Source organism: Typha latifolia, chromosome 12 (genome assembly GCF_019914945.1).
Source record: "Typha latifolia isolate L0001 chromosome 12, TyphaL0001v2, whole genome shotgun sequence".
Classification (NCBI taxonomy): domain Eukaryota; kingdom Viridiplantae; phylum Streptophyta; class Magnoliopsida; order Poales; family Typhaceae; genus Typha; species Typha latifolia.
Genome location: NC_133097.1, coordinates 300,118 through 368,379, shown reverse-complemented (window position 1 = coordinate 368,379; position 68,262 = coordinate 300,118). Strand labels below are relative to the sequence as shown.

At 35.6% G+C, this 68,262-nt stretch overlaps 8 protein-coding genes, 1 long non-coding RNA gene and 1 pseudogene across 21 annotated transcripts in view; 3 read left to right on the top strand and 7 right to left on the bottom strand.

The window, feature by feature from the left end:
- Window positions 1-5,060: 5,060 nt before the first annotated feature.
- On the bottom strand, window positions 5,061-6,173 carry LOC140799432 (uncharacterized). Its single transcript, XM_073153776.1, has one exon. It carries the CDS (start codon window positions 5,771-5,773, stop codon window positions 5,231-5,233), a length of 543 nt encoding a protein of 180 aa, XP_073009877.1. The 5' UTR covers window positions 5,774-6,173; the 3' UTR covers window positions 5,061-5,230.
- A 2,808-nt stretch (window positions 6,174-8,981) lies between these two features.
- LOC140798477 (uncharacterized) lies at window positions 8,982-10,285 on the bottom strand. The gene has a single exon (XM_073152318.1). It carries the CDS (start codon window positions 10,141-10,143, stop codon window positions 9,187-9,189), a length of 957 nt encoding a protein of 318 aa, XP_073008419.1. The 5' UTR covers window positions 10,144-10,285; the 3' UTR covers window positions 8,982-9,186.
- A 3,672-nt stretch (window positions 10,286-13,957) lies between these two features.
- On the bottom strand, window positions 13,958-17,826 carry LOC140799421 (uncharacterized calcium-binding protein At1g02270-like). 4 transcript variants are annotated; one of them, XM_073153761.1, is made up of 11 exons: window positions 17,705-17,826; window positions 17,466-17,615; window positions 17,234-17,338; window positions 17,028-17,133; window positions 16,063-16,283; window positions 15,873-15,949; window positions 15,672-15,786; window positions 15,447-15,572; window positions 15,059-15,169; window positions 14,869-14,976; window positions 13,958-14,502 (listed from the first exon to the last, which is right to left on the bottom strand). In XM_073153761.1, the coding sequence occupies exons 1-11, from the start codon at window positions 17,705-17,707 to the stop codon at window positions 14,257-14,259; spliced, it is 1,368 nt and encodes a 455-aa protein (XP_073009862.1). In that variant the 5' UTR covers window positions 17,708-17,826; the 3' UTR covers window positions 13,958-14,256. The 4 variants fall into 4 exon arrangements, with proteins under 4 accessions (XP_073009862.1, XP_073009863.1, XP_073009864.1 ...); XM_073153762.1 differs by having other exon boundaries at window positions 13,958-14,499; XM_073153763.1 differs by having other exon boundaries at window positions 17,234-17,332.
- Window positions 17,827-22,090: 4,264 nt separating this feature from the next.
- On the bottom strand, window positions 22,091-31,320 carry LOC140799295 (probable mitochondrial import inner membrane translocase subunit TIM21). Of its 2 annotated transcripts, none has more exons than XM_073153552.1 (8): window positions 31,025-31,320; window positions 30,281-30,299; window positions 28,203-28,363; window positions 24,498-24,676; window positions 23,470-23,518; window positions 23,210-23,329; window positions 22,807-22,981; window positions 22,091-22,340 (listed from the first exon to the last, which is right to left on the bottom strand). In XM_073153552.1, exons 1-7 carry the CDS (start codon window positions 31,187-31,189, stop codon window positions 22,823-22,825), a joined length of 852 nt encoding a protein of 283 aa, XP_073009653.1. In that variant the 5' UTR covers window positions 31,190-31,320; the 3' UTR covers window positions 22,091-22,340; window positions 22,807-22,822. The 2 variants fall into 2 exon arrangements, with proteins under 2 accessions (XP_073009653.1, XP_073009652.1); XM_073153551.1 differs by having other exon boundaries at window positions 23,470-23,539; window positions 31,025-31,303.
- A 1,117-nt stretch (window positions 31,321-32,437) lies between these two features.
- LOC140799220 (sec1 family domain-containing protein MIP3) lies at window positions 32,438-39,892 on the bottom strand. Of its 5 annotated transcripts, none has more exons than XR_012110962.1 (9): window positions 39,756-39,892; window positions 39,390-39,482; window positions 39,011-39,154; window positions 37,504-37,656; window positions 35,752-36,282; window positions 34,132-35,655; window positions 33,983-34,051; window positions 33,370-33,551; window positions 32,438-33,269 (listed from the first exon to the last, which is right to left on the bottom strand). XR_012110962.1 is itself a non-coding variant. In XM_073153417.1 (9 exons), the coding sequence occupies exons 2-8, from the start codon at window positions 39,435-39,437 to the stop codon at window positions 33,423-33,425; spliced, it is 2,598 nt and encodes an 865-aa protein (XP_073009518.1). In that variant the 5' UTR covers window positions 39,438-39,482; window positions 39,756-39,892; the 3' UTR covers window positions 32,438-33,159; window positions 33,410-33,422. The 5 variants fall into 5 exon arrangements, 3 of the variants coding, with proteins under 3 accessions (XP_073009518.1, XP_073009517.1, XP_073009516.1); XR_012110961.1 differs by having other exon boundaries at window positions 32,438-33,159; XM_073153417.1 differs by having other exon boundaries at window positions 32,438-33,159; window positions 33,410-33,551.
- Window positions 39,893-40,748: 856 nt separating this feature from the next.
- Window positions 40,749-44,863, bottom strand: LOC140798454 (uncharacterized). 5 transcript variants are annotated; one of them, XR_012110838.1, is made up of 8 exons: window positions 44,598-44,801; window positions 44,282-44,513; window positions 43,460-43,895; window positions 43,170-43,307; window positions 42,928-43,087; window positions 42,018-42,121; window positions 41,626-41,805; window positions 40,749-41,042 (listed from the first exon to the last, which is right to left on the bottom strand). XR_012110838.1 is itself a non-coding variant. In XM_073152288.1 (8 exons), exons 2-8 carry the CDS (start codon window positions 44,462-44,464, stop codon window positions 40,794-40,796), a joined length of 1,494 nt encoding a protein of 497 aa, XP_073008389.1. In that variant the 5' UTR covers window positions 44,465-44,486; window positions 44,598-44,863; the 3' UTR covers window positions 40,749-40,793. The 5 variants fall into 5 exon arrangements, 3 of the variants coding, with proteins under 3 accessions (XP_073008389.1, XP_073008387.1, XP_073008388.1); XR_012110839.1 differs by having other exon boundaries at window positions 42,018-42,118; XM_073152288.1 differs by having other exon boundaries at window positions 42,018-42,165; window positions 44,282-44,486; window positions 44,598-44,863.
- Window positions 44,864-51,147: 6,284 nt separating this feature from the next.
- On the bottom strand, window positions 51,148-52,390 carry LOC140798599 (uncharacterized). The gene is made up of 2 exons (XR_012110863.1): window positions 52,156-52,390; window positions 51,148-51,520 (listed from the first exon to the last, which is right to left on the bottom strand). It is a non-coding gene; the product is annotated as an uncharacterized lncRNA (long non-coding RNA).
- On the top strand, window positions 52,378-55,103 carry LOC140798598 (patatin-like protein 7). The gene is made up of 2 exons (XM_073152493.1): window positions 52,378-54,158; window positions 54,634-55,103. The coding sequence occupies exons 1-2, from the start codon at window positions 53,064-53,066 to the stop codon at window positions 54,904-54,906; spliced, it is 1,368 nt and encodes a 455-aa protein (XP_073008594.1). The 5' UTR covers window positions 52,378-53,063; the 3' UTR covers window positions 54,907-55,103.
- A 5,811-nt stretch (window positions 55,104-60,914) lies between these two features.
- LOC140798884 (zinc finger BED domain-containing protein RICESLEEPER 2-like) lies at window positions 60,915-62,623 on the top strand (annotated as a pseudogene).
- A 3,347-nt stretch (window positions 62,624-65,970) lies between these two features.
- The window catches only part of LOC140799078 (probable E3 ubiquitin-protein ligase LUL2), an 11,403-nt gene continuing 9,111 nt past the window's right edge, over window positions 65,971-68,262 (top strand). Inside the window, exon 1 of the mRNA XM_073153222.1 lies at window positions 65,971-66,922. Coding sequence (XP_073009323.1) covers window positions 66,405-66,922 — 518 coding nt within the window. The 5' untranslated portion in view covers window positions 65,971-66,404. The remainder of the gene's footprint in view (window positions 66,923-68,262) is intronic.

The window sequence follows — 68,262 nt, the reverse complement described above, 5'->3', positions numbered from 1 at the left end:
CTCCTCTCCCGGGGTCTCCTCTAGCCACTACCACTCTTTGTCACTGGACCGCTAGCTTAACTGGTCTGCTAAGGCCTTATTCTACTTTAGCACTTTGTCGATTTTCCCTTTGTGTACCTATCGCCTTTGCCCCATGGGATAGCCTCTTCAAGGGTTTGTTGGGCTGTTTTTAATCTAGACCGTATATTGTAATCAAATGTGTTTATTAGTTGATATGCATGTGTTCTTTTGTTTTTCTTTACCCTTGATTTGCATCTTCCCTTCCCGCTCTATTCCTTTGGTTCCGGATGTTCTAGGTTATTGTGTTTGATTTTTTTATAAATAGCAAGAGCCATAGGACGCCAACTCGTAAAGTACTATAGTTTGTGTTCAAGTCTTTTATAATCGTGCTTCTTTGTAGTGCTGTCATTGATGGCTAAAAGGAAGGTTTATTCTAAGGCTGATGTCTTATCTCTCTTTTTTATTTTGCTCAACTATTTGTATCTTTATTATTTGCTTGATACCCTAGTTTACTATTATTCAGTCTGTATTCAGCTAAGTGTGGGCTTTATTGTAAGATTATCTTTTGATCTCCTTTTCTACTATTTATGTATATCAAGATGTAATTGATATATTAAAACTTAATAAGTTATTTATCTACGAACTTTTATAAAAAGATAATATAATGCCCCCGCCTGGCACGAGCACGTGTATGCCCTACGCGCTCACACGGTACGTGCGGCTCATGCGACATGATGGGTGGAGCCCGTCACATACAGATACACTCCTCTGCACATATAATATGACATCATCAAATAATATCTACTAACATATCCATGCTCACATAATCCAACACCAAATAAATCATATTATCAAATAAAATAAATATGTTAACATATGAATATCTAAGTCCATAATAATATACACTAGACTACTACATAATCTAGCAGGACTCACACAGGCTACGATAAACCATCAAGATACAACTAAACAACTGATGCATTAGTACACTATAATCTGACATATACTATACAAATCATCGTCGGATACAATAAAGTACAAATATAACAAACAACGATACAACTCAATTTCTATACAAACTATCATCTATATCATCTCGCATCTATAGCTCACCTCATCAATCTAAAATATATCATTAAGATATATTAAGTCGCTATCACGTACCACATATCTGAGAGGGTTAGAAAAAAAATAAAGAGAGTCATGAATAAAAGGCTCAGTGAATAGATCTTACCATAAATTAGTGATGTCAAACAGAAAGTAAATCATGTACTGGATAATATGAATCAGAAATAGCATCATGTCATAAATGAGTATATAAATATATTCTCAATAATATATAAATGAAAAGTAGATAACATGTCATAACTAATAAATGTATATAATCATCGACAATGAATAAACAAATCTCCATGTCATAATATCATCATAACTCTCTCTCAAATATAACACATGATGCATGCCGACTATGACCATGCTATGATATCAAATGCAATCATATATGATGTATATTGACCACTCGATAATCAAGTAATTAGATGATAATAAAATTATATGCATTTCTCAATATCTCAGTCATCAATGTTATCTCTATATGTCATCATCATACTAGACCACTGTGCACAGTCAACACCCGTTATCCGATCTCAATATCATGCCTGAAGGCTCAGAGCATACTCAGCCATCTGCAAGGAGTATCTCAAATATAACTATACCCTATCATCCGCTAAAGGTATCAACATCCATCCAGACCGGACACCATTCTAGCTGATAGAAATCTCATGAGGATAACTCGCCACATATGCCCTAGCGAACGATATGTGTCCGAATGTCTACAGCGCACACAAACTAACGACCTTAGACGTAAGGCCACAGGATTGCGACTATGTCGAGTGATCAATCATCCACCAAGCACGTCCGAACCCTCACGCCCACTCGGGTATCCCCACGCTTTCTATCAACTACCCTATTAATCATATTTCATGTTTTTCTTCTAAATGATAGATCATACGCATATATCCAGTATGATAACATGTCAATGCATAACAGTAATTTAAGGTGAAACAGAATCAAGAGAAAAATGATGCAATGTAGTCTCCAACCATGTAGTCAACACATGCATATACATGCTAATCTATCACAACATGTATACTCATACTACAGATCAATTAGACATAAAATTATAATAGTATAGTCATCTTTAATCATCTCTACATATCATCATCATACTCATATCCAAGATCAGCCTAATTGCATGCATGATAAAATATACTTGATTGTAATCATCTATAGATAAAGTCATATAATCATGCTGGAGGCCAAAACATGCATATACATAATATATTCTATAACCTAATTTGAGAAAGACGTCTACGGGATAATACTACTTACATCTTATTAGAAGACCCAACATACGTATCCTTAGGTCCATCAATCAACCGCCACTCATCGCTTGTGAGATGCTCGGGGTCTCGAATAAGGGGGTTTAGAGTCTGAAAATGTTTAAGTAACATAAAGTTAGTTATTTATCCGATTATAATCCGTTCGAGTAAAATATGATATTTTATTAGGTTTAAAATTGATTAGATTCATAGGATAAATTTAATTGTGATAATATTAATATGCTATTATCATAATTTACATTTATTTAATAAAAATCCTACTTTGCTAATTATAGAATAAGTAATAAGTATATAGTAATTTATCTCTTTTTTGTAAATAACTAAAGATGACTATATAAATAATTTAATAAAAATATAATTATAAAATAATATTATTAATAATTATTTTGTAATACATACTCTTATTTAACTAATCATAAATTATATGCAAAATAGTCATTATCCTATTATACAAAAATAATATGCAAGTCTAGTATTCCATTTTATATAAACTATTAGACAATAATAATATACTAAAAATAGTCATATAAAATATAAATTAAATATAAATAGAAGATTATTATCAATAAGACTACATATATTAAACTAATAAATAATAACTAAACTATAAATAAATTTATAGGCAATATTTATAATTATAATTAATAAATTATTATACTTAAAATACTTAGTAAAATTATATTAGTGAGTATAAATTATCAAAATAATTAATTATCTAAAGAGACTAATTTACCTAACATTAGAGCAAGAGGAGAAGGAGGGACCGAGAATGGAGAAGAAGAAGAAAGGAAGAAGAGAAAGAAAGAAGAAAGAAGAAGAATAGGAGAAGGAGAAGGAAGAAGGGCGCGGACCCTGACCGACAGAGAGGGTGCCAGCCACTGCTGGCCAGCCAGCAGCCGGCCTCTTGCCGGCGGCTCAGCTCCAGCGAACCCGAGCTAAGGAGGAAGAGAGAGAGAGAGAAGAGTTGGCAATGAGGCGAGAAAGAGATTGTAAGAGAGAGTAGAGTGAGAGAGTGATCGAGAGAGAGAGAGAGAGAGAGAGAGAGAGAGAGAGAGAGAGAGAGAGGGGGCAGTAAGGACGTCAGCGCTACGGCTGTGGCACCGGCGAGCCCATCGGAGTTAGCTGACCCGGCCTAGTTGGTCGGGCCGGCGGCTAGAGGTGTGTGGCACCCTCAGCTCGCGCCACCCCAGCATGGCATGAGGTCGGCCACAATGTGACCGGCCACGTCGTGCCATGCCAATTTTTTTTTTTTAAGAATAGGTTGTTACAAATAAGCTAATCTTGGATTCTTAAATGGAAGATTCTTGTTGTAATACTACTTTGTTAGAAATTGATTAATTTAAATTAACTAAGATATCATATTAAAATGTTAGCAAAATAGAAGACTTATACCACAAATAGCTTAAAAGGCAATTAATAATTATAAAATTATTAAAATGTCAGACATCATTTGAAAATTTCTATGAAGATTCAATTTGATTTTGCGTTGTTGTGGAGGCAGTCACTAATGCTTGAGATTGGATCCACCAAAATAGGCTCACCAAATTAAATCTAAGCTCGAAACCAATTTAACACTAATTTTGATTGAAAGAATTATGTTTATGGAATTTTACCCTAAAAAAGAACAGTATATTTCTTTTATTTTTCGTAAAACAGGGCTTTTATTTTAGGCTCAATCAAGCTGAACTCATATTTAACTGAGCCAACAATTAATGATTCAATCATAAAGTTTGATAAGTTCAAATTTGATAAAATTCAAGCTAATGGTCGACTAAAATTAAGCTTGCTTGAAATAATTATTCGAGTGATTTGAGTTTGGGAAATGAAAACCGAATTAGGATCAAGTTTAATTTTACGTATAGAAGGTCGTCCATATCTTTAATTTTGCCCACTATCATTCACTCTATAGAACATTGAGCTTTATCTAATATTAAAGAATAGGGATCGAACAAGAATTTTTTTGCCTATATATAAGTAGCTTTCCAAGCAGCTCAGAAGCAAAAGATATCAACAAGAATATATCCCAATCCCACGTTAACTGATCACGTAAGAGAATAAAATTTGAGTTGGAAAAGATTATATAGTGTAACTAAGAAGAATAGAATGGCCAAGACAAAAGGGTACGTGCTTTGGATTATCTTCTTCTATACTTGAGGGAAATTATCGTCCTCCTTGGACAAAGTCTTAAAGCAAGAGCGAGCAAATTAGAGAAGACGAAAAATGAAAGTGGATTTTCGTCCTCCAGACTCTTCTATATATTACTTCCACTGACATCTCCTTAACTCAAAATATGACATTTTATCTTATGTTAGATAAGTTTAAGTTTTGGGTTAGATATCTCCTAATTAATCTCGAACAAGATGATCTCTGTGTCCTTCTGGTTCCGGTAATAATCTAACAAAATAAGAGGGAGACGTACGTACGTTGTATTTATAAAATGCATGCTCATCGATCGCCATTTTCTTTTATTGATCACCACATCTCTCTCTTCTACCTATCTAAGAGAGTGATAAATCGAAGTATCTGTTGCACAACAATAGACACTTCGATTATAGTAATCCTAATCCTAATCCAAGTAAAGGAGAATTTGCCACAACTAATACTATCTCAACAATCTCTCCCTTCACAAACAACACGAGACTTAATCAGACAGAAAGATTATTAGCAAATTACTTCAACACCGTTAAAAGAAAGTAACATTTGATTGTTGTAAATTAAGTGAAAGATTATTAACAAATTATTTCAATCTCTCCCTTTGCATAGAAGTTTAGTAGCATCCAGTCTCCATATTATTGAAAAATGCAACTCATCAAGCATATGTTAACTCATTACTCACTCTCCGCATCATCTGACTGCTCATCTTTCTCCTTCTTCTCCTTCTCCTTCTCCTTCTCCTTCTCCTTCTCCTTCTCCTTCTTCTCTTTCTTCTCTTTCTTCTCATTCTTCTCCTTCTTCTCTTTTTTCTTCTTTTTCTTCTCACGTCGTTCTTCCTCTTCACTCTCATCACTACTCTCATCCACGAAATCCGAGATGACTACATGCACGCCGGGGTCGTCGGCCGTGCAGCTCCCGCCGAGCATTATGGAGTTGTTGATGGCCTGGTAGTTGCTATTGGTGTACGCGCTCATGCCGTCGTCGTCGTCGTGGAGGACTCCGTGTGTATCGATGAGCTCCTCGGGGCCCGCCTTCATCGTCGCGCCTTTGTTGTCCCCTGCTAAGGTGATGATGCCTAAGCCATTGTCGCCGTCGCCTGCCCGGCCGTGGCCGAGAGAGGTGAGGTGGCGTGTGAGCTTGGAGACCATCTCGTTGACCTCCTGCTCGGCGTGGCGTCGACTTTGGGTGTGGTCGTTGGTTTTTCCGGAGGAAGACATGTAGGTTAGGTGGTTTGGTTGTGGGAAAGGTAGGAGCGAGGGAGGTGGTAATTTATGGAGGAGAAGATGCTTAATTGGTTATGGTGGTGATGGGAAAGGAATTGTTCTTGGCGTAATGGAAATGGAGATCTGCTTTTTTTGCATGCAGGAGGAAGGAAGGAGAGGGTAGAGGGAAAGGATATTTCATTCCTGCCTGCCTGATAGTACTCTTCAATTTTTTATTTTTTATTTTTAGTTACAAGTTCAATCTTATGCAAGGGAGTTGTTCTTCAAACCCTGCTTAAATAGGTGCCCCTCTCCTTAAATCTGGCCTCAATTTCTCACACCAAAATCCAGCACAGAGCCTATTGCGTACGGAATGGGTTTACCGTCTAGATCCTGGCCGGAGATCCAAAGAGCTTGAGGACATAACAAAACCCTAAGGCCTTGTTTGGTTTGAAGCTAAGCTCGAGAGTAAACTTGATTAGATATGTAAACGATAAAAATATGTTTAGTTACAAAATTAGTTTAGGAGTCCCTGAACCAATTCATAGAGGATCTCTAGACTCAAAGCAAGTAATAATAATTTTTTTCTTTTCTTCTCCTTGTTATCCCTCTCTGTCACCTCTTTGTCTGCTGGTTCTTTGGGACCACTTATTAAGTTTTTATTCTATTAGTGTTATTTATTATTTTCTCTTTATAAAGAAGTGGGAAAGTGATGGTACCCTAGTTAAACCGATGTAGTTAGATTCGAGCTTGCGTATACTCATACATAACGAACCCCTTTATTCATTTGAGCCCCATCTCATTTGCTTTCCTTTCTTTCTTTTTAACCTATGCCACTAGGGTTTGAACCTAGAAATACTCATACAATGAGCGTAATTCTTTTAACCATCACAACATAATCTTCTTTAACCATTTTTTGTTGTTTTATACACAATACCTAAAATTTATAGCAATTCATTTTATAATAGAATGTTATTAGAAAAAAATTATAGCAATTCTTTTAATACATAATACTTTGTTGAATTCTTGAATATAATAAATTTTAATACAAATGATTTTAATTTTTTTGCACCCTAATGGAACTTTTTGACTCGAACATTATTTGCCTATCCTCTTCCTCTAGTGGGCCTCTTAATCTATCAATTCTTGTCTACTGCCCCTCTACCTCCGTCTCTCTTTCTCCTCTACCACACTTTTTTTTCCTTTGTCTTTCCTACTTTTTCTCTTCTCCTCCTAGTTACCCAATCCTAGGTTAGTCCAAAAATTAAGTGCGACCTCCTCACTCCAGGGCCCACCCTAGAAGGGCCTTCAATAATGGCACAGACTAAGCCTAGGCCGAAGTTGGCCCCAATGATGTCAACTTGAACTCGGTCGAATACGACTTACAACAATCCTTAGATATAGGTTTAAAATTTCATGGGCTATTCAGAAACCTTGACTTGAGGTTGAGTTGGAATGGAAATCAATCTTGCATGAACTCTTCGAGACATATTCCTTACTTAGACAAGAGTAACTTTTAGACAAATAAGATTTGTTTTAAAAAAAATTAATGTTTATCAGCATCAACACAGTCTTGGCCATATTGCCACACATTATTTTATGAAAGCCTATAGGCTAATAATTCAATTAATTCCAATCAAATTTTACAAGCTTGAGATGTATAGAAAATTGGATATAATTTGAATAGCCTGCTACTAGCTTTATATGAAGAAACAAGTGTCAAGCCCAAAGGGCATACAAGATCTAAATGAGATAACACCTATAACACATGCATCACTAACCAGCTAACTTTAACTTTAACATGATCGTTGTGGATCTTAAAGCACGTAGCTATAAAAGCCCTAAAAAAACTAGAATAAAAAAACCAAAGAAATGAAGTGGCCCAACAGCTACCTCTAACGTCATTTCTCGTCGGAGCGAAAGGAGGTAGGTGTGGCAAGAGTGGAGAGAGAGGAGTGGTGAGGTCGATGTGGCAGTTGCGATGAGGGTGACATGCACGGTGTGGTAGATGCGGTGAGGGTGATGATGTAGAGAGAGAATGGGACGACAGAGGAAGTGACTACTAGTAAGAGGCCAGATTAGGGTGAATCAATGGCATCGAAGCAAACTTTGACAACAAGACCAGCCCAATCCAAGCCTCAATAGACATATGTAGCGGCAGAGCTAAGTCTCCACCCTGATGCCACTACCAAGTAGATCGACACTATCAACACGGGATGAAGAAAGAGGAGGGAGATGATTCAAACGATGGCAAAGGTGCAAGCTGCTACTAGAAGAATGCAATCTGACAATCCTAACAATGACTGGAAAGGGAGAAAGAAAAATAAGGGCTCATAGTAGAAAAGATGGAGAAGAGAGAGGAGAACGAGAAGAATGAGGGATATTAGATTAGCAAGAGGATAAGCTTCTCCCCTACCGTAGCCCATGGTCTAGAAGAGGGGGAAGGGTGGAAAAGAAACCCTAGGAGGGAGAAAAAAAAAATCATTCAAACCCCAGCAAAAAAACTCTACTAGGCTGGCTCTATAGTAAGAACTAGATCACCACCACACATGATCTAGTAATCTTGACTAGATTTGACATCACAACCTACTTTTGAAGCACTTTTTTCTTTATCTCCGTTACAATAGATTATTATTTATTATAAAAGTGAGTATATTACGTAGTCTAAGCAAAATTAAAATGAAAACCCAAATGAACTTATGAGGATCCAAACCCAAAAAGTGCAAGGTACATGGAATTGTATCTGATTTGTGATTGATTGGATCAAACCAACAAATTACTTAAAAAATTAGACCTTCGTTCTAGATTTAGGAACCAAAGCACCTCACACTAGGTAGCCTAGTTCAATCATCCGGACCATTCTCTCACCTAAATGTCCTCATTTTCGCTTTTCCTACTACACGAAAAACTCGTCTGGTAATCTATAGCATCACTTTATGTTAATATTAGCTACGTATCTCCAAAGCAGCTGCCTTGTTTCAATCACTCAGTTGCTTTTGGTATTGTAGTAGGTAGAGATAGATGGACATATCACTCTCCTACCTAAACTATCAAGAAGTCATACTCTTCTTGTTCATGCTTTAAAGTTATTTCTTCCAGCTATAATTCTCCTGGCAAGATAACAGACAGAGCTAGAAAATATAACAAGGTTTGAGAAGAACCACCTCATCTCATGATTTTATTAGGGCAAATCCTCCTGCTTAAGCAATATGTTACATGCGAGTTTATCCGAGAAAGAAGGGCTTGATTTTTAATAAGAAAACTTGTACATGTAATGAAGAAACTAACTCCAAATAGAAAAGATGAGTCACTTGTGTTATATATTCTCTGAAGTTTGTTACATGTTTGGATGATAAGCCTTCCTATGCATCCAAATTGAATCAAATGAAATTTTAACTGTGGCATATCTATTTGTGAATGTACAGACCTCAAACAACATTATGGCAATGATTTGAATTGAATTGAATTTGCCTTGTTGATGCCCAAGCTAAGAAGCAACGCACCTTTCTGAAGATATTGAGGAAGACTAAAGCACAAAGCATTCTGTAAACCACTTTATTAGCAAGAAGTCCCCCTTCTGGATTCATACTCACCAGGTAGACAGAGTCAACTGCAATGAATATCCAACTGATACCTTCCAATGCCCACTTGATCACCAAGCTCAATCTCTCCTCCCCATATATCCTGCACACCATTCTTGAGCACAGCGCGAAAATTACCGACAAACTAGTCTTCGACAATCCTCTGTACGAAACCGACTTCCCTCCGACGACCAGAGCCTCCGTCCTGCACACGCACGACGTGCACTCACCGGAGAACGTCGACTCCCTCAAAGCCTCCAGCCCTGTGTAATAAGGCAGGATGATGGCATCCAGGTACAAACTGGCATGTAGAATTCCGGAAACCGTCGACGCCTTGAGGACTGCGTATCGCAAATCTTTATCAACTTCATGTCTGAAAGCAAGAGCTGAGAGCTGGAGAAGCTGCAGCAGCGCAGGGCCCATATGGGAGAGAGGGAAGAAGGTATTAATCCTGTGTCCCTTGGCAAGGATCAGTAGAACAAATGGCAGGGCAATTGGGCCAGAAGGCAATAGGTACTTCCTCTTCACAGCTGCTGTGAACTTTGTGAATGCCATTAAGGTGAAGGCTGCAGTTGATAGCAAGCAAAAAGCTGCAAAGAGGAGAGCCAACAAGTCCACAATGGAAGGGTAGTCTCCTGGGTAAGTGCTGTCGCAGAAGTAGTGGTAAGGGCAATTGAGGAGGTCTCTGGGTTCTTCTATCTGCCATCTCGTGCACTTGAGGATTGATGTTGTGATGCTCTTCAGAGCCCACTCATGAGGAGAGGCTTCATCATCTTCTTCTTGCAGCAGCATGACTGAAGCCATCTCCTAATCCTTTTGCCTTCAATCATTCTCCCAAAGCAACTAGTTAACTTGGATTCTGAATGAGATCCATCAGAGAGAGAGAGAGAGAGAGAAAGAGAAAGGTTTGCTGTCATGGTAGTTGAGGTAGAGGGGGGCAGAAGTTGAAGGATGGTTTGACTTTATTTCTAAGCAATGAGGATTGATTGGTTGAAGAATTGTTTAGCTGTTAGTTAAAGTTGGTTGAAGTTTGGCAGTGAGGAGGGCATCATCTTGGGTACAGGACTTACCTTTATTGCTTGATTATTGTCTTCATTTAATGTTTATTCTTAAAGACAATCCTTATCTATGACTACTATCTTGTCTATTATTGGAGGTGCATATTTTAATCGAAGAGAGATGTGATGTGGTGTCCCAGTAAGCTCTAGCTACCATTCCAAATGGATTCAGTCGTGAACAACAAAGAATAGTTTAATTAGCTTTAAATTATACCTAGGTTGGTGTCAATCTCTTCCATGATACTATTAGTTTATACCAATTATTAGGTCATAGGATAATTACAGTGATATATATATTTTTTTGAGTGACATTTGAACTGATAGGTGTCTATTATGATATTTTATTGGGGAAATAACTTGTAAGGCAGAGTGATTAATCTACATGATGATTTTAATAGAAATATATACAGGTGCATGCTTTTATCTCTTAGGTTAATAGAGGGAGCTTTTTGGCTTCTTTGGGGCACATAATTGAACGACCCACTTACTAACTAGTGATGTATTAATTTTATATATGTCTTTTTATTGATAATGGTTATATGTGAAGATAGACTTTAAGATCCAATTTTCATGGCAATTAGGAATAACTTTTCCAAAAAAAAAAATTTGAAAGAAATTAAAGATTGACCTTTCCTGGTTTTGAAAGATCGACTTGTTTATCACCAAGGTAATTAGTCAAACTCTTTAGATTGCAACTTTAGAGTGGGCATTCGTGTAAGAAATAAAGACCAGTAATAATAACTAACAGTATATTATCAGAACTTGGATTTTAATAATCGGTGGGGAGTTAATCACTCATATTGATCAATTGTATCAACTAAATAAGGTGGTATAAGAGAATTGAAGGAAAAGATAAAAGCCAACATATAAATGCAAATTGGCTACAAGATTAAAGAGAAGACCACCAGAAAGTGTTTTCTCTTCTTTTTCATTTAAATTTTAAAGCATATGTCAAATAGAATCGGTTAGCAAATCATTGTACAAAACTTTTTAAATAAGGATGCAGAAGACATGATGTTGTCAGTGCTACTTTTATAATAAGAATAAAAATAGAAATGCAATCGTTTGCAAATGACTGGCCAACAACTACTAATAAGATTTGTTCAAAATCTTATTAGTAGTTAACTTAGTCGTCCTATTAAATTATGGCCCTGGTAGTTCTTGAATCCCATGCAGGGTAGCCTGTTTGATTCATTGATCAAACATTGGGTTAAGAATTATTAAATCTATTGTGGAATGAATCCGAAATTACTGTCCTAGATTATCCTTGGTTGTTCAATGTTTCCTCTAGCTCTCTCTCAGAGTTATTGTTCGTCAACATCTAGAAAAATGGTATCTTAGCTTTTGTTTATTAGAAATATTATTTGGTTTGATAGGATTTCTTAATTAGACTTGATATGTTACCATCACAGTCTTATATCATTCTCATATTCACTCTACATATCGAGTAGGAATATTCTCTAGAATCAGTATCATTTTCGACAGTGTACATCTGCTTTACATTGTATAAGTAGGGGTTCTCCTCAAAGTAAAAAAGATGCAATTCCATTACTGTTTCATGGCAAATATTTCAATACTGTTTCATGCCAAAATTATTATAGGAAATGATCTAATTTGATTTGGGCCGAGTCTGAGTCTGAGCCTAAGTTAGCCCAAGCCAGCAAGCCGATTGAGATGGTTGAGTCGAATTCTTTGCTTATTATATTTGATTCAGTTATTTATTTATTTACTTAGTTTGATTCCATATAAAGTTCACTCTAATCCAATTTATGATCAGCTTTAGTTGGATCCTAACTGAGTAAAGTCGGTTAGTCGAGTTAGCATCTATATAAATTTTATATGTGAATGACAAACCTAGTTAACTTATTTTTATGAAGATTTGGGTCTAATCTTCCTCCTCTTTCATTATGTATTTCTTTTCCTTATCTCTCTTTGTTCTAGCCATCTATCTTCTCTTCTGCACGAGGAAACCTTCTGTATGACTTTCGGTCCTCGCCACCGTTGTCGGAATCCTTCCACATCCATAATTTTTAATTTCAGTTTATCATGGGCTTGAGTTTCAATTTCTCACATCTTTGGACATAGGAATGGGGTTGGGTTGGGCTAACCCATGGCAATAAACTATGTAAACTGGGAAATCAAGAAGCCCCTTAAAAGTCTTTACTAAGGCCATGATGGGAGGAGTCTCTCTTAATCTTCAAGTGTCGCCAGTATTGAAATACTGAATGAGTGGCTCGTTCTTGATTTAATCGTACTATTTATAACAGGAGAAGAAGCTTTGATGAAAGAAGAAAAAAAAAAAAAAATGATCTAGTTTATATATATACTCCAAGGATCCGTAAATTAAGAACAGGAATCCTCCAAAATCGTCAAAGAAGTTGCTCCTGTGGAGATATTAAAATTAGAAAGAGAAGAAATAAATAAAAAATAGCCGTGTTCGAATAGGATATCAGCATTTGATGAGCTCAAATTTGCATGAAATTTGATAAAGTCTTAAGGAAAACGTGATTCTATAATTTTGGCCAATGTTTATAATTTTCGTCTTCAAAATTTGTAAAGTTTTGTTTCATACATCGAACTCAAAATCCAATTTCGTTTGTTCCTGTGTGTCTGGGTAGATGTGTCAATGAGTCCAGGTCCTTTTCTTTTATATAGTGAAAGTTTGTCTCCCTTGTTAACTTTATAAACAATCATGTAAGTCTTTGGCCGAATAAATTCAAAATTGGTATTCTGTTTACTTTCAGCTCTACTACTCTTTTAAGTTCCTACAAAATTGGTATTCTGTTTGATTGGTGCATACTTCTTTGAATATTCCTCAACTAAGAAATTAGTTGGACCTCTGTTGAGTGGAAAGTAAACTTTTTAAGGTCGCAAATCGAGATCAAGGATCTGTCAACTGATGATTAGAAAGACAAATTCATCTCGAACCAAGAATGAGAGATGCCATCTTGAACAGAGGATGAGAGCTGAGAGAAAAACAACACATGAGTCTAACATGATTTAGATCATTACAGTCACGTATATATAGAATAGCAAGCTAACAAGAAAAGTTATATTGGAATAGGATGAATAACAATCAAAGCAAAACACACACACACACAAAAAGAAGAGCAGAGTTCTGGCTCAAAGTCAAGGTCTCATAAGTAGATGTTGTCATAGTTTGTCAGCAAGATTTCCAGTTGCCAGGGATTCTGATGCCTAATTTGTTTAATGAAGGTCAAACAATTATTTTGTGTCGGTTGATTTAATAGTGTATTTCCTATTACAGGCAGCCCACTAAGATCATGGTCAACTAGGATCATGTCCTCAGTGGAAAAAAAGAATCAAATCTCAACTTTGTTTTAAACAGAAAGACTCAGAATTCTTTCAAAGTCAATTTTAATTGGATAAACAATGAGGAGCCATGAGTAATTCTACTGACCTGCAATATTCTTCCAAAGAAATATGAAAGAAGAGAGCAAACTTTTGACAAAGTCAACTGCAGGCTAGCTGCTTAAAAAAGTTCATCCGTCTGTCACATAGTTTTGCAGTACTCTGCTTACACAAAAAAGAACTCAGTATTTGTTCGCATCCAAAGAACAGGCAAAACTGTTATTTTATATACACATTTGATGAGGCCAAATGTCATACAACTTACATCTGAAATCTAGCTTCTGTTACATTGGAAAACGATGTCTCAGTAAAGATGAATCGAAACATCTTGTGTTTCCTTCTCAACCTCGTAATTTTCCACTTCCCGTGTAGTATCTTGCAGCTCTTATATATTCTATTCATTATACCCTATCTTCTCTGTGCACAAATATACAAGTTTACATCTACAAGCATGCCTATATATCTATAGACTGATCAATACAGCGGCTTAGCAGACTAGCTGGGTACAAGGAACCCTCACAGGAGAGAATACTACAGTCAGTGGTGCATGATCAGAGAGGGAGTAGTTCTCAGGCCACATTCCTTTCTCCATCTCTGGCGGGAAGAGAACGGCATCCTTCACACTAAAACCAAAAGCTTTCTTCACCGGGCCTGACTCGGTTTTTCTAGCATTATTAACCTGCTCAAAATTCTCCTCAGGTTGCTCCGATGATTTAGGATTCCAAATCCGCTGCTGCAGAAGGTTAGAAATGTTTTGATAAGAAACCGAGTAGCTGTAATAATTGATGGAGAGACGTGAAGTTTTACGATCAGAAAAGCATTGATATGGTCGATCATTTGATGGAAGAGTTGATATACTTATGACAATAAACTGAAGCTACTAATGTTTGAGACTACCAAATTGTGTCAGAGAGAGCAGTCAATCATTTAACGGCAAAAAAAGTAGTGGTATGGCCAGTGATACTCCAAAGAAACACTTTCTGGCCCTCAAAAGTGCTCAAACGCTATGCAATTCTCATTGTGACCTAGGATAGTCATAGTATTATGGCATGCTACAAATTGGTTACGAGAAACTTGACATTTCAGATGAATACTTTACCTGAAACTCTTCATAGTTCATCACACCATTCCCATCAATGTCAGCTTGGATCCACAAATCCTCAGTTTCTTGGGAACTCAGACAATCAGGATGGCGAAGTAACCCTAACTGCATTTGACTAAAATGTCAGCAGCTTCCACCTTTAAAGGGTTTTAGACACATATATGTTCAGTAAGCAAGCAAAAATTACCTGACAGAGTGCCTGACAGAAGCTTGAATATGTGATATAATCACCAGGACTGTCCCCCTTAAGGAGAGCAAATGCATTATCCTCAGAAAGAGAAGCTGCTCGAAGAAGATTCTGAAAAACAAAAATTAAGCTTTTTGTTAAAATTCCACAAGAGCCAAAAGACTGAATCCAGAGAAGATAAATTAGGAGACCCAACATGAAGTAAAAGAAAATACTATGATTTTTACAAACTTACGAAAATATTTCTATGACTAATTCGAAAACAAATAATAGATATATAAATGCACTATGTTCAGATACAAAATTTAAAAAAAGAAAAATTCATTATCTTAAGATAATATGCTGAGCTTTAACATTGAAGATGGAAATTCAAAAGTATAAAGACTACCTTAATTATTCCAAAGACAGCTTCATTCCAGCTAGTTTTCAGGGGCTTCCTATACTTATTGGGATTAAGAAGCCATATAAAGTCTACTCCACAAATGTTCCCTCTATGATTGCGATGGCTTACCCACTACATGGGAGCAGAAACAATAGAAATAAAGTCAAATCTAGATGTTCTGGTTGTTTACTCTGCGGGCCTGAGAATCACATAAAATCAAGTTATAATTACCTTGTGGGCATCTGCATCACTGTCAGTATACTGATGAGCAGTATCATATGACGACACAAATCCCTGGGATCTAAGTATCTTGTAAACATGTCCACGTTTACTTCCATTCCAATCACTGAACAAAAGAAAATAAGGAAATATGATGTCAATCAGAGCAGATTAATATTAAAAGGAAAATCAAAATCTTGGTATACAACTCACCCACACAGTATAATAGGCATAGGACCAAGTTTATTTTCTTTCTGGTAAGATTCTATATACTGAAGGATCTTGTAGACCTGTCATTGGAAGAAAAAAAAAACTATAGCTATCAAGAATTTCTGACAGCACTGTAAATGCAGAAAGGAACACAAATACAATTATCTGTGTACAAGAAACTATAACAATGTACCTGCTTCAGACGAACTATACAAAGACTGTAGTCATGAGGAAATAACAAATGAGTATTCACAATGAGGCTTTGTTGTTGAATGTTTCTCTTTTGGTTCTGCCAGAAAGGAACAACTGACTCAACGTGTAATAGCTGAGCAACACGATCTCCAAAATCATTGAAGAGCAACTCTCGATAGTTTAAAACTCTAAAGTTGTCCCTATGTACAGCAGTCAGTAGACCTGTTTAAACATAAGATGTATGTGTTGTAAGCAACAACTGGCTGGCTAAAAAAATATTCCGATGTTAATAAAAAGCGCATATGTATCAATCTCAACACAGTAGAAATTCTCTGTCTGTCGTTGCTCTATAACTATCAATAGATAGAGAAAGGTTCTCGTCCTCATAATTTTCAGATGCATATAAATGTATATCTCGTCATCTTTCGTTCTCGCAGACCATGTGTCCCTTTACTTCGGCTGCTCCTTAATCTCCATCTATTTTTCAAACTAGGCCTGTGCAAACTGACACCTTACTAATCATTCTTGTACAAGAACCCGATCTTTTCAGCAACTAATATGAACATCTGTTCTTTCTGTGATTCGCATATATTCCATTTGGTCCTTACTTTTAACTTCTCACATACATTTTCTACATATCTATATTTGAGGATTGAAATTATTGCAACTCTTGTAACTAAATCTAATACTAAATGAAATCTATCGAATACCTTTCCATCATAAAATTTCTCATTCAGAATTTTCCTGCATGTTCCAACATTTTCCTGTCAAAATACCTAATAATCTTTCTCAATTTCAGGGCATGGAAGCATAAAAATATCCACAAATAGCTAGTTGCATATTATTGCAAACATAATATGATTATGTTTAGGTTATTAATTGGATGAAAATAAGCGTTTCAATGCTCAATAAAAAGAAGAAGATGATGATGATGATGATGATGAGACAACAGAGTTAAAAACATACCATCTCCGCGATTATTGGTGCGCGCGAGCTTGAAGCTCATATAATTTTCATCACCCAACCTATTCTCATACATATCAACAAGCTCATCATTCCCTAACCATACCTCCTGAATCACACCATAAACATATTAACAAAAATTTAAAAAAAAAAAAAGGAGCATCCCACTCCAATTCAAAACCAAATCAAAACACTGGAATTCAACTCACCTGGAGGCAAATTATGGAAGAATGATCCGCCAACAGCCGGTCTATGATGCGCTGATTCCTGCTCAACCAATTCGCCCTGTATTGGCTCTCTCTGCAATTCTGATCCTATCCAAATCAAAAAAACCCACCAAAAAGAATACTTCAAAAACAACCCAGTAACTAAAAAAGCGACAACTTTTCGCAGTAGCAACCAAAACTCATCTCCCACAATGCCAGAAATTCCATTCCTCACCTCCTCATCGAGCCTCTTGTAGATTGGCGCGAGAATGTTGAAGGTGGTGCACGAGACGCATGGCTGGGAGTCATATCCCAACCCCCTCACCTTCTTCTTCCACTGCTTAGTTTTGGCTTCCTGCGTCAGACCATCTATCCACTCCTTCGTCTGCAACATTCCAATCCAAAATCAATCACAAGTTAACAATACCCAAGAAAATATACACAAAAACCAATTGGGAAAACGAGCCCAATTACCATTTCGACGCGAGAAACTAGAAGAACAAGAAGACAATGGAACAGAACACAAGCAAATGGTGGGAACGAGAGGTTGTTCTTTTTGGCGTATAGTAGTTACTATTGTATTCTTTATGGTGGTGAGAAGAGTAGCGAGGCAGACCTCGCTTTATAGAAAACGAAGAGGATAAGAGTGAACAGAACGGGACGGTGACGGGATTCCTAGCAGGTCGCGCCGCGGGCCACTCACCGAACATAGCCGGTGGCGGACCCTATCTGGGATATTTCACTCTTCCCCCCTAAATATTGTCTATTTCCTTTATAGACCCCTGGACATCCTCATCTATATAATATCTTTTACCTGGTTTTTAACGGAAAACATCCTGTGTTTACCTACCTTACGCTCAACTTGTTTATTAAGTGTAAAATTCCTAAAATTAATTATATTATATTTTATAATGAAATATCTAACAAAATTAATCAAAAATATCCTCTATTTTATTATTATTATTATTTACACTCTACTTTATGTGTATTTTGGTATCACGTACGTAATTCCTGAAACTCGATATATATATATATATATATGTAATCAAGGATGTGGATGCTAATTAATAATTAAGAGGGATAATTATAATTATGTAAAAATAACTTGCAAGATGACGTTGGGAAGGGTGGGGATCCTACGGATAAGAATGCGAAACGTGGCGAGATAAACCCGTTGGCGAAGGTGCCCCCCGGATTAAAATAACCACCGCCGCTACGTGCCACGTGGCGACGAGCCAGAGATTTGGGGCCCTAAGGTGGATGGCGTGGAATCGCAGCCAGAGTCGTACAAAGAGGGATAGCGATGTATGTTTGCAACGGTGAGCAGCGGATCCCAACTTGCCATGCCATCATCTCCTCTTTCCATAAACCTTTCTTTTTTTATATTTTTTTTATTTTAAAAAGAAAGATTAAAATCCATAATCCGAGCTGTAGTCGCGAGCCAATCAACAGTTTTATTTGTCTCGCAATTGAATTAGTACGAGAAATAACGCACTATAATAAACCGACCAAAACAATTACCAATAAATGATGGGAGCACCCGGTTGAAGGTAAACATTTTTTATTTCTCATTTTCTTTTTAATATTTTCGAAAAAGAAACTTATTTGTTTGTCTTTTTTTATAGCAGAATGCATGAAAACTCCAAGATATATTTAATATGATTTATTTTTTAGACAAAGACTAAATAAATAATTTTTTTAAGATGCACATGTTTTTGTTTCTATTACACACAAACAAAATTAAGTAATAATTCTTTTAAGGAATAACTATAAGTTACTTATACCATATTATGTTAATTTCCATAAGCTAAATAATAACAACTATTAGCTTATATATGAAGAAGCCTTGGTTTCCAAATACAATGAATGAATGAATGATGTGGAGTGAGATTAGGAAACAAGATTCGCTTACGTTGCGCCAAGGAAAAAGGGATTCCCTGCCGACGTGGATGTTTGAAGGAAACTAATATAAGTTTTTAATCAGACTACCACTCTTATAATTTTTATTTATCAAAATGGACATCAAACCTAATACCAAAATATAAAAAAAAAAAAATTATTAATCTGATTAGCATTTTACTCAAATAAATCATTATTAAGTTTTTAGCGATTATATAAAATAAAATACTGGATATGTAAAAATAAAGTTTGAAATAATATAGTGAATAAACTTTGGAAGTAGGGTAGTTTCCGAAAAGCCGTTGGAAAACCGTTGGCGGAGGAGCCGCCGGATCAAATTACCGTTGGACTACGTTATGGTTACTTGTTTCCTAGTTGCAACTTTACCGCATATCCTTTTCTGAAAACGCCCACAAGTTTTATAAAATTTATGCATTTGACGTCTTAGGTTAACCTTACCTTAACCTATAATTTGGAAATGTATATAATCTATCTTATTCAAAAATAATAAATTTGAAATTCCCACAGTGAGCTTACGTAAATGGTTTTATTTTTATAACCGTAATAAATCCATAATACAGGGGATCTTTTGAAAAAATTCCCACAGTGGGACCCACATTTTGGGCTTTTTAACTTTTTTTTATTTCCCAACAGTCCACGTTGGAATTTGGGTTGACATGCAATAAAAATGTTATCACTAACAAAGGATCTCAGAATTATTAGTGTTTTTTTTTTTGTTTTAGTTTATGATAAATGGATAGAAGAAATGGATAAAATATTAAATTATTTAATTTGTTATTTTTTTTCTTCTATAAAATTTTTAATAAAAAGTAAAGGTCAACGAGCAACATTAGAGGGAGGGAGCAACTATCTTATCTGACATTTGATTAATCCATATAAATATATAAAAAAAATAGAGTATATAACATAAAATGCCATTCTACCTCTCTAGTTTGTTATCATTCTTTGAATGCTATATTTTTATTTTCTTTTCTATTATCCATTGCACGTCGTAATACTATTTTTTCAGATTTTAATTTTTTTTTTCTTCCTTTATTTTAATTGTTTTGAAGTGGTAGAGAAGCTAAAAAGAAAAAAAAAAATAAGCTTGAAAATTTGTTTGATATTCTTTTGAATTAATATTAGAGCATCATGGTTGACAACAATATTATAAGCAGTAGAATTTGTAAAGCTATCTCGCAGTAGTGGTACGTTCAAAATTGTTTGAGTAATTAGTTTACTCAGTTGAAGTGAAAACCTTCACTAGAAGAACTTATCCACAGTAATTAATTAATTAATTAGCATGATTAGAATTTATCCCAAGAAAGGAGGTAGATGTAACATTATAGAGTTACGTGCAAGAATGAGTATCGAATCATAGAATTGTTTATGTTCTTCATTAGAGCAAGTAAAGAACAAGATGCTAATTACCTTGGCATGCATTTACTAATGGATATGGATGAAGAAAGTAATATGCTCTTTATTCCTGCCCAACTTAATTAGTGGCAAAGTAGCGAATATGCTGATCTAATTAAAGTTGTTAATTTTTGAAATTATGAACATAAAAAAGAAGGATTTATTATCCTAAATGACGCCAGACTAGCTTATAATATTACGTAAAAGGGTAATCTTGCAAATGCATGGTGAGTAAATTGATATATAAATCTACCATGTTCTGATTCTTTTGTTTGTATGTGAGATAGATAAAAGATGTAGGGGAATAATCAAGTAAGTATAGTTCATCACCACAGGGCTGAGACATAATATTCGAATCATAGCTTTGCATCAAAAGGATAAGAGATATTCTTGCAGGCCGATAGATAAGGATGGAGAAATCAATGAGTATATTATATTGGCATCAACATATTGGTGTGAAGAAAGAGATGCACATTTCTCACCATACAAATAAGTGGTATACATCATCACAGGAAAAGAAGAACGTTTGTTCCAAGAATAATCCCCATATGGATCATGCTAAAAGGATTTATCACAATTGTTGACCCACCCAAAAAGAAGGGAATAAGATGTATAAATATTTAAGAGTAACACATGTTACAAACTTAGTATCAGAGTCATGGGTGGGTCTACACCCTCATTAGCCCTAATGTGCGATATTAGGGATACTTAAAAGACTTCTAAGCTTTTAGGTTAAGTGGTCAATAGATTGGTCAAGTCAGGGCTAGCTTAGTTTTGGGCCAGGCTGGTTAGAGAAAAAGTCCAACTCCAAGTTGAGATTAGTTGTAGTAAACCAGCCAACTCATTTATAAGTCTCCTACTTTGGCAACTAAGATACACCTTGGCCTACACTTAGAAGCATTATTTGTGATCTGGCTTTTGCTGACCAGATGAGAACAAGAGAGGTGATCCAAGAATCTTTCAAGGTGTGAAAGAAACCTATGAATTCTTTGCTCTTATAGGTAAATAGATATATATATATATATATATATATAATTTGACAGGTAATCACCAGCAAGCATGTACGTAATTCAAGTACTACCAACAACCAGACTAAACACATGTGATGATATGCATTTCATTTCAAGTGGCCAACAATAGTTCCCAAGAAATAAGAATAAGATTGGACATCCAACTTATTTAGATCATTGAGCACTTGCCAATTGCCAGTTGTCAGTTGGGCAAACGGCAACAGCTGGGCTCAAACCTTGTACAAGCTATCGACAACTATTAGATAATGAATGAATGAATTAATTAATGAATTAATAAGAGCAGTTCTTCCAACATAAAATGAGGTCTCTTTCGCTAAACATAAAAAATATATATAAATTATTGAACGAGTAGATTCAAATATTAGAAAGAAGAAAACATAACTAGATTAGATGAAAGGAAATCACCTATTTCTTTCCCCAGTTATTGGCCATTTAGATTTAGTTAAGCACCTATACTGTTCAAATTTTGGTTCAGACTAAGTCAATGTGAAATTAAAACAAACATTAAAATAAATTAATGTGTATAAATAAGATATGTTATTATTGATAATTATTAAACTTTAACAAGCCAAAGTTTATTTTTTGTGTGTGGCTCGTTTCCTAATGTCTTGATCTCGATCAAAATTTTGAGCCAAATGTTTCATAAATGAACTAAATTTGCCAGCCCTGCTAGCAGATCATTTCCAGAAAAATTGTCACCGCTCTCCACTCAAAAGCTTCATTGCCCCAACTTTGGCCAATTGAAGAACTCTCTCTCTCTCTCCCTGAAACAAAGAGACATTATTGCTATTTTTTTTTTTCACTTCCTAATGCAAGTAAATATGGAGAATTGTTCAGATATACAAACCAAAGATAAAAATGATGACCTTCCCTGACGACTAGTACTTATAAAGAAGGAACTTTCATACTTCAAAATTGATAGGAAAGCAAACAGCTCAAAATGTGATTCCTAGATTCAATTTCCTGGTGTATTTCCCTAGCTATTTAAGAAGACCACAACAACAACAGAAAAAAGAAAAAAGATGAAAGAAAGAAAGAAAGAAAGAAAGAAAGAAAGCCCCTCAAAACTTTATCAAAATGAGATGACAATTTAAAACACCCCAAATGGGACCAAATTCAACCATGCCAAGGACAACAAATAGACATGGCAAAGGTCCATAAAAATAAAATCTATGGCTAACGAGAAACTCACCCTATACACCATTTATAAGGATGAGACTGATAAATTACCATTGTTGCCTGTGCTCTAAGCCGGAACATAAGATTCTAGCATCAACTGTGCTTGGGACGGTGACTTAATCTCAACTATAAGGTACATGAACTTCCATTTCTTATCAGTAAGATCTTTAAACATTTCGGCATACACCTTCCCAGCTCCATGTGGTCCACGAATATAGAAATTTACCTGTATAGACATGGGACTGGAACATTATGTATGCATAACAAATCATGTTTCTTGAGATCACTGAAAAAATATCATGTAAATCAAGTATTCAAACAAATAGAATATGATACTCTTAATCACACATTAGCTGTTGTGGGCTTCTAAGTTTAGAAAGTGATGAAGTCAAGCTTAAAAAGATGCTCTGTAGATAAACTGCAAATAATAGCTGAAATTGAAGCTTAGTGATACCTCGACATGTTCGACACCATCTTCATCGGTCCAAACTCTATTCGGAATGCGCTGCCTAGCAGCACGATTTCTGCTTTCCTGGCCATAACCAGTGACAGGGGAGCCTATTCTCACTGTAACCTAACAAGAAAACCAGATATTATGGAGAGATGAAAAACACATTTATTTCTACAAAGAACAGGTGGATAGCCCATAAATAGCAATGTCTATAAGATGATCAGTAATTAAGTAGCAGTCTCAAGTCTTGACCTATCACTGACCTGACTATCATTCTGAACCCTTTCAAGAGCCTTTCCAAAAATTTTGTATCTACACACACAAACAAAAAAACTGGCAAACAATGAGGAAACTTTTTCTTTACCAAGCAGCAAGTAGGAAAAAAAATGATAAAAAAAAGAGAGGGAGATTCAAACAACTAGCCTGATAGAAGAGAGCAACAACAAAAACACTTTACTCCAATGAATTTCTTGACCACCCATAAAATAGTGCAGTATAAGATTCAGTGGTTCAGTTTTAGGAGTGCATTATCTTGACACAATCTCAAAAGGTATGCAGATTGCAGATGACAGTTTATTGCACAAATTATAGATTAATCCCCCTGATATGTGGTTTATGATCTAAATATACCAAATTAATCATAGTGCTCAACATAACTATATAAGCACTGAAGAAAATTAAGGATTACTGTAAAGCTGACTGTTTCATACACAGATGATTAACCAATAGTGGTCAAACAGAAAATTTCAAGGGAGAATTCAACACATCTTCTCAGGATGTTTAGGGGCTATCATTCTTAATGGAGACAAAAGGCTCTCTATAATAGTAAATCAGAAAAGGAACCATCACTAAATCATGATACTGACCTCATACCATGTTCACAAGTAGATACTACAAATGGAACTTTATAAACAATAAACACTTTTTTCTGATAGCAATCGATACTAGATTCCAACAAAGAAGAAAACCTTAGTGTTTCTTATCATGCAAAAGTGATGCCCCCTTCAGAAGTGTAGGAAACAATTAAGAAAGTCATCAAACAAGTATTCGACAATTTGTTCACTGTGAGTAGTAATTAGTAAGTTTCTTAGATTATTCTAATTTGTGATGTATGGCAGACTTCAGCAATACCAGCTTAAGCAAAAATATTTGCAATTACCAGTGTTATAGATCATAAGAGAACATCCATAATCATTTCTACACAAACAACAAGGCATTAACCCAAATAACATAATCACTTCTCTGTTACAGATTATAACAATGGAAAACTTTCAAAGTAATGAGAACATACTCTCTTGGCTCAAAGATTAGCTCTTTGAAAACCGCATATGCTGCCAAGGCTGCTATGCCAAGCCCAACTAGTATTATGACACTGTATGAAGCACCCTCAGTGAATGTCACTGGTTTTTCAGGAATATTGTATGTTGGAGCATCAAAAGGATCTTCTACAGTAGATATATCCTTCCTCTCCTGAGAAAAAACATAAAATAGTTTTCTTAAGAGAGGTGTAAATACCAACTATTGTTGAGGAAGGGCATAAATAATACTAGACAGTAAGAAATTATATGCAGAATTTTAGATATATGTATGTGTATGAGTAACAGTTTAGGTTATCTGAGGAAATAGGGAAAAGAAGATCTTTCATCAAGAAATAAGTACTCTATTATGTAAGACAAACTGGCATACATGAGTTACAATAATTGTAACAAAAGGATAATGGACAAAGATGCCTAGAGTCCTAGACTACATCTCCTTAATAATTCTACACTTTTTCATCTATTAAGAAAGATATCCTTGGAGTTGTAATGCAAATACAATATAGAAGGATAGAGAGAAACTAAAGACGCCTTTGGAGTTATAATGAGATACAAAGAAGGACAGGCCAGTAACCACAATTCGTTATGGAGATTTCTCTTTTAGAAAGCATACGAACAAAAGGGCATTTTTGGGAACTTGTATAAAGAGATAAGATAGAGAAACAGTGGTGATAGATAAATAGAAGCTGCATAGTAAGCATGCTCTCTTCAAAGGGTGGCATCAGTTCAAAAGAATTCCAAAGATAGGTAGCTTCCGTTATCAATTGGAGAACAACTTTGAATTTATAAGAAGAAAGATATGAGAAAGAACAGAGATGTTTAGAAATTTTTCATAATTTCTTATTTGAAATAGAAGAGTTAGAAGCCTTTCAATTACCTAAAATGAGGTAAGCATCTAATAGACATTACCTAAGCCATGAATAAATACTGACTGTTGTACAAAGATACGCCATTTAAAACGTTTTTAATCACTCTCCACTTCTCCCTGCCTCTAAGATTCTTTACAACTTTCAAAGCTCTCTCTTATTCCTCCTCCTGATAGCCTTTAATAGTTCGTGTCGCATTCATATTATGGAATTTTTTTTCCTTTTTCCAGGGTTCCTGAATCCTGAATGGCTATAATATATATTCAATGACTGGAAAGCAATGATCATTATTCCTGCTACCAAGGACCTGACAGGTTTGGCCTTTCAATTACCTAAAATGAGGTAAGCATCTAATAGATATTACCTATCAAATATCTTGTTCTGAGAGGTTACTTCCATCAAAATGAAGTCAGTCATATGGAGCAAATAGCATTACATTTCTTCATGAATCAGAGAGGATATCTATGGAGATTTAGGACAAAACTAAATTGAAGAGGAACAGAGATCACTCTGTTTGTTTTTAAATTCTAAAAGGATTTACATAAATATCTAAAAGTACATTGCAACATAGTACAGAATAGGATGGCATCTTACAAAGAACCAGTGCCGCTTGATTAAACAAGAAATTCATGGGACCAATTAAACAAAAGAGGGAAGACACTCTTCATAGTCCCTCAATGTATTGCTCCATTTAGTGTATCCAGTGTGTTTACTATCTCCCTATCTTAGGACCTAGTAGGTATTATATATTACAATCAGTGTTTTGAAAATCGAAAAAGGCGGTCGCCATGGTGGGATGGTGCATCAGCCGCCCTGCCATTCAGTCAAGCGCTCACATAAGGCAGGCCGCCTAAGCGGCAAAAGGCCTGCCAACCCGCCTTATCGGGTTACAAACAAGTATAGGGTCGGGTTATTATCCACTAAGATGACTAACTCATTAGCCTTAATATCAAAACTCTCTTCTCTCTCTCGTTGCTCTCCTCTCTCGAGTCTCGATAGAAAAATTAGAAACCCTAAAGGGCTTAAACCTTTGATCATCTTCGGCTCTCCCTTCCACTACTAGCAGTAGCGAGCTCCAAGGCAGCTAAAGCGGCGGCTGGCGGCATCGTGCTGCAATGGTGAGAAGCAGAAGAGGTATGGTTCTCTTTCCCTCTCTCTCTCACTCCCTCCCTCATAGTCTCTCTCTCAGTCGGACAGCTCGAATGTCTTTTTTTTATATGTTTTAATCAATTAATCAGTTATGCTAGGCAATTAGACAAAATAACAAATAAAAAATAGACTGATTATCTGTTGAAGAATAAATGCTTGTAAAGTTGTAAATCAATAATTATATGTTAATCACTTAATCCGTTGAAATGTTTTAATCTGTTAAATGTTAATCACTTAGTAATTAGTCTATTAATTTGTTTATTAGTAATTACATATAAGTATATAATATATATTATATATGTTTATTTATTTATTTATTTTTATATTAAAAATGTTAAACCACCTTGTCACCCGCCTTGTCGCCAGCCTCCGTCTAGGCGCTAGGCGGTGGGGTGACCGCCCGCCACTCGCAGCCGCCTTTCAGAACATTGATTACAATATAGATATTTTTTGACAAGCTTCCTAAGATGACTGGACATTGATGATGTAGTCAGTAGATACTAAACCTTTACCAACCACATATACCAATCAAGAAAATTAAAGAACTATGACTTTCCACATGCTGACGCTAGGTGCTCAGCATTAAAACATAGAAATCTACTAGCCACATCTATGTATTACAAAAAAAAAGTAGGAAATCACAAACAGATAAATTTTTGCTTTATCATCTTGTGAGGCCAATAAGCAAATTTTTGACTTGTCAAAGAAGATGTTTTAACAACCTCTAATTACACCGTCAAAGAAAGATATGGCCTCTCATGATTCTGATTTAATTTAATTTTTTCATAGTTCCTAGCTTCGGCTGATCCTGAGTGGGATTGGCCGTATCAACCAATCCCACCCAAGATGAGTATGCATAAAAGAAAAAAAGGGGGAAGAGAGAGGAAAAAAGGAGAATAGAGGGCATAAGAAAGAGAGGGAAAGAGAGAGAAGATATGGAGGAAGAGAGTTTGTGGGTTGCAGCAGAAAGAGTGAGAGGGAAAGATAAGAGAGAGAGAGATGTGGAGAAAAAAATAAAAAACTATATTGGAGATGGGGAGAGAGGGAGAGGTGGTAGTCAGTGAGGGTGAGAGAGTTTTTTTTAAGGGTAAGAGTTAATAAGAAAGAAAGTTAGTAGGAGAGAGAGGTAGTGGGAGAGAGAGTTTGATAGGAGAGAGTTGGTGGGAGAAAAAGTTTAATAAGACAGAGTTAGTAGGAGAGAGTTTGATAAGAGAGACTTAGTGAGAGAGTTTGATAAAAGAGACCTAGTGAGAGAGAATGTAAGAATTTTTTTTATTTGTGTGAGAGAGAGAGGAAGTGTGAGTGGTAGAAAGGAGAGATAGAGATTGAGACAATATTATTTATATTTTAATTTTTAGACTTTATATTTGAATAATTTATATTTATATCTTACTATTTTTTCTGAACAATTTAGAATTTTTTTATATTTTAAAAATTATTTTCAAATACAAGCCAATACAAATGGCCGATCTGCTTGATACCACCAATACATATCGTTTTTTCAGACGGCCAATTATGATCCTGATTTCAATACTTGGAACCTTTAATTTTTCATTTCTCGAAACTCAAAGAACACTAAAAAAATGGACACGGAAGACAGATAGAGCAATTGCACTTCACAAACTAACCGAAAACAGCAATATACAGCTGATATCAAACTCAAACCTCTTTTGGTGGCGATGCTTTTGTAGAATAATTGGATGCACATGTTGTTCTTGCTAAAGAAGGAACCATGCAATAATATCCACAGTGTTTGTTCACAAAATTTAAAGAACTTCTGTTGATCATATGCCATCTCAAATGGTCTCTGAATGTAACAGAGATCCCTGCAAGAATGCCCGCAATATAAATAAAGATATAAATTTAATAAATCACATGCTAAACTTGCAAACAAGACAATATTCATATCTGAATAAACCAACTATAGCACTAAGAATATCAGATACAGAGGACATGCAGAAGCAGTCAGTCATCCATGAATATCAAGATAATGTGCAACCCTGAAGAAAGCTGAAAAATATAAAGGATCATATCAATTGATGCCAAATCTCCTAGTTTATATTCTTAGCGTGCAAAAGATCTTTTAGGACACATTCAAGGACAGGTGGAATCCACTGAACCCAGTAAATGACAATTCGACAAAGTTACCCATTCCTCAAAAGCCAACTTTTGTTTCTCTAAGACAAACAAGAGTTCAAAAGGAAAATGCTTAGTGCGCCGAAGAGGCATCATCAAAATGACAACTGATAATTAAAGGCCTGAATATTACTATATTAATAATGTACCCTTCATATCATGAATGCCATGCCTTTCATGGCTAGATTGCTTGCTTGCACAATAAAGCAATCTAATAAGAAGCAAATAAGATTGTATATGTCATAGTTTTGTCCAGCTATGCTGCCCATCTAGAGATCTGAGAAAACCTTTAAGGCTGAAAGATTGGGGAAGAAAAAGCATGGCCCTCTTGAAAGTTCTAATTCATAGAAATCAAAGAAAATACAATTCAGAGAAGAACAAACAGTGAATAACTACAAGATCACTACAATGATATAAAGGGAATGTAAGGTAAGCATGAGGAGTAACTTAACAACTTGTTCACAGGTTCAAATCAGAAAAAGCACTCCTTTTACATCTTACCTTTCCAGACCTGCACTGTGGATCCTTACGTTTTAAGAACATAATACTAACCTGTACAGAAAGATCTGACTACACCAAAAACTGCTACCATATGTGCGATCAAGAATAGCCTACACAACTACTAGTGAACATTTCAAACACACGGTTATACAATTCTCTCTAATAATATGCCTATGTCGGACTCCTGTAAACGATAAAAACCTACCACCTGCTGTAAGTAACAAACTGCCCAATGAACCTATCTAGTCTACCAAAGATCACATTTTCTGCTAATGTGGGGGGACTACATCTATTCGGGTCCTACATTGACCAGGCTGAGCATCTGGGTAAAAATATTTTGAGGTTGACCATATGAATTGTTTTCAATAGTTCAGCTGCAAATAGGAACAATATCTTTAATCAACTGAACCATAGCATACAACCACAATTGTATTGATGTTTCATGTTTATTTCTTTCTCAACAAAAATCATGTGTTGGTTGTCAAGCTGCCAACCCTCCTCCCTCAAAATCTGGTCCACCACCTTGGAAAATGTTGAAGCTAAAAAGTAACATAAATTTAATCTGAACTATCCACTACTAGAATGTCATGGTGAGAAACATGATATCCTCAGATAGAACCAGAATGTCATGGTGAGACAACATCAAAGTGTACAAGATCTGTGATAATAACTCTTGTATTTTCCATGAACCAGAAACAGTTTTATGGTGGGTTCAAACATATTAAAAATGATTAGTAGATCCCTTCACCAATTTAGATGTAATTGATAAGCTCAAAAACGAGAAATTTCTGGTTCTTAAACAAGGTAATGTCTCCTATTAACATGCTGCAGGATTGCAGGACTTCAGATTTACTTATACAAACATCAGATGCATTCTGGGCATGCTTACGGATGTGTGTGGAATGAAAATAACACATAACTGCAAATAAACCATATATATAACTGGGATTTGAAAAGGTGTAAAACTTCTCCAAGCCATACAAGAAGAATTTGAATACATAATGCACATCAAAAGCCTGTCAATTCATAAGGAACAAGCAATATATTCCGGAGAGCAACTTATATAAAAGCAAAATCGACTTCAAAAGCTAAATTATATAGCTGACCTTCAGCTCTTGTTACATCCTGCAAAGGAAAAAGAATAGGATAAGAAAAACAAACATACAAAAAATGAAGAATCATATCTAACAGGAAATGCAACCTGCTGTCAAGATTTGTAAAGAATGAGATTTCTTTGATGAGAAAACTTTAAGAAAATCGAGGGAATCATAAATTAGAAGTAAGAATAGAAAACAGGATAACTTATGAGAACTTCTACAAGAAACAATACTTAGTCTTAATGAGCAGAAAATTCTCAAAACATCAAAAGACAGTATGATATAAAAAAATGAAGCAACTTAGGAAACATAATTTACATACTTGAGATATCAAATTGATAGTTTAATAGCTTTCTTCTAATAGAGCCTTGCTAAATTAAAAATTGACCTAATATCTATACCAAAAATAAGAACCCAACGAAGATATATAGAATAAGAACGATGCAAGCTAGGCCTATAATCAAGAAAGCAAGCTAGTTTAATAGTATCTGTCCCTAAATGCAACTATTGATATAACGTACAAATTTTGATCTTTTTCCCAGATAACCAAAAAGAATCCAAATAATGGTTACCTCAGCTAAACAGCTAATGTGACAAGAGATTGCCGCATTGGCATTTCATCGAACAACACGTGTGACCAACTCCTTGCCTATTAAAACTAGCTATCCTAGTGCAAAAGATTGACGAAGAGAACTTCTCACTTCGGAAAGAAAAAAACAAGAAACTTGATTTAGGGTTTAGGGTTTTTTTTACCTTGAAGACGACGGTCTCGAGATTCTTGGAATCGATCAGCCGCATCACGGGGGCGGCGGGCGAATCGGAAGCGGCGCCGGCGAGCGAGTATGCCGGTCTAGCCGCCAGGGAGGAGAGGCGCCGGCCGAGTCGACTACGAAGCGACCCGGCGATCCGAGATGTCATAGTGTGCTTTCGTGGGGGAGAGAGAGAAAGAGAGCGAGGCTAACTTTCTTTGGAGAGATTTTATGAGGCGAAATTGGAGCAAGTCTTAGTGGGCCGATGGTCTAGAGACTAGAGCTAGAGTTCACTATCCGCGCACACAAACATAATGGATAAAATGAGGATTTAATAGTGAAATAATGTGACATTCCACCCCTTTGATGTTTGATTGCGAAATAAGGGACCGTATATTTATTTATAAACAAAATAAAGGGTGGTGCTATCCTAATTTATTATTATTTTTAGTGTTGTTTTAGAGAAGTGTCACAATAAATATCAATACCAACTAAACTCTATTCCAGAAAATAAGAATAATGAATATAATGGGTATTGGATAAATTGTGTTTGTTGGGATAGGAGATAAATTTATCAAATAAATTTTATTTTCTTTCCCTTAGTTTATGTAAATGTATATATTTGTAATTTCTTTTCCTTTTTTTTCCTTTTTTTGAGAAAGATGGAAAATTCTATTAAGTGAAAAATTAAATATAAATTGATCTTCTTACGGTTAAATTTGGAATTCCTAGCCAAAAAATAATTTGAACTTAATTCACCATAATATACGCACTATAGATATATCATCATAAGTAGCATCACATAAAGATATAGTCATTCCATATCAAAACATGTTTATTATTAGCAAGCATATAACTAAATAAGATATTTTAGTAAAGTATTTGAGAGGGGCAACTTGGTCTTTTTCTAAATTGGGATAACTCATACTGTCGTACTTTATCCTAAACTTATCCCACCTTAAGCCCTGGTTCACTTATGAAATAGGAATGCTTATTCTAAAATAAACTTTCTTATTCTCATGGTGTAGTAACTAAACAATATATTACTTTATTTTAGTATATTATTTTAATCTTATCTCTCATTTTATTCTATACAACTTTCTAAAAACTATTTATTAATAATCTAAGATAATAATTTTACCTTTTGAGATAGTCATATCTGCTACAGCATGCTAAATATTCTTCTAATGTTTGTACAAATAGGATGCTCGGCACAAATCTTGACATAGCTTGTGTAAATGCCAGACCATGCACACATAAATATATGGCTTCTTTGAAGTAGATGTTTTTCTTTTCTTGCATCATGAGTATTTCCCCATTTGCTATTAACTGATCATAGAAAGGCAAACAAACAAACCGTCTTGTGAAAGAAAGAAGGCAGGCTTTAGCCATGAAGCAATCATAGAGAAACCAAACCTGAAGCAAAAGCTCAAGTAAAGAAACAACTTGAGCAAAATCTTTCCTTTCTATCACACTCGTCCATACTCCATATAGTGCAAAGTTTGTTAAAGCTTTAAATAAGAGCATGAGTATACATTAAATACTCTCCAGCCACAAGTATATAGAATGACGAGTATGCTTAAAAACAGACACTGTAGGCTGCGCTCAACTGCAAAAAATGGGGTGAAAACAAAAATACACAATATGCCGTAATTTCAAGTAAGCATTTGTACAGTTACTAATTAAGATAACCAGACACCTATAAGAGCAAAATGACTCCACTGTGGACACCATTGCTACCATTGAAAATTGAGAAGCAGTCGGCATGTTATTGGGAGTTTGGGACTAATGGTTGTCGAGCTGTTGTATCGTCATATTTGGCCATTGGTCACCATCTAGCACAATGAAACTACATGATTATTGTACAGAGTAAGTAGTGCCATACTGCCACCTTCATTTGTCACAATACTGGATTGAAGGCTCATATCTGTTATTGCCAATGTATCATTTACATTAACTTCCAAAGGAGATACAGAATAATCCGGCAAGAACTATTGCATTGAAGTAGGCCTTTTGAACTTGTTCTCCACTTGACCAATCTTATATCCTACTGCTTTCGTCAGAGGCCTAGCAACTTTGAGCAAGTTTCTTTGGACGGCAAAAGCCATCTCATATATGAAATTTACTGTTCCTGTTTACCTTGGAAGTGCAAGTTCATAAAAAATGTCTCAGGAAAAATATAAGAAACTCAGGAAGGCTCATTTTATATTGTATGGTGATTCAAAAATCAGATTATGCTGCACTGCTGCCTAAATAAATAAGGTAAGGATCAGTTGCAAGATGTACTTGTATACATCCAACTTTAGTTGTGTAAGAACTGGCTTAATGTTAATTTCAAAACTAATTCACCTGAGACAAGGCAATCTTGCCTGACAGCTGCTAGACTGACCTTCTTTGACAGTTCAGATGAAGCTAGATGAGCCCAACATCAACTCGAACATGTCATCTGGAGTTAAGAGGTTTGTTCCACCAAGAATTATCTCAAGATCTGGCCTACTGTTTTCTGATATTGCCTCCATAACTTCTCGAACCTTGCATACAAAAAGATTTATCACCAGTTAAAAGAGTATTTAGGCCTGCTGAACGTTTGCCAGGACTCAAGACTACGGCTCAAGATTCTAATATAGCGAATAAAAGAGAAAAGGAAGTGGTAACTGATGGCATACACCACCTTTTTCATTGGTATTTCCTTATTTCCATCATTATTTTTAAGAATCACATAAGCAAATTTATGCAATAGTAGTTCAAGAAAAAGAAACAGAATATGAGGATAAAATGGCCACCAAGCACTTGTGCACCAATTTTCAATATCATTACTGTTCAACACACATCTGATGACAAGCACTTCAATGTCTCATGCAACTCATTTGAGCAGTTGCCTTCAAGGAAGCCCTTAGAAGGCAGGGAAAATACATATGACCTAAATAATAAACATGAGAGTAAGGTACATAGATATTCAAACCTCAAGACCGTTGATGCCTCCAACCACAAAAATGAGAAGAATGCTTTGCTCTCCCAGATTTGGCTTAGCCTGGAAAAAAATTATAGTACATATTAGTGGGAGTAAGTAAAATGGCAACAGAGTAGACAATTCTGGAATGAAGATTACACCTGTCCAAGGCCAAATCTACCAAAACCACTTTTAAAAAAACGCCCAACTGCCGATGAATGATACTCCAGTCCAGGTATATCATACTTCAATAAAACAGCAGTTAGAACCTTGTAAAGTAAACCTTTTCTATTGTAGGTATCACTTCCATATTTGCTCAAGGATGCTAACCCTTCTCTAAGAGCTGGACTTCTCCACTTCAAAGATGACAATTTATGGAAGAACTTAAAAAGCTGATCAACTCTATCTCGCAATTCCAATTTAAGCTGCATTTCCCCATATGCTTGCTCATTGTTATGATCTGTATCTTCATCATCCCAGCTCCCCCATTGATCATCGAAATCGTCTATTTTGGATGTCTTCTCAGAAGCATCCTCATCATTTACATTAGCATTCTTAGACTTAGCTTCAAGTTCCTTCTCCAAACCGTGGAGGAATTGGAACTTTGCAGAAGATGGATTTTCCAGGATGGCATCCACAATTGCTTCCTTAAGAGAATGCTCTTCTTCCCAAGAAAAAGGACCGGTATTCACAGATGTTGGGAAATTTTCACCAGCCAATATAAAACCAATAACTGATAGAAGTAATGCATCTTGAAAACTAAGAAGGGCCTCCGAAGTTTCAATCCTTTTATTCTGTTGAGTAGATTTTACTAAAATGCTTGTATTGATGAAATCACGGATTTGACTAGAAAGACTTTGACTTGTATCTGCAGAACTGACGCTTAGTATTCTCTCAGCACTAACAAATGCATCCCAATGGGAACTCTGAGGCTCTTGAAGTGCAATCTCAGCAGCTAGAGCCAACTCAATAATCCCTCTGTTTTTTAATAAAGAAATTTGATCTTGAGCCAACTTTTTAATCATAGCATGAAGCTCTGATGCAGACGTCAAAGCTAGGCGACCTTTTGAACCGAATGGTACTTTCTCATGCTGCAGAGCTTCCAAAAGCCATTTCTTTATCAGCATGAATCCATCTTTAGCCCCTCTATCAAGTAAAGCCTCCAAATATTTTGCTCCTGTATAATTGGATAGAAAGGACCCATTTGGCATGCTAAAACTATCAAGTTTGTTATTGTGAGCCTTGTCAGAGGTGTCACCTAAGGCATATTCGGAATCAACTTCACCAGATTTCCACCCAGATATGAAAGTTAGGATGTTTTCAAAGAGCTGAATGCTGCTTGTACCATGTTCGTCTTTGCTGAGTACCTTTTCAAAAGGTATTCTTATATCTAGTGGGGCAAGTTTTATGGTACCAGGGGAGTATTTGCTTGAAGTTTGTGCATTTTTCACAAGTGAAGAGGATGAGGTTCTTTCTCTGCGAGGCAAAGAGAATAGCATCCGATCAAGAAACGAATCCCCATGGCAGCAGGGTGTTAGAAGATCGAGTGTACGATCAATGATCAACAAACCAGCTGATCTTTTACTACGCCGGCCTACATCATATAGGCTTGACATGTCAGTCAGCATCTTACCAATGATTTTTGATGTATCACCCAATGAAAATATCTCCATCTTTAGATCCATCTACATATACATCAGAAAACAATTATAAGAAGCAAGAGATTAGCTTTGATAAATAGAAGGAAACAACTAACAAGCACATGGGTTGCCCTGGACTACCTTATCAGCCAAATGGTATAGGAAGTGAGCAGTCAGTGTTACTCCTGGTGGAACATCTTCACCATCAATAGGTCGACCAGTAGATATATGGGGTAGTCCAGGACTAAGAGAGTCTTCATGAGCATTTGACAAGCATGACTCCGTAACTGTGCCTTCTGAAGGCAAAACAAATGCTCTCGGTGATATAGGACAAATTATCAATGGGAAATGAAGCACAGATATAAGCATTTTCTTTGACCCTTCAACTTCTGTATAATTTGACTCATCATCATATAAATCTCTTTTAGCCGGAGTAGCTTCAATTGTAGGCACACAATCCTTAGTAGACCACCGGGACCAGCTATCATCTTCAGAAGCCAATTTTCTCAGAGGGTCATCTTCTGCAGAATCAGTGATTTTGTCTTGATGTGAGAGAAACCCCTTTTCCTCGCACTTCTTCACAAGCTCTTCATAATCTTGGATGAGCAAGGATTCATACTCATGAAAAGCATCTGGTCCCAAAGGTGAATCAATATATGCTGAATGAGCAGTCTGCAAAACATGGATGCATGTTCAGAAACTGCCTTCATACTAGACAGATCACAGTAAAAGCTACAAAAAGAAGAAAGAGAAGAAAAAAGGAACACATCAAGATAGACCATTTTAAGTGTGTTTCACTAAAGCCTGAAAAACTGCATCATGATCTAGCCAGGGTGTCAAGCTCCTACAGAACTGTTGATGGCAGTAGATGTCAAGCTCTATGATGAGATCACTAAAAATGAAATCAATAGAGAACTTTTTTTACATTTTACTTAAAGGGCATTCTGCAAAGCACGCCACCATTAAGGGGCCTTAAGATAACATCAGTAATATTTACAATTAAAAAATCATAACTTATGATTCTATGATTAATTATGTTAGTAGAATATCAACAAAAAGAGCAACTTATTCTAAGTAGCTTAAAGTGAAATTCATCTCTCCAAATTCAAGATTTCACAACATAAAAAAGGCATCCTAGAGTCCCGTGCATGAGGCTCCCGCTTATGTGGAGTTTGAGGAGGGAAGATGTACCCAGCCTTCCCCTCATCTTTGAGGAGGCTGTTTCTAAGACTTGAATCCATGGCCTATTGAATGCAACTATGCAAGAGGCAAGCACCGGTGACACCCTCTAAACTCTCACAATATGAGAGGACAAGAAAATGAATTCCTGCAAAGCAATCCAAATTTTCAGCCTTTGTAAAATGAAAATTACAAACAAAAACAAGAGAAGAGAACTTAAAACAATAAAAGTAAGTATCATCTGCAACCAATATCACATTTCTCAATACCTAGACATCCCTTCTCCCACTAAGCTGTATCAAATCTTGAAGATCATTGGAAAACTAAAACCTTCTTTTAAAAAGGAGATATGAACATTTATAGCAGCAAGAAGGTTACGCTTACTTGACAGAGATGATATATATCTAGTATTGTTACGATATGTGATAACTGATAAGTACTCATTCTTCTCATGCAACCAATGAGGTCATATGTAGCAAGACTCTTATGAGGTTATCTAAAAATCCAAAATATATGGCTGAACCTTTTCTTCTAACACAGATCTAAGGAAAATGGAAGTAATATATTCAACAATTTCACTTCAGGAAAAGTTAAATAAAAACCAACCACCTTTCACATGAAAAAAGGAACGGAAGATCATACTAAAATCATGTCAAAAATCAATAAGACAAAATTCATTAAAAGAATCAATAATATTTTGCAAGGAAGAAGCACCTCTGAAATAGATGTAAAAATAGTACAATGACGAATTGTTCTATGAGTGCCCAGGCAGCGCAGAATATACCGATGAGCATCACTGAGAAGACGTGACGTGATAATTACAATTTTCTTTGCAGGGCCCACAAAAGTTGAGTCCCAGTCGGCAGTCTGTGGTAACAAATAAAAAAGGCAAAGGGCAAAATTATCTCACACTTCAATTGATGTGAACAAAGAGAGTAGATGTGCTGGATACAGATCAATCGTCAATTATAAATATATCAAGCTATTATTAGCACAATCAGAAATTCTCAAGGTTTACAGAATAAATCCAAATTCCAAACAGACCACATGCCTCTAGCAATTCAGTGTTATGTGTAGATTAGTGTCACCTTCTATAAGGTAAGATCTGTAACATATCATACAAATATAAGAGATAATCACGACATAATAGGTTCTTGCAGCAAACTAGATTCACCATACAACAACTTATAATAAGAATGATAGGAAGAATTATTCAATTTTCACAACCAACTTAGATTTGCCAAAGAGATGATTAAAAGAAATTAAGGAATTGTGTGGGTTAGAAGTTAGAAGAATTATTGTCTCTAATCTGTATGGTACATAGTCTACAGTTTAACCTTGGTTATTTCAAAGATATTGAGCACCACATATACTAGATACACAAGAACTTTGGGTTTTTCAAGTGGCAAAGAAGCAAGTTCTAATTTTGAATAGGTCAATGTTTAGCTAATTGCAGGGGTATATGTACAGAAAAGCTTTATAATTATCATGTTTGTCAGGCAACAAGTTGATTCCATCTTAAACCTCCATAGTTCACTCCTGCTGCTCCATTACATCTCACAGTTACAATTTACATTTAGAAAGGAATTGATTAGCCCTCAATAAATGTTTGCAAGGCAAATAAGTTCTGTAAGTTAAAGATGTGCTACATTGCCTTTTTCACATTATTTACAGAAAGATACAATTAAAAATATAAATAATAATAGCCAAGTAAAATGCCTTTGCAAATTAAAGACATGTAAGTGAAACACAGTAAAGTGGAGCATTGTCTTGGGAAATGGGAACATCTAGCTAAGAAGTAGCAGATACAATCAGACATAAATGCAAGCATTTTGTGTGGTTGAGGGCCTTTATTTTGTTGTCCTTATTAGGAAAACATTCTATAATATGCAAGAGCTCTCAGACTCTTATAGTGAGTTTTGCAATGTCCATTAAGAAGGCCAAGAAGAAAACCAATCTTAGTAGTACAAAGAGGGTAAAAGGACCCAATTTTCGAACATGTCCGGCAAATATGTGCTCAGCAAACCTTATATGCAACAGAATCCAACTGTTACAGTTGTGCATACGCATTTTCCCTGGGTATCTAGGATATACATCAAACACATCAATATGCATCAGAGAATGCTCCTGAACAACACAAACCCAGCGACATATGCTTGCAAGGATCAATATAGACTAAACTATGACATGACAGTAATGTAACTATAAAAAAGTAACTCACAGCATCAAGAGGAGACATGTTCTCCAAGTTACAAACAGCACGCACACCAAGTTCCAAAAGGAGAGGGAATGCACCAATAAACTGAAAGGTCTCTAAACAACCATCATCTAGATAAAGAATGGCCTCTGATATCCAATCCGAAACCTAGTAGAACAAAATATAACAAGAGGAATTAAGAGAGCTAGTTAGTAACGCCAAAATTTTAGTCTAAAAGGGGGAAAGAAAATACAAAATCACTCATATTCTTCAGTGGGCAAAGGAGTAATAAATCAGTGCAAATTTACAGCAACTTCAGAATCTGTGCCATCAATTGGTTGAACTAAATCTAAGATCTGCACCAATTGCGAAAAGAATTAAATCTATGGAAGTATTAATTCACCTGGCGGATGGAATCAAGGCAAGATTTGATCAAATCGACGGAGCCCATTTGTCTGCTTCCACCGATAATGCCGTCTCAATACAAATTAAGGCCCTAGACAAGAATTTCAAACATTACGAGGAAGATACGACTAACATCATCTGAGCATATGGCTTATGCCTACTCTAGTCACATTTGTAAACAACCATCTAGGATCAAGAACACCTACGAAGTCCAACAAAGGCACAATTTTAGCAATTGAGCATTAACAACAAGACTACGATGAACTCAATTCGTGGTGTACGGAGGGCAGAGAAATCTAAGTTAGCGAATTCATGTAAAGAACATCAAGGAAAAGAAGAAAAGTAAAGAAGAAGACATGCTTACTGCTGTATCGGTTGTCTTCAAGAGGCTATGGAGAGAGAGAGAGATTGGAAAGACGAGGATCAAAGAGATGGAGGCATCAAGAAACGCGACGGAGATCTACTAGAGTCTAGAGAGAGAGAGAGAGAGAGAGAGAGAAGAGAAGGGTCTCGGTTTCATGTCCTTATTCGACTGGGCTCTTACTCATCGGGCCGAGCCGGTTCAGGCCTCAATCAATAAAAATGTAAAAATATAAGGCGTTATTTGCAAATTTCCAAAAAAAAAAAGGATTTTCATAAGTAATTACTGAAAACTTTCAAAATATCGTAATTACCACTACTTCCTCCAAAATATCATCATTAGTTAAATCTAACTAATTATAATTAAAACAAAATTTAAATTAAAAAAAAAGACTATTTTGCTCTTATATAAATAATTACGAATAATTTAAAAGCTGTCCAATATTATATATAATGCAATAGTACTATGAAATTTATCTTATTTTATGTGAGACAAAATTTGTTGATAAATATTTTATTTTAGTCACTTATACGTATTTATTAACTTTAATAATAACCAATTAGGAATATTATGTTAAAAATTAATTATAATGGTGTATTTTGAAATAACACAATATAGTGGCAATTATGATATGTTATGTAAAAAGTCTCCCTCAAAAAAAAATTTAGGAAAAGATCAAGTTTAAGCAACAAAGGAAACAAATCTCTTTATTCAAATATTTAGATTTAATTTGATATGATTGGATCATGTTATTAGTTCTATCATTATATTAATTTCCAGATCTTTTACTTAGATCCATCTTGCACTATGGAATTGAGCTCAAGAACTCAAAGTGGTCCATATTGTTAATATGAATCAATTGCTTACTCTAACTCAATCTTTAAACCTTCTGCTTCATAATAGTCATCTTGTCTCTTCTACTCACAAGAGAAGAGGAACTTAGAGAAGCCAAAGTAGTCTTCCATAGAGTTCAAACAATTGAAAAATAAGCAGTGGTTGCATAAAAACTTATTTGCATTTAGGTTTCATTTTCATAATCTTCTATGAAAATAAGTAAGAGTTCAAAATGACTACATCTTGTAGGATTTGCTCCACCACTATTACAAAAGAAAATAATCCTGTTCCAACTAGTATAGGCTTAGTACTAGATACTAGTATTTTTCTGTAGCTGTCTTCAGAATCTTCACCTTCATGGACGATATCTTTGTCGCGGTCTGCCAATCGAAAATGCATAGCCCATGCCATCATTGGTGGAAGAGCACCATACAATATCATCATGCAATAGCCGCCCTAGAAAGAAGGCGATCGTAAATTTCAAAAGAATCTAATAAATTTCATACCAATTTTTACGAGAAGGATAACATAATATAACACATTACCTAGTATGTTACGCAATTCAGCATCAGACAAGGAAAATTCAGAGGAAACCTTCACCATCTATTATACAAGTTCTCTCAAGAATCTAATTCAAAATTTCATTCATAAGAGGGACAAAATAGTTTTCCTCACTTCTTCCGTCAGTGAATTAGAGCCTGATAAAATTCATATCTAACATTTTGCTTCATGTTAGTTCAACAATTTAGTTTTACTGTGGTAAACTGACTAATTATTCAGGCATAAGGTTTCAGAGTTTAGAGTTTTAGGCTTATGGTTTAGGGCAGTTAATTCGATATTAATGTTAGAAGAGTTTGTAAGGTAGATGATCTTAATTTGTCGCTTGAAATTAGCTTATCGTCGAAACTTTTATATATTTTGGGAAATAAGGATACATAAGGATTGCTGAACAATAAAGAGAGAATATGTACTTTCGACGTAATTCATATCTGTAACCAGAGAATATACTTGTAACTAATTTCTAAGTGGAATCACTTACTGCAATATCTGTCGCTAGTGAAAATGCATTTGGCACAATTGTTGAGATGAGTATGGTGGGAAGAATCACAAGAGAAGTTGCAAAAAAGCTGAGCTTGCTGTTCGCTGACGATTTTCTTCCACTCTTGTAGTTAGCTCTATCTTTTGCAATGTCTTCAACTGAAACATCTCTGATCATTTCCTACAACCAATTATATTATTCATTATATATGCTATGTGATTTCTTGAGTGAAAGAATAGGCCCAAAAGGTTCTTGGAGTGCACTTAGGAGAATGGATTATCTTGGCATGCACTTGCTTGCATCATTTAAGATTACTTTTGTAGTATAAGTTGCCTAACGGTTTCATGGCAATCATCATCATTAATATAATAATTGAATTAAGGAAAACTTACTTGTGTTTGGATTGCTGGCGCAATGGAATTTAAGAGAATTTTAAGCTGCTCGATAAAGAATTGAGACGCTCCGAGGAGAGTTCCAATCAGTGATGTCCCCACTGCTAGAAGTGAAAATGTCTCTACCATCAGTGACATGTTACTCCATCTTGCAGAAAAGAGCATTTTGGTGAATAACAATCCTAGATTATCTTCAGCCAAGGCATGCTTATGTACCAAAAAGTAAAATAATTATTCTCTCGATAACAGAGGCATGCTATAAAGCAATAATTATGTGCTTTAATGAGTTAGATACATATGAATACTCACGGTGCACTTGCCCTTTCAAAACTCTGATTTCAAATGACATATATGTCTGAAATGTATATATATATATATATATATTACCTTTTGATAATGTTTCCCGGAGAAGACTAACCAATAGCTTGATTTCCTTTTAGTTCATTAACCATATAAAAATTGATAAGTAGCAGGAAAAATGGGAACTGTTTAGATTAATATTCTCTTTGCAGAACTTCTTCTGTTTCTTTAGGCCATGCTCAGCTGTAAATTTGTTCCATGATGCACTTTCTTGTGTAGGAACTGTTAGCTACTTTCAGAAGTAAATGTGAAGTTGAATGGAGCCCATAACCATCTCAAGATCAATCATATTGAAAGTACTTATAGAGAATTTGGATCAAAATCTTATTAAGCAAACTATCAAATTACCCCTTATAAATGCAATCAAAGATATGGATGTGATTTAAGATTAGGAGATGAACTCAAACAGGAGGATGTCACAACATGCTATTATAGAGGATTTATACTAGTATTATTGACACATAGAAGTCAAAAGTTAGGCAATCAAAAAATTGCAATTGCGATGTGAAACCTACTTGTAGCCATGAACAAGAAAAGATTAACCGCTTACTGCATCTTTACTAAGTCCAAAGGATCAAAACCATCAAAACTTGAGGAGAGACCAAGTGCAATATCATCCCAAACAAGTAAAGATATCAGTGGCACAAAGCTCCCCAATATTATCGATAACCTTATCCGCACAAGATCCCCACCAAGATATGCACAAATAACTGTACACAGATGAAGCTAAGATTGGTTAATGTGTAATTAATTACATGCTTCTTCATAAATTACCTAGTTGATTCTAAGTACCAGGTGCAATGTCATGATACACCAGTGAGAAGATAATCACTGGTATAGTTGGTGGAACCTTCTCCCAATTCGACATTGTTGTCAAGTTGGATCCACCGCCAGAAGCAATCGCTATAACTTCAATCATTATCAATAATCCTGCATCAGAAAGTATATAATGAGCAAGTAGATAGATTTATATCTATACAATGAGCTATATGATCATAAGGACAAAACATCATATACTATCAATGCTAAAGATTTATAGTTGAGTTGGGTACTTGGGTAGAACTATAGTTTAGTAGACAAACCTATCATTGAAATGGTCAACAACTGATTAACTTGGTCTATGATCTGTGTGCCACCAACAAAGATGAGAAATGCCACAACAAGTGTGAAAAAGTCTCCTGAGATGGAAGCAGGGAGGTTGATCAAGTGAGAGATGACTTCTCCTGATTTGGATGTGTAGGCGACCATGGAAGTGTAAGCCAAGAATAGGTAAGTGATGGTTGCCAAATTGCCTCCCCACTCTCCTAGTGTCTCTTGGGCCATGGTCCTCAGGGATATAACCTCTAGAACAACTTCTTCTTCTTCTTCTTCTTCTTCTTCTTCTTCTTCTTCTTCTTCTGCTTCTTCATCCTTCTTCCTCTTCTTCCATAGGTAGGTGTTAATCTCAGCTAGAAGGAGAGCTTCAATCACCAGAAAAAGCCAGCATATGACTATAGAAACAGCACTAGGAACAAAACCCTGCAATAGTCAAGAAGTGAAGCTTACTAGTATCAATGGCATGAAACTTGAGAGTTTCTTAGTTAGGTGAAGATAATAGAAAATAAAAGATTAAATAGCGCAAAGGAGGTTTCATTTCCATACTCTAAAAATAACCAAACTCTAATGTCATGTTTGATAACCAGTTGACCCAAAAGCTTAAACTATCAGGTGATGGACTAATAATGCATATTATATGTTTAACAAAGAGTTTAAAGCATCTTGATCTCCATTCTTGTCGCAAAAGACATAGAGAGCAGAATAAAAGAGCAAAAATGAAATTGGTGGGTAAAACTTCAATACTACGTTTGCAACAATTCTCATATGTAGCGTTGAGATGCAACCACATCTAGAGAGAAAGAGAGTACTGCAGGGGAAGTCTTCTGTGGGATTGCAAGGATTCCAGACCCAATGCTGGTGCCGACTATCAAGGAAACGGCGCCGACTATTGTTCCTCTCTTCTTTGATGCTTTCCCCACCATTGGTGACTCTTCTGAGCTCCCTTTGGCCTCTGATACTATAAGCCTCCTCTTGTGTGTCATCAGGACCATCAAACTCTCACATACATGGTGCCTTTTAAGATTGGTGCAAGTAGAGTGACTGCCAAAGGGAAAAAAAAAAAGAAACTAGAACAAATGTTATTTAGACGTTCTGTCTTAGAAATCAAGATTGAAAAGAACATACTAGTGCTTCAATTTGGAAGAGATTGCTTTGGCTGGTGCATTGGTTCTTGGTCCATGTGAGCTTGAAGTAGCTCTCCATCTCCATATAGGAAAAGCATGGCTTCTGGTGTAGGAGGAAGACATGAATCCAGTTCCCAAACAAGCATGAGAGAGAGAGAGAGAGAGAGAGAGAGAGAGAGAGAGAGAGAGATTCTATAGCATATTTAGTGGAGAATCTATGTGCACCATTGGAATCTCAAAATTAAAATATCAGGGCAGAAGAATATTTGTGGTATAGATAGGTTTGAGGTAGGGTGGTCAAAATAATCTAGTTTAGCTATGTAAGGTTCAATCTAAGCTTGACTCAAAGTAGACTCAAAATTAATTTTTAGCCGAGTTTAATAACAAGCTAGATTAATTAAGCTCGGCTTGATAAAGCTCTAAAATAATAATATCATATTTAATTTATATAATATATAATACATATGATTGTGAATCTTTAAATCAAAATATAAAGACCTATAATATTACTATGTTAGTTCTTATATCTTCACCATTGAATCCATCTTATTTCAAGCTTATTCAGTTAAGCTTGATCATTGTCGATTTAGGCTTAACATAATTTAGGCTTGAATTTGCTATTGAGCGGCTCGTTTATTAACTCGAATTAAAATTACATCAATTCAAGTTTTATTTTATAATTAGGTTCAAAATTAATTTCAATTCAAATTTGATAAGAGCGGCTTCGATCAAGCTCGCTCAATTACACTCCTAGTCGAAGGGATGTTATGATCAAATTTTATTACCAAAAGCCAATGAGGCTATAATGTATTTAACTCTAAATAAAACAACGGAGAACTAAGAGGTTAGAGAGGAAGAATTAAGACAAGATTGTATTTAACTCCAAATATCTATCTATTCTGATCATTTCAACCCGACTCGACTTGACTCGACTCGACTCGACCCAATCAAATTCAACCCAACCCAATCCAAAAACCTAACGATGGCATGATACAACTAACCAAGAATTGGCCCAATTTGCCCCCAAAATCCGGCCCGGCTCACCCTATAATCATATCTAACTTTTATTAGTCCTTTGTATTTTTCCTATTTTATTTTATTTATATTTATATTTTCATAGAGCAAAGTCTTATTAGTTACCTAAAACATTTTTGTAATGGAAGGTAAATGTCCGAAAGTCATCATTGTATTCTTAAAAGAGATCCCTATCAATGTGTCGGACTAAATGCAATAAAATACTCACTTAACTTGGACTGAATTGGATCACCGGTTTGATACTTGGATGCATCTACATATATATATAATGACTACACTACTCTAGAATTTTATATACATACTATCAAGACTATTGTAATAAAAATCCAACAAGTTAATAAATATTTAATTACACACCAAACACCTTATCAAATCAAAGGGTCATACTCATATCATATCTTCTTTTATTTTTTATTTTTTATTTTTTATTTTTTATTTTTAAAAAGAAAAGAGTTAGAAATTTACACATTCCTCCAAATATCTTGCCGACTTTCTCATCCTTCCTATCAATATTATTTATTGGTATCTCGTCTCACTATCACCTTAATTTAATTCAAATCAAAATTAGACGCTCTTCTTTCCAATAATATTAAATTATAATTTGCGATGATGATAATAATAATAATAAAATATAAGAATAATTAAAAGTAGGTCGTCCACTTCCTTCTTTTGTACATAAATGTGGGACATAAAACCCAAGATATAGTTAGCTTAGATGCTATAATCGAAGAAAGCAACAAAGGAACCAATCATGTATCCATATCTTATCTTATGCAATTAATATTAGGAATTTAGAGAAGATTAAATATTATTTATATATAAGGTAAGGTGTACGTGCGTAACATGGGAATTAATTGTTAGGTCTTGGTAACATCATTGTTAGTCCGGCCTTTATTCTCTAAATAGTGCTTAATTAATTAATTAATTAAATGTGATGGATTGGAATTAATTAAAATTAATGAAGCTTTTCAGGATCACTTGTCGCTGCTACCACCGGCAAGCTCGGCCCTATCAAGTAATTAGATAACAAGTAGACGATCAACCGCATCAAATTAATCATTGAGATCATCATCACGTCATGCAACAATTATAAATTTTTTTTTTTTTTTAAAAACACCTTATATTATTTTTTATTTTTATATTTTCTATTGTATCAGTTGGTGTTAGATGAAAGTTAACAGCAAAAATGTGAGAATTTTAATTATTTAGAAGGTATGGTATGGTATGGTGTGGTGTGGTGTGGATGATAATAAGCAAAAAAGTTAGGGTGTTTTTTATAAATAAGCCCTATAAAAATAATGCACTTGTTCTTTTAAAACATTCCGTCTTCTATTAATAATCCCCATTTGACTGCTTTAACATCGGATTAGCACAAAGATGTAGAGAGAGATAAGGAGATATTAATTATCTTAATCACATGTCCATGCCTTTGACTAATTAATCTAGTTTTCTTAAACAACTCTTTGGGCTTCCTGTGGGCCCATTAGTTGGCCCCTTGTGTCTCTAGTTTAATTGGGATTCTTATTAGCATTTAGCCTATGGAAACTCTCTCTCTCTCTCTCTCTCTCCTTTTTATTGTTGTGATGCTTAAAGAGGAATTAGGATGGACGGAGAAGAAATTTTTTCACAACAAAAGGCTACCACTATAAAGTGTCATTGGAGTGATAAAAGGCTCTCCTCCATAATGGATGACTCATCTCTTCTAGATTTTTTTTTTATGAAAGAGAAAAAAAACTTTTGGGTCAAACTCTATTTCACTTAGATTATAACTCTCTAATTTTTTTTCTATTAATATCATAGATGATGGTTTCGACGATTTTAGACTATTCTAAAGTGGTTTACTGCGACTAATTTGATGAATATATAGGCTCTTACATGGAATAATTATAATAGCGCGATAGTCATATGTTGTTAAATTGCTAGAGAGCTTTGGTCCTGATATTATGCTCAAGCATATAGAATTACACTGGATAAATAAGAGTCCTCTGTGAGGAGAGGAAAAAAATATTAGGCACAACGCTCAAACAATTAATGTTGAGCTCATATGCTTGCTGAAGTAATTTAGAATTTCTTTAACATATATGAGTACTTAATTTTATTATATCGGACCGTCAAATACACACAATCGATGCGTCATTGCGCGTTCAATGACATACTTGGACCCGCATGGAATCCCTAACCGACATTAGCTTGTAAAGGGTTCTACTATTAGTTGATAATATTATATTATATTTATAGATAGTTACACAACAAATATATAATATATTGAGATATTACATAGGAAAAATAAATTTAAGGTACATAAAAATCATGAAAAAGTATCTATCCTTATGTTGTAATACTTTATGTAAAAGTAGTAAAATAAAAAGCATCTCCTATGTCCAGATAAGAGTATTATTTTAGGAGATAAAAGAGTATTCAAACATGGATATTGATTAATGCCAAAATCTAGGTTTTTAATGCTTTTTATACCTTTGTTTGTCTTCTAATCATTTAGTGGATTGGCATTATACCCTACAAATCTCCACCAGTTGCAGTCTATAATGATGGTAGTCACTCACCATTATGACATTAATATTTAATGAACAATTAATTAAGCCAAAGTTTGTGGATGGAATGTCGAAAGTTTATGGCCATCCATTAGCCCAAATTACATCCTTTCCTCTCCCATTTTGGAGAATAACATACAATACCTAATAATAATAATAAGACTTACTTTTTTTAAAAAAAAATATATATATATATACAAAAAATTATCACCTTAAGCTTAATTTTTCTTAACAGCCAGTTACCATATAAACAAATTAAATTAACTATATATATAAAAGAATAGTATTAAATACCCTTGAGTAATTTTTTTAAAATTTAAGGTAAAAATAAAAAAAAGAAAATTAGACTTTTAAAGTCAAGTGAGAAGTAGTTTACAAAATAATAAAACACTACTATTTCGTTATCCGTAGTTAGGTTAAAATTAACTCAAAATATTTTTTTAAAAAAATAATAAAAATAAAATGTATGGGTGGAGTGACATATATTCATGAATATGGTAGGATGTGAACAAATTTTAGAGTATTTTTTATAAATTTTCTATTTTTATATTTAGAATAAATATGTTGGATAGAGTTGAATATTTTCCCCCTCAAAGTGGAGGATAAATAAGCATTTGTTAAGCTAACACGAGTGGGGTATATGGGAATAGAAGTGGGAGAGAGTTCCTTATCCCACTTGGGTTATCTAAATATTAATACGGGTGGTACTTAATTATTATTAATCTCACGTCGTTATCCTTCGGATTTATAAGTTTTCCAAGAGAAGAATAATAAGATCTAGGGAAGTAAAGAATAGGAGCCCATATATTCCCTATATAAGGACATTTTTTATTCCAACTTTTCTTTTGATGAATATGAGACTCAGATGGTTTTAGATATGCTTGGCGATGATATTTTCTCTAACAATTTCGATATCTTCTAATTTTTGTTTACCATATATTCATATATAAGGACATTTTTTTTTAACAAACATGATAAGGGCATCTTTAGTTATTTTAGAAAAATTAATAGTTTCACTTTAGTCGTAACTATAGAGATTGGTTTGAGATTTTTTGAAGTATATAGGGGTAAAGTAATTTTGGGCATAAGTAAAGAAATGTTAAATACAAAAGACAGTTATACTCTCTCTTAGGTCTCCTGACCCAACACGATTGGAGGTGGCATCCGGTGGGTAAAGACTAAAGACGTTGGAATGTCAAAGAGTGAGGGAATGGGAGAGAGAGAGAGAGAGAGAGAGAGAGAGAGAGAGAGAGAGAGAGAGAGACAAAAGTCGGAGAGACCGAGGTTGGAGTTCGAAGGTATCGAAGAAGGGAGAGTGAGGTCGCAAGGAGCGAAGAAGAGAGACGACCACTAGGGTTAGGTGAGAGATAGAGTCTATTGATATGCATAGAGAAAGTAAGGGAGTGAGGTTGATTATGTGAATACCAAAAAAATATACCTAATCCATATTCGTATTCAATTTTTTTATACAAAAAATCCTATAGTTTAAATCGGTATTTTATCGGATAAAATTTTTTTACCTGTATTCAACTCTAATCGGGTTAGATAGTAGGTTAGATCATGTAGTGGTCCGACAACTCATTCATTAGCTTGACAAAATATCTAGTAGTAGAGCTTCGGAAAAGCTTAAATCACACATTTGTGCATGATAAGCATATTTATGATATATCTCTATACGGTTAAATACATTTCACCCTCTATATTTTAAAAAGTCTCAAATTAGTCCTTGTACTTAAAATTAAAGTGAGTATGTTAGTTTTTCTATTAAATTTAATCAAGTACTGTGGCTGTTTTGATAATTTTACTATATTATATCAAAATATGCATGTCTTCTAACAAACACGGTATAGGGCATTTTGGTTATTTTAATATTATTTAGTTAAGTTTAATAGAAAAATTAACGATTTTATGATTTGAGAATTTTTAAAGTACAAGGGAGTAAAGTAATTTTTAGCATAAATACATGTGCGTAAATTAAGCTCGTAGAATCTATCAAATTATGACTCAGTTCCTCATTATTATACAAGAACATAAGAATGGTGAAATGTTTTAAATTATTAATTAAATTGAACTAGCTTAGCAATAAAACCAAACTGATAAAATTAAGCAAGTTGGTTAATGAGACTTATTATGCAAGTATTCTTATAAAAGTTCCACCTTCTCTCTCTCTCTCTCTCTATCAAAATAAATTAAATAAAAGAAAATTAACAAATTAAGCTGATCTAACCAAATTAATAAATGGTAAAATTTTCCAAACATAACCTTCTCCTCCTTGTTGATCTCTTTTCACCCATATATCACACGAGAATATAGCATTACATTAATTATCATATGGTATGGCCAATGCTAGTAAACCATGCCATAGTCAATGTCACGACAAATATCAATGCTTAATTTTGAAGTTACAATCTAAACATACCATACTAATCTAGATCTAGATTTTAGAGAGAGTTAACAAAATTACTCTATAAGTTTTAATTTTATTATCATTCACATTTTATCGTATAAATATTTATCATTCGTAACCGATAGAATAAAGAATATTTTATTACTTTAATAAATAAAAAAATGAGAAACCTAAAATACCAGCTCCTCTTTTATTTTGCCTTTAATTTTAAAAAGCTTACTTGAAAACAAAAATGGTAAGATCATTTTATATCTAGGGTTAATATTTTTGTAACGGCTTATAAAAAAAATTTAATGAAAAAAATCTTTTCGAGGGGTTAAAAGTAAAACACAAAAAATTATATTATAAATATCTTAAAATTATATCATCCGGAGATGATTTACGAGTATAATGTTGTGAACCAGGTTAAGGTGATAATAATTTAGCAGTGGATTTAATAGAGATGGTGAGATCTATAGGATGAGGGCTAAAGAGATAATAGTGATGAAGATGGCGTAAGGTAAATCCAAGAGAGACGATAGAAATGTCAATATTGATGGGTGATCTCAAAATAATTCAAATTAAGAGATCAAACGATCGGGCCTACATCACATCATATAACTGAGGATAAATTACATTTTAACATATATTTCAGATAAATTAAAGTAAAGTATATTTAACATCCTCAATTCTTCCGGTAGCACCTAACAGCCAATCACGAACGGGATTTAGATGGGGCCCTGGTTGATGCTATCGTGGCTACACGTGAGGAGCACGAGTCCCGGTTCGTAATCAGAAACATCCACAGGTGAGGTGATACGTGCACGCCCGGGATTACGGAGAATAGAAAAGAGAGAGGACGAGAAGGGGGTGCAGATTAACTTATTGGGCGGGCGGGTAGTGATGTCAGTATCTCCACTGATGCCGGGAAATCAGGAGCTCTTTAATCTCTTCCTTTTGTTGTGAAGCCCCAAAAACCAAAAACCAAAAAGAGAAGAGGAATTTGAACCATGAAATAAATAGTTTTAAACTTGAATTTAGATGATTTTATTATATATAATGTAACCTGATGATTTAAGATTTAATTAGCCCTTAATTTTATCATATCCTCATTTATGTATAAGGTTAAATTGGGAGATACATTTTAATATTTAATATTTAATTTAATTATTTATAAACAAGGGAAAATCCCTCACTATGATGGGATTGATAACTTCTGGGTTACTTTTTGGTTTAGCTTAATAAATATAATTTTGGGTTTCTTGCCCATTGTTTGCTTCCTTTAATTAAAGCATTCTCCTCCTCTTTTTCTTTCATTTGCTTGCTTCTTTTTATTGGTATGATTGGAATACAATTCAGACCAAACTTTTTATAGTCGTATTCTAATACACTATATACTATGATGCAATCCTTTAGTTTAGATTTTGAACTATTAAATCATTTCTTAACCTTCCTTTCTCTATATTGGTATAATTATTATTATTTTTGTTTAATTGTTCAAGTGGTGAAAGTGACAAGATGTAAATTAAACCCTTGTATTAAATTAAACCTGTGGAATAAAAATCAATACTTCATATTGCAATACTAACCTCTCTTTAATTCTTTCTTCTCGCAAGCTGCACAACAGACAAAGCTTGTGTGGGCCCGCCTGGTAGTCGTCGGTCTCTTCGGGGGAGCCCCGCACGAATGCGCGATCCTGGCCGTCGGTTGCCGCGCACGTCGCGACTCCGTCCAGATCACCAACCGTCCGTCCGCACCTTTTCCTCTCTCCCTCTCCCTCTTCCTCTTCTTCTTCTCTCTCTCTCACATTTAAGATTCTTTCTTTTTATTAACAAGAAAAAGTTACCGTAGAGGAGCGAGAGAGAGAGAGAGAGAGAGGAACAGAGGAGATTATATTTAATACGAAGAGGGGAGAGAGAGAGAGAGGAAGAGCCAAGGAACAAAACAACGCATTAATCACAGCCAAGAGGGGATAGGGGGAGAGAGAGAGAGAGAGAAAGGATTCATTTTTTTTTTATCATTTGATTTCATCGGTTACAGAGCGAGAAGAAGACATGCTCTGCATCCATCTGTGTCCTTTTGCCTCCCCTCTCCAAATGCTATACCAAACTCAAACCCCTCTTTTATTTCCTTTCTCTCAACCATCTTTGTCCTCTCCCCCTCTTCTTTCTTCGCGTGCTCTGTAAATAAAAAAGGAAGCCAAAGGAAGGGTGGGGGAGGAGAAGCAGCAGTATCAGCAGAGATCTCCAAAGCCTGCCATCGTGGAAGAGAGAGAAAAGAAGAAGAAGAAGAAGAAGAAGAAGAAGAAGAATAAGACTAACAAGAGAAGGGAAAGAAAAAGTTGCAATTTTGAGAGCTACCCAGTTTAGGAAACCTCGGTTTTAGACGACCCACTTGGCAATTCCTCTCCTGTTGCTTCTTCCTTCGGGAGATGTCCATCCAATAGACGGAGGAGGAGAACGAGAAAGGTGAGAGCTTTTCTTTTTAAGACTTTGACATGGAGGCGGCGGAGGAGATGCTGGTGGAGGTGCACGACGACGAGCCCAGCGTCGACACCGACAAGCTAAACTACGAGATCTTCTCCATCCTCGAGAGCAAATTCCTCTTCGGCTACGACGACCACAAACTCTGGGTGCCCAAGGCTCCCCCCGCCGCCGCCGCAGCATCGGAACCGTCGATCAAGAACCAGAGGGGGAAGGTGTGCGTCCTCTGCATCGACGGAGGCGGCATGCGCGGCCTACTCCCAGGGAAGGCCCTGGCCCACCTCGAGCAGGCCCTCAAGTCAAAATCCGGCGATCCGGAAGCCCGCATCTCCGACTTCTTCGACGTCGCCGCCGGCACCGGTGTCGGCGGGGTCTTTGCCGCCATGCTCTTTGCCTCCCGCGACGGCGGGCGCCCTCTCTTCCGCGCCGACGACACGTGGCGCTTCCTCGCTGATCACGCCGGGCGACTATTCCGTAAGCCCAGGTCGTCGACTTCCTCCATTCTCGGCAGGGTGGGGAAGAAGAAGAAGCCCCTGTCGGCACCGACCCTGGCGATGGAGGTGGCGATGAAGGAGGCGTTTGGGGAGAAGCTGACGCTAAGGGATACGATAAAGCCGGTTCTGGTGCCGTGCTACGATCTTAGGTCGTCGGCGCCGTTCGTCTTCTCCCGTGCCGACGCGCTCGAGAGCGAGAGCTTCGACTTCCGGCTGTGGGAGGTTTGCCGGGCCACGTGGGCCGAGCCGGGCCGGTTCGAACCGGCCGAGGTCCGCTCGGTCGACGGCGCCACGTCGTGCGTCGCCGTCGACGGCGGACTCGCGATGAACAACCCTGCCGCCGCCGCCATCACGCACGTCCTCCACAACAAGAACGAGTTCCCCTTCGTTCGCGGAGTCGAGGACCTCCTCGTCCTCTCCCTCGGCTGCGGCGTGGGCAGCAGCGGAGGCGGTGCCGCGTCCGCCGTCGAAGTCCGGCGGCTACGGAGGTGGGGCCCGAAGGAGTGGGCCCGTCCGGTGGCGCGGATCGCCTCCGACGGCGCCGCTGACCTCGTCGACCACGCCGTCGCGCTCGCCTTCGGGCAGTGCCGGAGTTCCAACTACGTTCGAGTGCAGGTACTCTCGATTGCCAAAAACAAGTAAAAAAATAAAATAGAAATAAAAATAAAAATGGTCTTTTGTGCGCTTGTGAGAGTGAGAAAGGTCCAAAGATTTGATCTTTAGCGGGTAAGAGAACTGAGATTGGGGGGGTTTTGGATGAGTTGTCTCCCATGTCTTGTGTTTGTCACGGACGTACTATGCCACCATTTCGTGGAGGAGGAAGAGCCGAAGAGGAGGCACTGCAGATCTTGCAGGGATTCCTTTGCTTCCTTTCCACTGACACCTTATCCTCTTGCTCTTTATTTTTCTTTTCTTTTTAACCTCATCAAACTCTTGCTCTCCATTCTTTTGGTTCTGCGCTAGTGCTTAGTGGAGTATCATCCTACTGTTTTAGGCTTCTTGCTGGTCGTCTTCATTAATTGGTGCTTCCTCGAAGTGTCTTGATCTTTCTCTTGATTTAAAGAGGATGATTTGCTGTTGGTGAGTGCAGGGGAATGGTTCAAGCATGGAGAGTTGTGGAGTGGATTCGGATTGTGATCCGAGCCCCGAGAATGTGAAGGCGCTGCTGGGTGCAGCCGAGGAAATGCTGAAGCAGAAGAATGTTGAATCTGTTTTGTTCGGGGGGAAGAGGATTGCTGAGCAGACTAATATGGAGAAGCTGGATTGGTTTGCGGAGGAGCTCGTACTGGAGCACCAGAGGAGGAGCTGCCGGATTGCTCCCACTGTCGCCTTCAAGCAAGCGCCTCCACGGCCCCAACCTTGACTAGTTGGTTGCACTGTAAGAACTAGTCATCTCCTTACTTTCCTTGTTTACTGAATCCTGCTGTTCTTTTTTTTTTTATAGCAGTGTACCATTGCTTTGCAAAGAGTTTACCCTTGAAAAATGGGGTCAAAAAACAAAACAGAAAAAAAAAATCATTGTGAAATAGTTCCAATTTGATGGTTATGTCCGCGAGAAAATTATGATTTGCAGTGTTTCTTCTTAATCAATCAATTTTTTTTTCTTATATCCTAAGAAAATTGTCTCTTCTATTGTTTATATTAGAAATTTCAAGCTCAAAAGGACCACTACATGGAAGTCCAAATTTCTCTTTTACTGTTTCGATATTTGTGCTTTGTAACAGATATTTCCGGGCTCCCCTATAAGCTATTGTGAACGAATAAGTGGGTAGCTTATAATAGTGTCTTTTTATCATTTTAGTCTTTTCTGTTGGGCAACTCTGGAAATTATCTTCTTTCATTTTCCTGCAACAGTTTATTATTGGTTTGTGGTATTTGTTAGTTGAGTGGCATTGGAAGTTCTCGACGTGAGGCCCGGATTGGCTGCAAGGCATAGTATCTATTCCAACCTCTGATATTATGCTTCTTTAGCTTTCTAGACATGCAATCATGTTGCAACTCTTGCTTCTGCTAGCAGCATAATAGTCTTGTTGATGGTACTAACAACTTTCCAATATTCTTTTCTTTGACCCGGTTATGTTAATTCTCCTTTTTCTTAGTTCTTTATGAAGCCCTAATGACATTTTATAAGAGCATACTAAAGGAACTGTATTTCTTGTTTCAGCTGGATATGATTACCTGATGAATGGTGAATTACTGTTTTTCTTAGATTATAATCGATGTTACAATGTACATGTTAATGCTTTACGGTGATAAAATAGTTCCTCTATTGCTTGTGAGCCATCCTGCTATCTTTCTCATCAAGTATTAGTTTTTGTTTGGCGGATTATCTTGTTGATCACCACTTCAACCAACAGGAATTGGAATCTCAGACCAGAAAAAGTAGCTTTGTGTATGTCAAGCTACAGTGACAATGTGGTTCTGTCTCATTCAACCAAAATGCTCAGGACTAGTCCTTGTTACTTAATCTAAATTGTTCATTCTGTAATGTACTACCATAAGTGACAACTACCATACAAAAATTATATTTATCTGATTAGGTTCTCTTATTCCAATCACAAAAACTAAACGACTGTGCATAACTCATAGAAGTTTTAGTTGAATCTCTTTTATGGTTTCCTTTGACCTGCAGAATGATGGTTTTGTAAAGTGCTCCTGAAATTGTCCCCTTAGGATGTTCCAAGGCACTATCTTGAACTGTTTTTAATCGCATCTTCTCTAGTATATAGTTTGCATAATTCTTTTTAATCTTTTTCTTTTGTTAAACTTTGAATTGCTTCAAGAGTACGCAATTATTCTTTGTTCTGTATTGCCTTCTACTTCTCGTAGCATCACGTCAGGTAGAGGGTTTTGGCCTTTTGGGTCTAAGCAAATTTCACTTCCTAATTTAAGAAGTTAAGCTCTTTGGGACCCTGGACCAATGTGGTTGAGAAATTGCAGTCAGCTAGTTACTGATGCTTTGTAGTATGATCTTTCGTCTGATCTTTATCTTGAAGTACTTAGCTGCAATAGAAGTTGCATTTTAAATTGATTTTGATTCCTCTACTAATAATAAATTAATAATTACCACTGTTTTCCTGTTACACTGTTTGATGCAATGGGTCATTAGAAAGTTGATTCTATCTCTCTTTTCATGTGACCTTCAACTTTGTTGGAGTTTTTAAAAGGCAGTAATTGATTTGATGCATCCATCTGTTCATTCATATATGAACAAGTTTTACATTGTAAAAAAGCTAGACTTATTCCATTAATTTCCTGTTCGTCCACGTCATTCATTCGGGATAATTTTCTGAAAGATTTGATGGGAATATCATGATAGACATCTTACCATTTGATGTTGCATTATTGCTTGTTGGGTCAACATCACTGAGACCCAGTTCCTGAATGATAACAACTTGGTCAAATAGAAACTGGAACTACTTGTTCCATTACCCTCTCAGGAGTGCATTGCATTGAATTGCCCACCCTTTCCTTGTCCCCTTCTGTGCTTTCTTTGCATAATTGCTGGTAGTTGAGTTTGGAATTGTTTAGCTGCTCAAAGTATGTTTACTTTCTTTCTTATCTGGCAGGCTACTGTTGAAGTATGTTGGGGGAGGGAATACTCTCCTCTCTTTTATGTATGCAAGTCTGCAGTATTATTGCAACTACTTTGTTTTTGGATTGCAGTGGTTTGTTTGTTGGGTGGCAATTTCCATTTTTTAGATACTATATGCCACCAAGGAGGAGGAGGAGAGTGTATGTATATCCACTGCATGTTTGCATTAAATGTGGGCATTTGCATATATTTGATAGGTCCTGCTTCTCTATCAGACTTTCCAGATTTTGAATTGGTTACTATCCCTTGCAAATATATATATATATATATATATATATATATATATATATATATATATTTAAACATATCTAGTGTATTTTAAAACTTAAATATGAGATTATATGAGTTGAAAACTATTCAGTAGAAAATGAACATTTTCATGAGTCAGCTTTTCCATTCATCAAAATTTCAACATAAGAAAGATCTGACCAAAATAGTAAAAGAGAAGTAGACATTTTGGACGCTATTAAGTGCCCACTTTGCTTTGTTTTTCCTTTCAAATTTGAAATTCCCCAAGTAGAGCCAGCATATCTTGTCTCATGAGCCACTTTTTGCCCAGAAGGAGAACTAGAATTTGAATAAAAGTTCTCCAACAGTGAAAAGATCTCAAGGTCAGAGAGAGAGAGAGAGAGAGAGAGAGAGAGAGAGAGAGAGAGAGAGAGATAGAGTCTTGTGTTGGGTTTCATTCATCTAACATAAGATTTGAGTGAACCTTTTAGGAGTCGGATAAAAGACTACTGGAAAAGAGACTTGCATTATTGCATATGGAATTCCTCTCTCTTTTGTGGTTTTTGAGGATAATTATGCTTCCAAAGATAGAGCATACATGCATAGTAGACATTTATGTCTCATCTATTTGGTAAAGTGATAATAATCTCGTGCATGTGTTTAATTGCAAAAGAATAGATTGTAATAGGGTGCTCAATTGGTTAAAAAGGCTTATGTTGAATACTAATGATATCGGTATTAAGTGTGATACTATTAAATTTTCACTTTTTTTGAAACAACAAATTTTTTTTGTAAAGATTGGATGTGCGACCACACTTTTATCGGAACAAAATTTTTTATTTTAAAAAAAAAGAAGGCAATGTAATCTAAATATCCAACTCGGCCCCATGAATCAATCAATATTGGCTTTTGAAATAAAAGCACTCTAGTAGGTGTTATTGGGATGGTTGGTTGATCTAGTTTTCCAATCTATTAATTAGAAATGACCAACCTTAGCCTGTAGACGCATAATTTATTATAAAAAGAAAGAGAAAGGGAAAGAGAAGCAATTAATGTTAATTGTTGAGTTGGGGGGAGATAATTAGGAAGGCCCACTTGAAGCTAAAGAATTTTTGTTGGTGAAGATGTAACAGTAGGTGTAGTACTTAGACAACCGACCCTTATCTCTAAGGGGACTGACTGCTCATTCAAATTAACTTGAAAAGAGGAAGAAGAAGAGGAAGAAGAAGAAGAAGAAGAAAGAAAGAAAGAAGAGACCCCACTTCCAATGAAAAGTTGCTTCTGTCTGCTATAATGTTTAATTTGTTCCTGGGAGTTCCAACATCTTTGAGCTTGCCTTTTCCTTTGCCGTAGCCGTAGAATCCTCTACCTTTTGTTTTATTATCAGCAGTAGAGCTTGTAACTAGGCAAAATAGGCTGTTTAAATATGAAATCAATCTTTTTCAAATGCATAATAATTGACTAAAATAATTTCTAATCATTACTTTACTCATGCTTTAAATATTTTTATTTCCTTACCTCCTTTTTTGACCACCAGTGGTTTCTTCTGACTTAAAAAGTTGGGGCACTACTAATAAGAGTGCAAGAGCTCCTCTGTTAGGAGTTTGTGGAACTGGAACCAAAGAGGAGAGGAATTTACTTTTTGCCTTCAAATCAATTTAATAAGTGGTGGCAGATATGACACTGGCAGTGCATTATACTCTCTGCAATGAACAATTCAAGAGCACTAATCTACTGCAGAGAGGGCCAGAGTTTATATTTGGTGCACCTAATTAGTTAGATGCTTACTACTGCAGAGAGGGCCAGAGTTTATGATTTTCCACCCTATAGCTTTAATATTGGAGAATTCCATCTCTTCTCTCCCTCTCTCTCTCTCTCACACACACACACACACACATACACACATCGCTGCTTTCATTTCTATCGTAATTTTTCACTGTCTCTCTCCGCCGCAACCTTGATGATAGCATTGTGCCCTAAAGTAAGAAAAAGAAAGATAATATTATGTTAGTATTAATCTAACTCAGGACGGGATGTGATTTATAAAATATTAAAATAAAAAAAAAGGGTAAAAAAAATTAAGATAAAAACCTACATTATAGACTTTTTATGATGTGAACCCTAGGTTATCAATATTTTTCTGAAAAATACTCGTACCTTTTAGAAAAGATATCATAATTAAATCACTGCTGCTACAATCAAAACACTGTTAGCATCCATTAGTAGATGGGCTAACTGGCTATTATTGGAAGGCCATGTTTACTGGAAACATTTGGCATTGAGATATGGTGGGTGCCATCTCAGCTGATCCAAGAGCACCAAATGAAATGATACCATTAATTCAACCATAGGAACAGCTAGAGGAATAAAATAAGTTTGAATATTGGGCTTGGGCGAGTTTGGCAACTTCGAAAATAAATTCAGAGTTATATGTTGAGTTGTTGACCAAGCTAGACTTATTTTTAATTTTATTTATTGGAATAGCTTACCCCCAAACTTAATACTAAAAAGTGTTTATTTCATTATAACCATAAATAAAATGCTAATTAGATAAATATTTTTTAAGTAAAACGCTGATGATAAGCGTCTTTATGAAAAAAAAAATGCTTTTACTAGAAAAAAAAGATACATATAAAAACGCTGAAAAATTAACAATTAAACTATAGGTAAAAATATAAAGAAATTTTTTGTAACGTCATAATTTTATACTCGGTTATTTATTTTAGTCGTAAAATATGTCGTTGTAAAGATATAAAAAAGTTTCTCTTAATATTAATTCTAATTTTTTTTTCTCAATTTTTTCTAAGAAAATGTTCAACTCTTCAACATTCTTTTTAATATAAAATGCTGATAATATCGGTTAATTTTTGGTTGGGTAAGGTTTTACATATCTATTACCATAAAATTTATCGGCATTTTATGTAAGGTTACAGTACTAGAACCTATTTTGATATTAAGTTTGAGGTAAAGTATATTTGGAGAACTAAGTTTTAAAAGAGGGCTAGTTTGGTCAAAAACTCGTTATAGATTATCGTGGAATATGACATTTAAGGCAAGGGGATACTTCAGGAAAAAAAATTACTGCAAAAATCCTATACAACAAGGTTTTCTATGGTAACAAAATTTTTATTTTAACAAGACAATTTAAATGTTATAAGCTTGTAAAATATATTCTTCATTTTATTAAAACCTTATAGAAAACTTGGCATAAACCTCCAAGCTACCCTATTCAGAGTTGGTCATCCTTTCTTAATATATGTTTATTCTTACATGTGGAAACATATTTTGATTTAGTCTCAATTAGAAGTGATTTTACACGGGAGATTAAATCAAAGTAGAATAACTACACCAAGAAAGGAGACTATTTGTAAAATTCTTTCAGGAATTTCTTTTGCATAAACCTCCTTCGAAGCACTTGTTTGGTAGGCAAAGGACAAAAAAAAATTCCTTTTGCTTCTGCATCTAGTGTTACTAGGACTTCAACTATAGAAGAAAATTATCTCAAAACTATTTCATCAGGATACAACCAAAATGTGGTGAGAGAAATAATGGCAAAAATGATGATGGTACATGAGTATCCTTTTAATATGGTTGAGCATACATGATTCAATATTCTTCTGAAGGTTCTTAATCCACGTTATGAACGGATTTCTAGAAACACAATGAGAAGTGATGTCATGAAAGTATATAAATCTACAAAAGAAGAAGTGAAATTGCTTTTGAAAGGAACTAATAGAATTAGTTTGACTTCAGATTTGTGGACCTCAAATCAAAATATTGGGTATATGTCTTTGACTGCTCATTTTTTTTTATTCTGATTGGACTTTATAAAAACGCATTATCAACTTTTGTCAATTAGAACCTCCACATACTGGAGTTGTTATTTCAAATGCTATTATTGATTGTTTAATTGCTTGGGGAATAGAGGATAAATTATCAACTATTATCTTAGACAATGCTTCCGCCAATGATGTTGCTGCTAAGACTATTATGAATAACTTTCAAGTTAGAGATAAATTATGTTTCAAGGGGCTTATTTTTCATGTTAGATGTTGTGCTCACATTTTAAATCTAGTTGTTCAAGATGGGATCCATGTCATTCAAGATGTCATTGAAAATATCAGATGCAGTGTTACTTACTTAAAAAAGAGTCCTTCGCGTATGTATAAGTTTGATGAAATTACAAGATAACTCTCTGTTCCTACTTCTAAGGGTTTAGCTTTGGATGTTGCAACTCGTTGGAATTCTACATATGTTATGTTAGAGCATGCTTTTGTGTACCAAAAAGTTTTTGAATAATTTGCAACGAGAGATGCAAATTACAAATGGCTACCTTCAGAAGATGATTGGTTTAAAGCTGCAAAAGTCTGTGAATTTTTGAAAAAAATTTATGATGTTCCTCAAATAATATCGGGAAGAAGCTTTAAATAAAGGGCTATTTTTGATTGATTTATGGAAAGTGAAAGAAGCTTTAAATAAAGGGTGTGAAAGTGAATTCTACTTTTTGAAAAATATGGCTATAGAAATGAGAAAGAAATTTGATAAGTATTGAGGAGAATGTGATATGTTGTTAGCAGTGGCAGCAATATTAGATCCCCGATACAAAATGAAGCTTATTAACTTTTGTTTTTCAAAAATATATTGCTTTGCAGAAGTTCAAATAAACATGCAAAGGATCCACATAGTGTTGTATATTATTTTTGAATCATATAAACTTGAGAATGCATCAGGTGAAAATAATGGAATGAATGATAGATCTCAACTTGATAAGAGTGATGACTTGATTGATGCTAAATGATCAGAAGGTCAAGTAGAGTTTAAAATTTTTTTAGAATCAATAAATGCAGTTGAACCTCTGAAATCTGAATTAGAAATATACTTAGAGGAGCAGACTACAAGTTTGATTGACAAGTTTGATGCTCTAGAATGGTGGAGATTAAACATGTTGAAATTTCTTATTATTTCCAAGATGGCTTGAGATATCCTTTCGGTTCCTATTACCACTGTTGCATCTGAATTAGCTTTTAGCGCCAGCGGTAGAGTTCTAAATGATTTTCGAAGCTCTTTGTCTTCCGAGACAGTGGAGGCTTTGATATGTGGAGGAAATTGGAAGAGAATCATCAAAAAAAAAAATCAGCTCCTCTTGGGTATGTGTACTATACTTCTTATAATAAATTTTTCTCATTTTATGCTTTTATAAACTATTGCTAACTTCTTTTTTATAATATTATTTTCTTTAGGTATCAGCGATGGATAATGTGTTTGTGAGAATTTTAAATGTAATTTGATCTTTAGGTATCATATATTGTATGTCTTTTCTATTTGTATAGCATTTTTATTTGCATAGATGATAGAAGAGGCAAGGATATATTAAAAAGTATTATTTGACTTTATTGTTATGCCATGATCACTGAACATTTAGGTTATACATATGTCTTAGTTTCTTGTGCATAAATAATGATTGTAAGTATATGTGCCAACCATTAGGCCAAACTAAGATCTTTTCTTATTAGGCCAAACTAAGATCTTTTCTTTTTATATGTTCAGTGATCATGGCATACCAATTAACAACTGAATTTTTTGAATTTTCATATCATTGTTTGTTTATACTAGTTGCAATAATGTTTAAGCTGCAATTAACTTATTTTCTTTTTTTATGCAGTTATAGGATGAAGCTTCTTTTTAGTGTTGAAACTTGAGAGTGCCAAATAAATTTCGTTGTAATATTTGGCATGTTATCATATTTTATTTTAATATTTGGCAAGATATAAGTTAAATACTTTATATTGTAATATTTAGCAAGTGATAGACTTATGATTTGGATGTCATGTCAAAATTTGGATTTGTTTTGAACCAATTTTTGATGAATTACTATATGTTAATATTTTGCAATTGGTGTGATAATTTGGTTAGCTTTAGTAAAGTTTTGTATAATTTAAGTTAAATTAATTTGGTTGGCTTTTGTTATATTTACTAGTAAATTTTTTGAAATTGATGTGATTGCTTTGAGCCAAATTTTGATGAATGGTACTATGTTAATATTTTGCAATTGGTATGATAATTTGGTTGGCTTTAGTAAGAATTTGTATAATTTAAGTTAAAGTTAATTTGGTTGGCTTTTATTATATTTACCGGTAAATTTTTTGAAATGGGTGTGGTTGCTAATCACTGATTAATTTTAAATTTTATAGTCAATTTGGTTGGCTTTTATTTTATTTATAGATAAAATTTGTTATTCAATTTCAGCTTTTTTTTCACTTTAAATATGTTGTGGCTCGGCTTGGGCTCGGTCCAGCTCGAGCCAGCTCGGCTCGAAGTGAGGCTTGATAATAGGCTTGTTTCAGACTCGGGCTCGGCTCGGGCTCGATCAAGCTCGGCTCAGGCTCGGCTCGCCTCACCTCGAGCCGAGCCTAAGCCCAATAAAGAAGCTCGAAATTAATTTTGAGCCGAGCCTGAGCAGCAGCTGGCTCGCTCAGGCTCAGCTCATTTACACCCTTAGCTTCCTCTAACTCCTAATTTCCCTCTTCTACAATAACTCTTCTCTTTTCATACCAAGGAATTAAACTAGTACCAATCTAGCCATTGAAGAGCTAACAAGTAACAAGCTAGATTTTATTTGACCTTTGGCCATTATTCAATCAATATCTTAAGATCTAGCTATCCAAACCCTGTGATCTTAGATTTGTTGGAAAGCTCTTTTTAAGGCGACAACATATCCAGAATTTAGGAAGATCCAACGGTTAGATTATCCATATATTTCTTTGAAAGTTACGTCCTCAATCTAGTCTAGAACCATTATGGATCGGATCAAGCTGGTTCGTACCACATGGTGGTTTATTTATAGATAAGATGAGGTACCAAATTTAATACCAATTAAGGAAGATTTCAAATCAAACTATGTCTTCATCATAGTATAAAAGAAATTAAACTTTTTTTTCTTAATCTATACCAAAACATACAATTGATGAATAATAGAAAGATTGGAAAATTTAGTTTTCTATCATTGTAACATAAGATTGATAGAGAGAAATTAAAAAATGACAGAAAAATGAACATCTAATTAATTTAAATTATTTTATTAATGAAGAAGACCCATTAATTCCAAGAATCAAAGATATAGGTGATAAATTATTAGATGATAGATATAACCCATGGTTAGATAAGATATTAAGAGAAACCATAATGATGGCAGAAACCGTTACGAGTTGTTCGACAGTAAGAGATAGTGCACCTAAAAGTACTATTGTACTAGTAATAACCATGATGATTATGATGATACACATGCGATGAGATCATCTTTTCTATTTTTGTTAAGAAAAGTCAAGTATGCATAGGGATTAAAGAAAGAGAAATTGATGATATATATACATATCAGTAACACCCTTATAAGAATGTTGCCCACTATGATTATGATGCATCGAGTATTTATTTTTTAGAGATATCACAAAATTCATATACTAGTTATTATCCTCAATATTGTCAAACACAATATCTATATAGTGATTATATCTTTCTCAGATTCATAATGATATAAGTAGTACGACGTAATCATTTATTTAGAGCACCAGGTTTTAGGCATCAATAATTATAAACTTATAATGATTATGATGATGAGGACCGTAGGAATTTATAAGAGCTAGCTTGGTGTTTATCAAAGTTTTAACTTTTGAGTAAGCTAATATATATATATATATATTTTTTTTTAAAATTTTTAGGCTTTATATGTGAGTAAGTTTTATTTTCTAGTATCATTTTTTTTAATTTTTAGAAAATTTTATATATTTTTAAATAATATTTAGAATTTTGGACTATTGATATGGATCTTGATTCTCATATTTAAAACATTGAGATTTATAGGTTAATATGTACCAACAATTTTTCTAACTTTTTTTTTGTTGGGAGTGTTAAACTTATCATTTTTATTGGTCAGGGGGGTGAAATATTATGAGCGTTCCATTTCACTATTTGGATAGGCTGGAAAAAGGTATTTCTGCAATGCAATAAAGTTATACTTATTCTTTATCCAAACGCAAATGCAGTTTAGTAACCTCAAAACTAAAGATGCTGTGTTTCCCACAGCTCATCTCAATGTCCAAGAGAATTCTTATTGAAAACTTCTCCTGAGAAGGTCCCACTCCCACTCCCACTCCCAGTCTCCCACACATGTCGATAAAAAGAGTTTTGGACCATAGAGTGGTAGCTACTTTGTTAGGACTGGAATTGACAGTATTCATTGAACACTGCAGTTTAACGCTAACAGGAAAGCAATGGAGAGGACCTTTAAATTTAATTAATATAGAATAGTGAAGTGGATGGTCCATAGCCCATAGCTCATAGGCCATATAGCCCATATGGCATTCGAATTTTTCTAAGGCAGGTCAATTTAATTGTGTCAATTTTTTGAGTCCACCTAGAACTAGAAGTCTAGAAACAAACAACCGAGAGAGTCTCAAGACTCTCTGTGGAAAAAAAATTGGGTGCGCTTCGGATTGAGACCTCTCCTTGGATCGGACCCGAATCTGACCGACAACCCGGTCCAAACCGCACCCACTCACGATGCCAACCCCCAAAAAGTAGGGGCCTAATCGTAATTACGGATCTTTTGTTGGAGTTGCTTGAAAAGGATCTCCCCTGCCCCGAGTGGAGCCTTACGCAACCTTCCATTATACCATTATAACCGAAAAAAAGAGAAGAGGTTCCACCTCTCTCTCTCTCTCTCTCTCTCTCTCTCTCTCTCTCTCTCCCAAAAAAGACGAATCCTTTCCAAGGGCATTGATTTAGGTTCTTCTCTCTCTAATGGGATTTCGCCCCTTGTTTGATCTCTATCTTTATTTTTAACCTTCTTTGATCAATTGCGACGTGAAAACCAATTGAACCCGCAAAAATCAATCGCATGGAGTTACCCACAAAGATCCGATTTTTATACGACTACTAGGCTTTCCGATCGATTCCGGAAGATCATTTTCGCTTTTCGACGAAAGGAGTCGTTTTCTGGGAGAATTTTCTGAATCGAAGCCCCGCTGAGAAGAGGGAAAGGCATGGGGAACACGGGGAGCACCGGTGGCGCCAACGGCCGGAACGGCCGCAGGAGGAATTCGAACCACCACCACCCCCACGCGCCGCCGCCTCCGCCTCCGCCGCAGCAACAGCCGCAGGAGGTGGCGCCGAACCGGTACGTGTTCGCCGCTGCGACTCCGTACCCGCCTCAGTACCCAAATCCGAGTCCGCCGCAGTACTACCAGTATGCCGGGTACTATCCACCGCCTCCCCCGGCGATGCCGGTCCCTCTTCCTGCGCCGTATGATCACCATCACCGCGGCGGAGGCGGCGGTCCCAATGCGGATTACCCTGCCCACCACCCTGGGTGGGCCCCTGCCGGTAGGTATCCATATGTTCCTCCGCCGCCGATGACGCCTCCATTTATAGAGCATCAGAAGGCGGTGACGATCCGGAACGATGTCAATCTCAAAAAGGAGACTTTGAGAGTCGAACCTGACGAAAAGAATCCAGGACGGTTTCTTGTTGCTTTCACCTTCGATGCGACGGTAGCTGGAAGGTGATCTCCTCTTTACTTCCTTTAGATAATCTTGTTCCTTATTTAGCAATTCCGGGTCGTGATAATTTTGTGGTGCTATCACATGATTGATCTCAAGTCATACAGTTTAATTTGTATCTTCTGGTACAATTCTGATAGATATAGGTGAATTTATTATTTTCATTTTTTGTCTTAAGTTTTGAGGTTGTTGTGGAGTGTATATGCCTGTCCCTGGTTAATCTTTGGAGTCTTGATCAGAGCTTGAATTGAGGAAAAGGTACTTTGTTGGTCTTGATGTAACAGTTTGACCGTCATCTGACTGTTGCCTGATAATATTGTTATTATTTCTCCTTGGAATTGACCGAGAATAGTTGACTTCGTGCATGAGTATTGGATTGTCTGGATGTTCTACGTGTGTTTTGACCTGTCTAGTTTTTACAAGATGTGATGTTTCATGGTATTTTGCAATTTGATCTGGTCAATGGTTAGCATTTTAACCTGATCAGTTATGACTTCTCACTTTTTGTTTATGACTTACCACTTTTTTTGCCTCAACATCTCCTTTTAAGGATTCTATGGAGGAAGTTGACTTTTTTCATGTAGAGAATGTCCCCTCAAACATTAGAGTGTCACATTTTCTCAACATATTGTAGATTCCGAGAAAATTTTGCAGTTTTAGATATAATACTAGCTGACTCGATATCTCTAGTAGTAATTGACTGATTGGTCATCACTGGTCCTGATAAGGTGTTTAAAGTAACAACTTGCTTGAACAAAGTCTAGATCAAAAGTCAACATAGAGAGTAGTGGCTAAACTGGAACTTTGACTTGTCTACTACTATGTGTTGTTCCCTCGTATGCATGTGCAAGCATCCAAGTGAATAATTTCTGACGATCTTTGTCTTTTTGTTGTTGTTGAAAGAAAGGCTTATTTTTCAATTGGTATGAGATGTTAATGGGCTTGTTCATTAATTTTCATTATGGTCAGCTTGAAAACTTAAAGTTCTTTTGCTAAAAGAAAATGCTTTTCTCGTATAGATGTGTGGAATTTATAAATATTACTTGACCATTATATGGCTTCCTTGGCTTCCTTCCAGGTGTATTTATACATTTCTTTTACTCATTTAAAATTGAATATTTGGAGCTATATATGACATGAACATAATCATTTTACATAACAAGAAGTTGCTTAGGTTGTGATGCATGACAGGCCTAGGGGAATTTGAAGCAAGTCATAATACTACTTAAAACAGAAATATAAAACCAACGCTTTTCCATTGCTTAAAGAGTGAGTGCTTTGGATATGTACATCTCAGATTTATGAATGCTACTTCAGTATTACATTTCTTCCATCATCCACT

Coding starts and splice junctions, on each gene's coding strand:
- LOC140799295 (XM_073153551.1), bottom strand. CDS start 31,189: ATGACATCTCGGATCGCCGGGTCGCTTCGTAGTCGACTCGGCCGGCGC. Junction 23,330..23,469: donor GGGTTCAGAATGATAGTCAG/GTCAGTGATAGG, acceptor TTTTCTTGTTAG/GTTACAGTGAGAATAGGCTC. Junction 22,982..23,209: donor ATGGTGTCGAACATGTCGAG/GTATCACTAAGC, acceptor ATGTCTATACAG/GTAAATTTCTATATTCGTGG.
- LOC140798598 (XM_073152493.1), top strand. CDS start 53,064: ATGGAGGCGGCGGAGGAGATGCTGGTGGAGGTGCACGACGACGAGCCC. Junction 54,159..54,633: donor CCAACTACGTTCGAGTGCAG/GTACTCTCGATT, acceptor TGGTGAGTGCAG/GGGAATGGTTCAAGCATGGA.
- LOC140799432 (XM_073153776.1), bottom strand. CDS start 5,773: ATGTCTTCCTCCGGAAAAACCAACGACCACACCCAAAGTCGACGCCAC.
- LOC140798454 (XM_073152286.1), bottom strand. CDS start 44,719: ATGTCTTCCTCCTACACCAGAAGCCATGCTTTTCCTATATGGAGATGG. Junction 43,088..43,169: donor GTATCATGACATTGCACCTG/GTACTTAGAATC, acceptor ATCTGTGTACAG/TTATTTGTGCATATCTTGGT. Junction 41,806..42,017: donor CGCCAGCAATCCAAACACAA/GTAAGTTTTCCT, acceptor AATTGGTTGTAG/GAAATGATCAGAGATGTTTC.
- LOC140799220 (XM_073153416.1), bottom strand. CDS start 39,437: ATGGGCTCCGTCGATTTGATCAAATCTTGCCTTGATTCCATCCGCCAG. Junction 37,657..39,010: donor ACATGTCTCCTCTTGATGCT/GTGAGTTACTTT, acceptor TTGTTACCACAG/ACTGCCGACTGGGACTCAAC. Junction 33,552..33,982: donor GAGGCATCAACGGTCTTGAG/GTTTGAATATCT, acceptor TTTGTATGCAAG/GTTCGAGAAGTTATGGAGGC.
- LOC140799421 (XM_073153761.1), bottom strand. Junction 15,573..15,671: donor GTGATGCAGATGCCCACAAG/GTAATTATAACT, acceptor GCTCCCATGTAG/TGGGTAAGCCATCGCAATCA. Junction 14,977..15,058: donor TCTGTCAGGCACTCTGTCAG/GTAATTTTTGCT, acceptor AGTCAAATGCAG/TTAGGGTTACTTCGCCATCC.
- LOC140798477 (XM_073152318.1), bottom strand. CDS start 10,143: ATGGCTTCAGTCATGCTGCTGCAAGAAGAAGATGATGAAGCCTCTCCT.